General features: G+C 44.6%; 5 protein-coding genes and 2 non-coding genes across 9 annotated transcripts in view; 3 read left to right on the forward strand and 4 right to left on the reverse strand.

Moving 5' to 3' along the window:
• The first annotated feature begins 16151 nt into the window (after positions 1-16151).
• On the forward strand, positions 16152-19712 carry LOC120706692 (serine hydroxymethyltransferase 4-like). Its single transcript, XM_039991394.1, has 4 exons — positions 16152-16903; positions 17834-18224; positions 18307-18408; positions 19181-19712. Exons 1-4 carry the CDS (start codon positions 16226-16228, stop codon positions 19423-19425), a joined length of 1416 nt encoding a protein of 471 aa, XP_039847328.1. The 5' UTR covers positions 16152-16225; the 3' UTR covers positions 19426-19712.
• Positions 19713-23760: 4048 nt separating this feature from the next.
• Positions 23761-25811, reverse strand: LOC120706693 (60S ribosomal protein L29-1-like). Of its 3 annotated transcripts, none has more exons than XM_039991395.1 (3): positions 25684-25811; positions 25443-25561; positions 23761-24073 (listed from the first exon to the last, which is right to left on the reverse strand). In XM_039991395.1, exons 2-3 carry the CDS (start codon positions 25542-25544, stop codon positions 23993-23995), a joined length of 183 nt encoding a protein of 60 aa, XP_039847329.1. In that variant the 5' UTR covers positions 25545-25561; positions 25684-25811; the 3' UTR covers positions 23761-23992. The 3 variants fall into 3 exon arrangements, with proteins under 3 accessions (XP_039847329.1, XP_039847331.1, XP_039847332.1); XM_039991397.1 differs by having other exon boundaries at positions 25443-25576; positions 25684-25801; XM_039991398.1 differs by having other exon boundaries at positions 25443-25557; positions 25684-25800.
• On the reverse strand, positions 24243-24339 carry LOC120710926. The gene has a single exon (XR_005690094.1). It is a non-coding gene; the product is annotated as a small nucleolar RNA snoR128 (small nucleolar RNA).
• On the reverse strand, positions 24958-25056 carry LOC120710924. Its single transcript, XR_005690092.1, has one exon. It is a non-coding gene; the product is annotated as a small nucleolar RNA snoR128 (small nucleolar RNA).
• An 881-nt stretch (positions 25812-26692) lies between the features above and the next one.
• Positions 26693-35752, reverse strand: LOC120710569 (cation-chloride cotransporter 2-like). Its single transcript, XM_039996217.1, has 13 exons — positions 35598-35752; positions 34077-34226; positions 33814-33892; positions 33623-33714; positions 33073-33187; positions 32605-32705; positions 31882-31943; positions 30314-30529; positions 30122-30236; positions 29806-30000; positions 28419-28819; positions 27869-28030; positions 26693-27786 (listed from the first exon to the last, which is right to left on the reverse strand). The coding sequence occupies exons 1-13, from the start codon at positions 35750-35752 to the stop codon at positions 26693-26695; spliced, it is 2937 nt and encodes a 978-aa protein (XP_039852151.1).
• A 32217-nt stretch (positions 35753-67969) lies between these two features.
• LOC120706694 lies at positions 67970-68925 on the forward strand. The gene has a single exon (XM_039991399.1). The coding sequence runs from the start codon at positions 68134-68136 to the stop codon at positions 68626-68628; it is 495 nt and encodes a 164-aa protein (XP_039847333.1). The 5' UTR covers positions 67970-68133; the 3' UTR covers positions 68629-68925.
• Positions 68926-70818: 1893 nt separating this feature from the next.
• Positions 70819-71180, forward strand: part of LOC120706695 — a 3381-nt gene continuing 3019 nt past the window's right edge. The window contains exon 1 of the mRNA XM_039991400.1: positions 70819-71180. This exon is cut by the window's right edge and continues 112 nt beyond it. The gene's annotated coding sequence lies outside the window, so the exon portion shown is untranslated.

Consider the following 71180-nt stretch of genomic DNA (forward strand, 5'->3'; position numbering starts at 1 on the left):
ATGCGGCAAACGTCATGTAAGTTGCCTTGTCATATAAAAAAATACATACATATAAGACACTTGTCTAACCATGGTAAGATAGTGATGAGCAAGGGTTTAGCTAGAGGTGGTGGTCCACTTGTTTTCCTCTAGGCTTGTAGAAAGGCTAATCATGAAGAAGCCTCCCGTGGGTTCAAACTTGACAAATAGATCTTAAATTCTTGTTATGCATTCCTTGTCATATAGATGTGCACTTCATGTTTTTCTTTCTTTCGCATGTTGTTATAGCTTGCACCATCATTGCATGTGTAAGGGTCACAAAGGAGATCACTTGATGAAAATGAGACTTGTTTCATATACAAGATCTTAATTCATGAAAAGTGAAAAGAGCACAGTGTTAGGTGCGTTATTGCCTAGTGAGTCATGTCATGATAAGTTTGAAGCTCTCTATCTTCAATATTCCTATGGAAAAGCTCATATATTTTATTTGGCGCTTTGTCTCGCTTTGCGACTTTTCCTTGTGTTTGAAAAAAAAACTACTAAGCTCTATGCTATCCTAAGTATTTTGAGGGGTAAAGTCGCCTATGCAAGTCCATTAACTTGAGTTTAGTTGATTTTTATAAGTTTATTGGACTTAGCATAGAAGAGTGAGCTCAGTGAAGGTTTTTCGGGTTCACCGGTTAAACCGACGCTTAAAGGTTTTAACCCATCGGTTTAACCGGCGTTACTAAGTTTCTGTCTCAGCTCAGTCAAACCAGGCGTTCAACCGGCGTATACAAAAGTCACAGCATCGGATCAACCGGTGAACGTAACACTCATCTGACCTAGCAATCAACCGGTGATAGCAATGTTTGACCGGCGAGTTCAAAGTGCATAACATCGGTTCAACCGGCGTTTAGATGAATTTCTGCTGGAGTCTCGGGTAAACTGAACCGATGCAATCAACCGGCATTCTAAACCTAAGCATCGGTTTAACCGACGTTAAGGAAAAACGCGGGGCCCACTTGTCATATATGTCTCTTGCGCGCGCCGTCAGTTTTTCTTCCTTCTCTGTTTCACCCGTCTCCTCCCGACTCGAGCCGCCGCCGCCGCCGATCCACGCCCGCGCAGCCGCCGCCGCTCGCTCCACGCGCCACCGGTCTGAGCCACTGCCACCGCGCGTCACTTACGTCGCCCGTGCTCCGCCTGCACGTGCCCGCGCCGCTATCCTCGCGCACCGCTCGCACGACGCCGCCGCCATTGCCGCTCCGCGCCGCCGCCACTGACACTCTGCGCCGCTGCCACCTGCCACTCCGCGCCGCAGCCATGCGCTCTGAGCCACCGCTCCCGCACCACGTGCCGCCCCCATAGCAGCGCCCTACACGCCGCAGACGCAGCCGCTCAGCAAGTGTTTGACGTTTTGCCTTATCGAGATGGGTCGCGAGAAAAGGAAGGGGAAGGAGGTTGTGGTCGAGAAGCCGGTCCGCAAGCGGACATATGCAGAGAGGGAGGCCGAGAGGGCCGAGATGGTGGCTAAGGCTGCCGAGGAGCAGGCATCAGGCCGTGCTCGTCCGTTCGCGATCAGGGAGCAGCCAGCCAGAGGCAGAGGCCGAGGTATGGGCAGGGTCCGAGGTGCCAGGGCCACCAGAGCCACGACTGAGGCAGTAGCATAGTCGGATCGCTCAGATACTGCTGCGGATTCAGATGCAGATTCAGAGGCAGCACAGTCAGAGCAGTCTCAGGGGCAGAGCACTCAGGGGTCACCGACTCTAAGACGTTCTGGCCGCACTCGGCAGACGTCCCCAGCAGGAGAGTCTTCGCCAGCGACCAAGCGTCGCACTGGACCGAGGACGCGAGGAAGTCACCAGCCACAGGAGCCTCGCAGGTCCACAGCAGCAGCAGCTCGGAGAGCCGAGGCCCTAGAAGCCGAGCGCGCAGTGTTCCGTATGGACACTGTTGTGCGTCTGGAGCCAGGTGTGCTGCTCCAGAACTTGACCAAGGCCAATGCGGCAAAGGTCAAGAGGCTCAGGTGGAGTGTAGCGGAGGAGGACTAGTTCCCCATGACCCGTGACAGCAGGGTCGACCGTAGGTTCTGGACGCTTCTTCAGGCTAGTTTCTACGAGACCTACCAGAGGCGGGGCCACAGGATCTTCCCACACAGGGTGCTCGACTGGGTCTCACTGAGGACAGCCGCAGGGGGAGCAGATGTCAGAGAGCATTTTGCTCACTTCAGAGGCCTGCCCAGGTTACTAGAGATGGAGTAGAATAGATATATTGAGGACTGGGTAAGAGTGTTCTTTGCCACAGCCTGGATAGCTCCCGAGCGCAGAGCCGTGCACTTCGTGTTTGGACGCCAGGTCTTTGGTTTGTCCAGGGCGACGATTGCAGGGATTCTCGGAGTCGATTTGGTCGATGTCTCCCTGCACGAGATGGTATACGGAGACGCAGATCCACCGCGCAGAGCGATGATTGGCGGGATTGCACCTTCTCACGAGGCGATCTCTCAGTGCTTCCGTCAGCCGTTTCCAGCCTCATATGCCAGAGTTCCCAGCCTGCTGACCCTAGAGGCGTACAAAGTTCACATGGCCCTCCGGAGGACTTTGTTGCCGAGGAGTGGCTACCCAGAGGGGTTTACAGGTCTGCAGCAGCTGCTACTTCTACACATACTCACTCACGAGCCTTTTGACATTGTTGACTTCATTTTGGCTGAGATCGAGGATGTGATCACTGACGGGATGGGTGTTGTACGTCAGTTTCCTTATGCTCACTGGATCAGTTATATAAGCTCTATGATCATACCAGCTGAGTCACTCATCAGTGCAGTTTACTGTCAGGATGAGGCTCCCAGGTTCCCGGTCTACCGTCCCACAGCACCACAGGATAGGAGGAGGGGCAGACAGGCAGACAGAGCTGCTATGGCACGACTGTCACCTGAGGTGTAGGCCCGAGTGGCACAGGAGGACGAGGCACTACTAGCTGCCGAGGCACAGCTTCCCGGAGGAGATGATGAGATTCACTAGTCTGAGCTTGAGTTAGACTCCTCCGAGGATGACGAGTACTTTCCTGCAGCACCCGCCAGTCACGACCACGAGGCAGGAGGGTCCAGAGAGCCAGCTCCCTCGTCACCCGCAGCTGCTACAGTCACAGAGTCCCAGGTGACTCAGCCATCCGAGCTTACCTCTCTCCTTCAGCAGCTTGTTACTCAGCAGAGATAGGATCGGATTGTACAGGAGGAGGCCAGGAGAGCCCATGAGGCTCAGCTAGCAGCCATTCAGAGAGAGGCTGCCCGAGAGCGTGCTGCAGCCGAGGAGCATTTTGTCGGGCTTATTGACCGAGTTTCTCAGAGGACAGACGCTCAATTCCAGCAGATGCAGCAGGGCATGATGGCGATGTTTGGGATGATCACACAGCTTTACACTCACACCGGACTCACCCCGCAGCAGCCAGGACTTTAGGGTGTTGGAGCACCTCAGCTTGCAGTCACTCCAGCTCTAGTCCCTACTACAGCCCCAGCTACTTCGGCGACACCGGAGACCACGTTCTCGATGTCCGCACTCCTTGGGTCTGCCGGTCGTCCGCTCTTCTCACCACTGCCAGCGACTACACTCTTTCAGGACTCACCGTCGGCAGTTCAGTCAGTCGCCCTCCCCGTTGTACCACAGACACTACCTTCAGGGGGAGGAGGAGAGGAGTCTATACTTCAGCAGTCGACACAGCCGGCAGGTTCAGCAGTCACGACCTCAGACGTTGACACTTCTTCTGCTGACCCGCTTACTACTTCTACGGACCCTCTCCCAGGAAGTGCTAGCACGAGAGCCTCGACGACAGCTACACCCCCAGTCAGCTCAGACCAGTAGCTCCCGTCGGTCATCGAGGGCTCTCCGTCCGACGACGACGACGATGACCCGGACCGCTTCCTCGCCGTACCGCAACAGCCGGACCAGTAGCTCGCCTTTTTGGTGCTTTGATGCCAAAGGGGGAGAGAGTTAGGGGGAGTTGGAGTCAGGGGGAGGGTAGAGATAGAGAGAGCTCGTAGTTGCAGGACCTTGATGTTTTATATCTCATTTGATGTTAGTTCATGGATATGTACATTTGACTCTTGAGTATGCTGTGCTTTGAGACATATCTATGGATTTCGTTTGAGCTGTTGAGCTCCTTGGTTCTCTTTCGAGTTTGCTTAAGTTTATCCTGTATTATCTTTCTTGCTCTCTCGTTATTATTTATGTTTGTGTTGTCATCAATCACCAAAAAGGGGGAGATTGTAAGCATCTAGGCCCACTAGGTATGTTTCGGTGATTAATGACAATCATTATTGTGACTAATGAGTTTGTGCAGCTTAATAAAACATTATCGCTCATTTGGTCATTTGTTAAAGAGGCTCCTAAATTTCATTATTCAAAAAGACGATCTCGGTATTCAACTCAAATATATATCAAGACTAAGGATCTTTCTAGTCCTAAGTGTCGTAAGGTTGAGAAGGACACTTAGGTTAGTATAGGTTTTATAGTTTTGTAGTGATCGCACTATTAAGAGGGGTTAAGGCCAAGTAACTTGAGCATGGACATGGTCAATTAAAAATGGATGCACACTATGGCCACTCAGGTTCTAAGAAGTTCAAATAAGTGGTTTTCAACTTATATCTCAAGAATACTTGGATTTCATTCAAGACTCAAATCAGAAAAGGAAAAATCAGAAAAAGTCTATACACCGGTTTGACCGACGACTCCATTTTTCTATACGTCGGTTAAACGCAGTTAGCAGAGTCTGGACAAGTACATACACCGGTTAAACCGACGATGTTTGAAATTAACGTCGGTGCAGCTGTCCAGAAGGTTGGTTTTCCAGAGTGTTTCAATGTTATATACACCGGTTAAACCGACGATATTTGAAATTAATGTCGGTGCTTTTGTCCAGTGAGTTGGTTTTTCCAGGGATTTCAGAAGTTCTACTCACCGGTTAAACCGACGATGGATTTGAGTTAACGTCGGTGCAGTTGTCCAGAGGGTTGGTTTTTCAGTTGATCAGTGGATAACTACACTCACCGGTTAAACCGATGATACGTCGGTTAATCTGCCCGAGTTGTAACGGCTAGTTTCCAAAAGGGGCAGTTTGCATTCATCGGTTAAACCGATGATGACAATTGGAGGACCGTCGGATTAACCAGCGTTAAGTACTTTTCTGGCAGCTTTTCTCCAACGGCTCTATTCGTGTGAGCTGCCTATATATACCCCTCCAATGGGTCATTTTGCACTCTCTTGACACCAGGCAACATTCATACACTCATACTATTGTTGAGAGCCACCTTGAGCTTCATCTTCCACACATTTTGTTCATTCAATCATTCAAGAAACGAGACTAAGGACTTGAGTAGAGAGAAGCTTGTGTGCATCCGTTCTTGGTGATCGGTTCTTTCTCAAGTGAAGGCCCTAGCTTGTTACTCTTGGTGATTGGCAGCACCTAGGCGATCTTGGTGATTGAAGGTGTTTCTTCCGGAGCTTGCCAAGGATTGTGGGAGCCCGAAGAAGTTTGTACGTGGCTTGAGCTTCACCACGCCGGGATGGTGAACGGAGACTCTTAGTGAGCGCCCACGTCTCGGTGACATGGGAGGTGACAAGACTCTTAGTGAGTGTCACAATGTGGATTAGGGGTGTGTGCCAACACATCGACACCACGGAAAAAAATCCGGTTGTCTCTTGCACTCTCTTTACTTTCAAGCACTTACTTTCATGCATTTATTCATGTGTTTGACCTTAGAGATCATAACTTAGCTCTACCTTGCTTAGCTCCATATCTTTGTTAGCTTGTGTAGTTTGCTTAGTTAGACGGTTGGTGAATTGAGCCTTACTAGTTTTGCATATGTTAAGGTTGCTTTAATTTGCTTTAGAATTTTGAAAAAGGCCCAATTCACCCCCCTCTTGGTCCATCGATCCTTACACAGTTCCCATGTGTTTTCTGAAAACACTCGGGAAATCCAATGTTTTCCCTACTTTTCTCTCTCGAGTGATTAATCCCAAGTGTTGGCACTAGGGAAAGGAATTTCCCTGTGTTTCCAGCTCTCTCCGTTGTGTCCTTGGCACCAGGGAACGTAGTAGATTCTAGTAGTGCCTCTGAAATCACTCTCACTGGAGCGGATTGGGGGAGGCGGAGCCAGGAAATAGTACCTCCGTCTGGCTCCACGCTGCTCTCCATGTCCTTTCCCAATCTTGCCCTCGGGCGCAGACTGCAGGCGAGCACAGTGGCCGCCGGCCGCCGCAGGGGCAAGGCCCAGCGAAGGCGGACGAAGCGACCTTGCAGCGGGAGGCCGGGTGGCGGCGGGCCTCGAGGCGGTGGAGAGCGGGAGGCCGGCGGCGGTGGGAGCGGACTCGAGGCGTGGTGGGTGGGAGGCCGACGGCAGTGAGCGGCCCCGGCGTGGTGGGCGGGAGAAGGGAGAAAGAACAAGGGGAGAGAAGGAAAAAATTAAATAAGAAGAATGAAAAGTAAAAACTAAGGGCATGGTAGTCATTTCATATTTTCTCGGTATTTGAACAGCTAGGTGAAGCAATTTTGCCAAACATTTTTCAAGACGGCTCCAGCTTCATTAGCCGCTTCACCATAGAAGTTAGAGCTGGAGCTGTTTTTGAAGGAGCCGGAGGTCTGCCAAACAGACCCTAATGCTTTCGTCGAGACCACCCCCACGCCACCTCTTCCCTCACTGTCGCTGAAGGGGTCCACCGGAAGCCGCTTTCGAAGATATAGGGCCGTAGGGCTTTCATTCCCCTCATCTATCTTTGGCCGTGTTTAGATGAAACGCAAAAAAATTTTGCGATGAAATCTTACTAATTTGAAGTACTAAATGAAGTCTATTTACAAAACTTTTTGCACAGATGAGTTATAAATCGCGAGACGAATCTAATGATGCTAATTAATCCATAATTATTGGATGGTTACTGTAGCATCACTGTTGCAAATCATGGATTAAGTAGGCTCATTAGATTCGTTTCGTGATTTACAGCTCATCCATGCAAAAAGTTTTGTAAATAGGCTTCATTTAGTACTCCATGTATGTGTCTAAATATTCGATGTGATGTTTTTTTTGTGTTTACTGGATTTACGGGTTGTGATCAGGGCCTTTGTATTCTTGTGCACCTCCCCTTCTCCTAATTGAACACGGTAGCAATGTGCAGAAGTGGCTGATCCAATACGGCGACCCATATCTTTTCAAAAAAGAAAAAAAAACGCTAACCCTGATCGCCCCATGCTAACACACAGGGGGTGGGCGGTGGATCTCACATCAGACCAGGTATCTACGAATGCTTAGGATGATATTGGCATATATAGGCAATCTAGCACAAGTACCGTGGCCTTGGCACTCGGCGTCTACTCCCTCTGTCCCTTTTCATGTGTCGTTTGGGAAGCATGCTGCCTCACATGCATACTTTATATATTTGTATGATATTTTTAAAAAAAATATTTTTTTAATAATAAATAATTAGTTTCGGCTACTGAGAACATATATTTGAACAATAGGAACAAATAATTATTTTTATAAAAATAAATATAACGAACAAATAATAATATACAATGAACAAAACATTAAAGGTTACGAATATTTAATTGTATAGACTAAATAAAAGAAAATAAATATTGTGAACAAATGAGTCAAGCCAAAAAATTTAATCTACAAAGCAAACAAATAAATTATACTCCTCACCTCGAACAATTATATTATGAACATAGAACTAAATATTACAATCTATAAGAAAATTAATGGATAAATTGAATAACATGGAGCAACAGAAGAATATAAAAATAAAATAAAAAAGAGGAAATGTATATAAAGATTAGGTAAAATGAGTGGAATAAGAAATTAAAGAATAAAGAAAATATTAGATTAAGAAATAATGGGAAAATTATGTTTGAAAAATACATCTGTTATTAAAATAAAGAGAAAATAAGGTACAACCCTTGCGTGCATGTGAAAGGAAATGAAATAAATAGTAAAAAAAGATATGACATTTTCATATGGACCGAACAACAGTCTACCGATGTACTCCAAATATTATTGGGAATGTATCAAGTGCAAACAAATCTCTCCAGGCAAACTATAGAAACTCCAATCGCTACTACAGAACACGACATTAGTCCCGATTGCTAAGTGCCTTTTATCCCGGTTGTAAACTAAGTGCCTTTTATCCCGGTTTTACAACCGGGATACCGTGTCCGGGACAAATGTGCCCATGTCTTTTGTCCCGGCCTCTATTCAACCGGGACAAATGTAATTTTCCAAAATAAAAAAAATGAGCTCGCGAGCTCCCGAGGAGCCAGCTTCCCCAAATCCAAAAATTGGACCAAAATTGCAATATCAAAATCCAGATCTAATTCACAACACATTACACATCACATATCAAGATCTAGTGCACACAAGTAAGAAAGTACAAGATCTAATCCACAATAATGAGACTAATTCACAACATATGAGATTGATTTGATTCACATCACATATAGATTCAACATCACAATCACAAACGAAAAAAAAATCGAAAAAAACCACGCGGCGGCGGCGGTTCGCCGGCACCTGGCACGCGCCTGCCCGCCTCTTGCCCGCGTCCTGCACGCACCTGCTCGGGCCGTGCGCAGAGCACATGCCGTCGCCCGCCTTGCCCTTGCTGCCCCGGCATTTGGCCGCGCCCGGCGGCGGCGGCAGCTCGCCGGGCCGCACCCGCATCCGTCCTGGCGGCAGCTCGCCGCCCCCCGCCCACGCCGGGCCGCGCTGTGGCTGCTGGCCTGTCCCCGGTGGCGTGTGCCTGGCCGCGCGCGTGGCGGCAGCTCGCCGGCCTGCCCCGGCGCACGCTCGTCCCCGCGGCCGCGGTGCCCGCGGCCGCGCCTGGCGGCTCGCCGGCCTCCACCAGCGCCAGGGAGGGAGCTGAGGGACCCTACGCGAGCGTTGAGGGACGGAGCTGATGGAGAGAGGGAGCCAGGAGGAAGAAGCAAACTTGTGCTGTGAGGAGATAGAGAGGAATCTAAGGGTGAGAGAGAAAGGGAGCTGGTGTTAAATAAATTTTGACTACCGTCGGTGCCCGCACATTTTATCCCGGTTGGAGATATGGACCGGGATCAAAGACCAATATTTAATCCCGGTTGGTGGCTCCGTCCGGGACAAAAGGGCCGAGGGGCCTTTTGTCCCGGGTGTAGCCACCAACCGAGATAAAAAGGGAGGGTTTTTTATCTCGGTTGGTGCCTCCAACCGGGACAAAAGGTCCATGTCCTCCTGCTGGCCCGGCTAGCCGTTGGACCCGGAACTAAAGCCACCTTTTATCCCGGGCCCAAAGGCAACCGGGACAAATGGTCTGGAACAAAGGTCTGTTCTGTAGTAGTGAATCTGAGTCATTGGATCAACATCCAAGGGATATGGGAGATTGAGTAATTTTACAATCTGGACCCTCTCTTGGAATGGGTAATCACACTTTTGCAAATCCTCCCTCCCACCTCTCTGCGCCCCTCCCCTTCAATGTTAATCCCATAGTTTGCACGAAGAGGTTGGTTTGCAGCTGATATGTTCCAAATTATTCGGCCCAACCCAATCAGCAGTTGGAAAAAGAACAGGACAAAACATGCTAAATAGACTATGATGCGCAACAGTGGGCCGGCCCATATGTGGTCGTGCTTCCTGGGCAACAAAACTTATTTTGTCGCGTGCACGAGCGGATATATAGTCCCTGCCCAAATAATTAAACATCATGAACAAATTAGTGTACAAAATAAATAAAATTCTATATGAAGACTAAACATATCCACAATATAAACAAATCATTTTTCCAAGCAACACGTGGCGAACATACTAGTAGTCTAGTACACAAACACACAAAGAAAAAAGTGAAAGAAAAGAAAAAATAAAAGGAAAAAAATAAGGAAACTAAAAATATGTCAAAATGGAAATATAATAAAAATAGTAAAGAGATGGAAAACATAAAAAAAGAAGGAAAGGAAAGACAATGGAATAGAAAATTAAAGACAAGGAAAGAGAAAAGGAAAGGAGAAAGCAAAAGAAAAGATGGGTGACCGAGTGCACTGCATGCGCCTACCTGGGGAAATCACGTGAAAACACACAGTGCTTGGCCCAGCCATGATGAACCGTGGATTTATTTTATTTTATGCTATTTTTAAATTTTATTTTAGAAGTAATCTATTTGAATAAATATTTTTAGATCTAATTTTTTTATCGCGCTGGTAAGCATGGTGTGACAAAACAACATATTGATGAACCGGCGTAGCAAGTGCAAGCTTATTGGACCGACTGACTCTTGACCTCCTCATGCGCTTGGGGCGACAACTCATCCTTTTATCGGCCGGGTGATGTATAGCCGGGTTGGACATGTGAGGCCGATGAAGTTGGTTGTGTGCTTAGTTTGGTGGTCAAGCTTTAAGTTAAGGACATGGCTAATGTACGGCTGGCCGTACGGCCGCCCAAATTAGAAAAGCCAATCAATTCTCCGTAGCGTGCACTTTCCTATTTTGGTAAATTTGCTTTTTTATATTTTTTTTCTTCCCTATAGTGGCATGCCACCGGTAGCCCAGACGTTAAATATCACTCAATTCACAATCCAACAAATTTGTTTTTTTTTCCTCCAAACAGTTCAGAACATCATCAGGTATGTAGTTTAGGCAAATAATAAGCATTACAGAACAAAAACTACCATGCAAGAGACAAATTGTCAAGAACTTCATAAGGCACAGCATCAGCCTCTGACGGAAATAAAAGATCGTACAAATGTCATGCAACATCATGTTTCACAATTTCATACCTACAAAAGTTACCTATTGATTTGCCTACAATTTTCATTGCTGCACAATATGAATCAAAATTTGCAAAATATACTAAATATGTGCTCCAGACTGCTAAATATATATGCTTCTAATTACTCAAAATGCCTTCCAATTTACATTCACGTTCAATACTCCAATGACCTGCAAATATAATGAAACAAAACACAAAAATCAGAGGACATGCAACTATGTAAATAATTGAGGTCCAAAAAACAATACCCTAATTAGTAGGGTGAGGAATTATTGCTTGTGTTAACATTGCTGGCAACCAATAAAAAAATTAATTGTGAGATACTGAAACAAAATTGCTTAATGAAGTATATTGTTATGCCTAGATAATTGCTTATTTGGAACCAATACTGACTAATTCCTTTTATATTATTACCTAATTTAGAGCCAAGTGTAATGAAAAATGGAAAAGAAATGATATATTCATTAATGTTCTATTACTCTAAACAATGTCAAGCTGCAGCTGGCAGAACCCGCTGAAAATACCAGCAAAGCTATTAGACAGGTCCAATGATAGGAAGAAAAGCACATTGACCTAAAATTCAATTTACTGGCCAAGAAAGCAAGCCATGACTAAAAAATAGAACCAATGTTTGCAATAACATAGCATGAAAAAAACCTTCCATGTACCTGACATCTGAAACCTTGCTGGATTGTAATACATATTATTGCTTATCTGAAATAATATTATTGCCTAATTCCTACATATATTATTGCCTAATAAAGAATTAGTGATGCTTGTATCATAAAATATGTAGGATCTAGCACAAATACCACCAAAACAAGAGGAAAGAAAAGCCTATAATTGAGGGTGAAAACATGATGTATCATTGTAGTTAAATATATATGCTTGTAGATCAGAATCATATAATGGTGAAGATATCAATTTATTATATCCAGCTGTGCGAGTGATTCAGAATAGCACAAAACACTAGAAACACATTTGCAAAATCAGAAAATATAATTTGCATATCAAAAGCTATAGAAATGCTATAAGGAATAAGTATAATTTTCAGTGAAAATAGTATAATATTGACTAACACAAAAACAATGTTTTTACCTAATGAAAGCCATATTATTGCCTAGTGAAAACCATGTTATTGCCTAATGAAAACCATATATTTTTGTTTAGTGAGAAACATATTGCGACATTTATTAAAGAGGGGCAATCATCATTCAACATGTAGGTATATCTCTAACAATCACAACTACAATAGCAGAGCCACTCATGAAGCACCGACAATGTTTTAGAAAAAAAGCAATCATGTAAAGAGAAATTTGAACTACCTTAAGTTTTTTGTATGCACTTCCAATCTATCTGCTGATGGCCTATTCGTCCCAGCTCTTGTGAGGTTGACAGGTAATCTCAACTTAGCCATTGTATAGTATAGTAATATAATTTAGAAAATATGCTACTACACATGAATTGTATGAATTGAATGTTACAAAAAAAATGGCAGATGGTCACAATACGTGAAAAATGCTAAAAATCAGAACCCAAAAGTGCTTAGCTAGTATGATTAATTTGCATGCTGGTTTAGCATAAGATGCATACATAAAATCCACCAAATTATCAGTAGGAACACATGAAAGTGCTAGAATCAGAATGCAAAAATGCTACAATAAAATGAATAAATTGTTTGATGATTCAGCGGAAGTTGCCAACAAAATGAATCCGAGAGGGTATATGGTATTGCCTACCAGCTTGTTTTTCTTCCTTAGACATATATTGGTTGAGACATGTATCTATTGCTCCCATACAAGATCCAAGCTCCCTACAATCACAGCTCAGATAATGGTGAGAAAGAAAGTGCAAACAGATTCCAGCTCTAACCCCTCAATCATAAACATGAAATATCTTTTTGGATGATGTAATAAGCTCGAAGCTTCTATACAGATATGAACAGCAAAAAAATCACTTAGCGTGTTACAAAACAATGGAAAGCCTTTGATAAACTGATTTTACCCTGTTACCAACCATGCACAAACCAGTCCCATTTCATTACCAGTATGTTCCCATTTAATCCATTTACAACACAAAGGTAATTCATTCACTTCAATACAACTGTAGGATTTTGTTTTGTCAACTTTCATGATTACTGAATCGTAAGTGCCTTGCACAAACTCACACGATCACAGCCTGCTTTTGTCTAGTATAATTACAGAAACAAATTGTAGTTCTGTCCTATCTTTACACAGGTCCCCAGACCAAAGCTACATCCTATAGAAATAGGATTGCTTGTTCACTTGCTCTTAATCTCCTTTGTCACATAGAAGTATTGAACAAACCAGTAGTGTTTCACCACCTCCCTGCAGGATACCGCATCTAACACATATTCAACAATCAGCACTATCTACAACATACTATATCCATTCACTATTTCTTGAATCATGAGAAGTGGCAAGCAAATAATCAAGGGGTCTAGAATGTCAGTATTGCAACCAATTTATCTAATATGTCATATCTTCACCCACCAAACTTCAGAAACATTGACAGCACCGGAACCAATATTTGTCCACATCCCAACCACCTATTAGCAATAGCACTACCAGAATGCACTCGACCTTATAAGCAAATTTCAGACTGGAAAATGGACGAATCCAACTGCAAGTGCAAATCAGGCTAAAGGCACATCCCCAATTCCATTTCATAAACGGAATTACAGAGTTTGTAGAACAGCAGAAGGCTAGAAGAGCCGAGGGGAAGAGAGTGCTAGAAGGCCCCCGCCTGACTTTCACGCTAGGGGAATCCAGCAAAAGGAGTTTTAGCGCTAGGATTACTAAGTAGCCGACAGAAGCAAGGAAGTAAGCAGAATTATTACAGACCAGCCAAAACACCGTTCGACAGAAGTCCTGAATCCTAAAGCCTAGATCAGAAGACGACAGCAGTTGAATATATCTTCATTAGTAGAGAAACACATTCAGTTCCAATGCAGAATAAAGCCTTTTTGAGATAGTACTTTGCCTAATTAATAACAAATTATTGCCTATCCAAAATCAGACTAATGCCTGTTTGTAATAAAAAAGTTGCATAGTGCAGTGATGTAGTTGGGGTATCAATGTATTTAACTACGCTAAGCAAAATCTGTAAGCTATGTGCCATATGCATTGTTCAGGGATGTTCATTGGGTTATTCCCCGCTACTAAAAAAAACCATCCAAACCTACAACAGTCTTGTTCGGTTGGCATGCTTAGGGCCAAACCGGACACCTACAGCAACAAATTTCCCTCCCTCCCTCCTTAAGATAATGCACATATACACTCAAAATCTATTCTCTATATATTCTAAAAAAAGTAAAAAATAAAAATTCAAGGGTATAATGCGAAGCGTGAAGAGCAGTACGTTTAATATGATGCACTCTGAAATTAATGAAATGCAAAGAAAAGGCAATAGGACAGCGGCTATGGCAGGATCCAACATTATCAAACTTCAATCTGCCTAGTATTACTGTTTCTGTTGCTACAGATACATCAACAACTAACCCTACTGTAGTATTATTGGTTATCTAAAAAAGTGTCTATTGCTAACCATATTATTGCCTATTTAGAACAATATTATTGCCTGATCCCTACCTATATTATTGTGTAAATCAAGTCCATGTTATTTGCCTAATGACATGATCATTTAAGGTGATCACATAAAAAAAGTTAGCAAAACTGAAAGTTACAAAAGATACAGTAAGCTGATCACGCATATTGTTAAAAAGAGTGCCAAGATACAACTGCAAAATTGCTAATGCATAATAAATAAAAGCTTAACCATTCCTTGAAAATGCTCATAGATAATAGAAAAAAATTGCTTAACTGAAAATGAAAGGGTAATACTCCTAGAACATGGCCAAACCAGATCATCACACGTCCAGGGTAAAAATCAGAGAAGCTCAACAGAAAAATCAGTGTTCTAGGGCTGATATGAATGATGATTAAGCATGATGGATAACAAAATGAAGTAAAGAGGTCATTGATGAATCATAAACACAGAGCAATGAGTCAAAAAGTTTTCCAGTTGCAAGGACAGGTATCTATTCTACATAAAAGGATAAGGTAGAATGATCTCTACTATGTGGTACTGACCGTCAAAGACAGGCAATGCATATTCAATTACGATACTGGATTTGCATGGTAAACTACATTAGATTAAAATGTTTATGAGTTATACCAAAATGCTAGTTCATTTAGCATGAGTTCCCTAAAAAAAACCCCAACGATTCAGCATAAGGTAGACTGATCTCTACTACGTGGTACTGACAGTCAATAATTCCCAAAAAGCCAGTTCACTTCGCAACAAAAAAGGCAGAGCATCGATGAAAATTCATGGAAATAATGGGGACATGCGACGTCTGTGCACATCCCTTGCCTCTCCACCTCCGATCTACGCTTCCAACCACGCAAAATCGCTGGATTCGAGGGAACGCAAGTGAGGGAGTAGAGAGAGACTAACCCTAGAAGAGAAATGTGAGGATGCAAAATGAAAGCACGCACCTCAGGAGTTTGGATGATGCGCGCTCCGCGCTGCTCGATCTGCTCCCTCCGCTTGACGCGGCCGCGCCGCGCCGAACCCCTCCGTGCCACCCGCACTGCGCAGACCCGCTCGTGCCCCTCCAACGCTGACCCCCTCGCGCGTTTGCTCCGCTTGTCGTGCCAACGCTGCCCCTCTCGCACCCCTCCACGCTGCCCCCTCCGTGCCGCGCAGCCTCACGGCGCGCCGGCCTGCACCGCGCCGCCTAGGAGATGGGGAAGGGGCGGTCACGGAGGAGGGCGGAGGAACTGTGGAGGGCCGCGCCGCACTGGAGATGGGGAAGAGGCGGTCGCAGAGGAGCAAGGTCGAGGGAGGCTGGGACCCAGTTGGTGGAGCGGTGGAGGGGATACAGGGGAGGTTTGTCTCTGAGAAATAGACGGGGAGTGGAAAATTATTTATCTTTATGGCCGCTTAATGGTTGAATGGATTTCGGATAAGTGTGCCATGCGGAAGAGTCAAATTACGGCCGGCCGAGAAGAAGTCATTAACTTAAGTTAATGGACTAATAAAATTTCTTTTAATGTGTCTACTTCCTGCATCTAAAATCACTCAGCCCGGTCCATCTCCGGTAATTCGGAGTAGCCGCCCGTCCATCTCCATCAGTACTAAACTACTCGCCCAGTCGCCCACACCAACCCCCGCCGAACCCCACGGGCCCACCAGCACGGCAACCACATCCCTCGCCCCGCGCACTCGGTCGAACACCTCGTCCGCACTCGCACCCACTCCCCCCACCCCACCCCACCTCACCCACCCCCACCAACCCCTCCTCCCTCCCACATGTGCGCCCGCGCCCACCTCCCGTGCACCGCCGCTATATATCCCCTCGCCCCCTCCCGCCACCACCGCTGCTCCCCACCCCGTCATCCCCTCCCCTTCCGCCCTCGCCCCCTCCTCGCCGCCGCCGCCGCTCCCGCCTCGGCCCCCGCAGCCGCCATGGACCCCGTGGCCACATGGGGTCTGACCCCGCTCGCCGGCGCCGACCCGGAGGTCTACGACCTCCTGGAGCTTGAGAAGCGGCGCCAGCGGCGCGGCATCGAGCTCATCGCCTCCGAGAACTTCACCTCCTTCGCCGTCATGGAGGCGCTCGGCTCCCCGCTCACCAACAAGTACTCCGAGGGCATGCCCGGCGCCCGCTACTACGGCGGCAACGACGTCATCGACGAGATCGAGAACCTCTGCCGCTCCCGCGCCCTCGCCGCCTTCCGCCTCGACCCGGCCGCCTGGGGCGTCAATGTGCAGCCCTACTCGGGCTCCCCCGCCAACTTCGCCGCCTACACCGCGCTGCTCAACCCGCACGACCGGATCATGGGCCTCGACCTCCCCTCCGGCGGCCACCTCACCCACGGGTACTACACCGCCGGCGGGAAGAAGATCTCCGCCACCTCGATCTACTTCGAGAGCCTGCCGTACAAGGTGAGCGCCACCACAGGCTACATCGACTACGAGAAGCTCGAGGAGAAGGCCCTCGACTTCCGCCCCAAGCTCATCATCTGCGGTGGCAGCGCCTACCCCAGGGACTGGGACTACGCCAGGCTCAGGGCCGTCGCCGACAAGGTCGGGGCGCTGCTCCTCTGCGACATGGCGCACATCAGCGGGCTCGTCGCCGCGCAGGTACTCATAAATTGTTCTCGATTGGCTAGTTGTTTTCACCAAATCTCACCTTGCATTCACGTTGAGATGGCGATTAGTTGCTTCTGAGAGATGTGGCAGTCTGGATTCTACTTGGGATCTAATTGAGGCTATCAATTCTGGCGGTTGTTGGATCTGAGTGTTTTGCACGTTTACTGATTTTAAGAATTTTTTATGTGGACGCTAGCTGTCTGTTGTTCTGCGCCTTGTTTTGTTTTACAATAGTACGAAAACGATATTTTGCCTGATTTGGTTTGTCTGGGGATCTTCCTTTCATGGTGATGTGTATCTGATATTCTATCTATTTTCATGTTTTGGAGTATTCTCGATGGGTATGCTCCTGCTCTTGTGGAATTGCACTCAGATACTCATTGAACCAGTTGAAACCATTGCAGGAGTCTTCAATACTTTCTCTCTTTTACAGCAATATATATATATATATATATATATATATATATATATATATATATATATAAGAGAACCAGTACATAGTTTTTCTTGTTCAAGTTACATAGCACATCCATGTGCAAATTACTGGTAATCAAAATTGGACTCATGCATGTCCACATTTGAAGTTGTCTTCATGCGTTTTTGGTCTACATTTATCATGCCATGATCATGCATATATAGGCAACACACAGTGGAATCTCACAAACAATCTACCGCAGTAAGGGGCACACAGTTTTCTAACTCATTGTACCCTAGGGCTCCTTGCTTTAATGTATAGATTAATGTATAGACTTAGCTAATGCACTATTTGAGGCATAGTACTGAAGGTGATACCTTTTGGCAAATCCTTGCATATCATCCTTCTTTGAGTACTGGAGGAGACCTGAAGAGATTATTCACTACAAATGCTTAGTTGAAAAATTTGTGTTCTAAAAATCTCTTCATTTGCCTCCTCCATTTCAGGAAGCTGCAAATCCTTTTGAGTATTGTGATGTGGTTACCACTACCACGCACAAGTCTCTTCGCGGGCCAAGGGCTGGCATGATTTTCTACAGGAAAGGACCTAAACCCCCAAAGAAGGGCCAGCCTGAGGGTGCTGTGTATGACTACGAAGACAAGATCAACTTTGCGGTGTTCCCATCTCTGCAAGGTGGGCCTCACAACCACCAAATTGCGGCACTTGCTGTTGCTCTGCAGCAGACTATGACACCTGGCTTCAAAGCCTATGCAAAGCAAGTGAAGGCGAATGCTGTTGCCATTGGAAACTATCTCATGAGCAAGGGCTACAAGATGGTGACTGATGGAACTGAGAACCACCTTGTTCTCTGGGATCTCCGCCCTCTTGGCTTGACTGGTATACAAATTAGGAATCCAATCAGGCTCCATTTTCTTGGGAACATATTATAACTTGTTCTAATTTTGGTTCATGTCTGCAGGAAACAAGGTTGAAAAGCTCTGTGACCTTTGTCACATCACATTGAACAAGAATGCTGTCTTCGGTGACAGCAGTGCATTGGCTCCGGGTGGTGTCCGCATTGGTTAGTTCTATCTTATTTGTTACTTCTGTTATGGTGCAACTCTCCATAAAATTGTCACAACATTGCTGTTCACATGGCAGTTTGAAAAATTGGCTCGTGTTTTTGTAGTCTCTCTTCTTAATGAAGAGGTGATATGTCTAGAAATATTTTACATGTGTTTGACCTTAATGCCCATGGTGGGCAAGCCAAAATTTAGCTACTTGGGCATTGCCAACCATGCCCATGTTTTAGATATGTTTGGCCCTAATGCCCATGTTTCAGCATGCCCACATTTTGGTAGCCTTTATCTGGTCCTTATTGCATTGAAGGATGATTATAATCACTTGTTCTTATTGCATCGAAGGGTGATTAATCTCTGTAACTATTGCAGGTAGATTAATAGTTTTAGTTCCACTTGTATCACACTTGTTCTTCACATTTTCATACACAAAAGCGTGTAGCTCTTGCAAATGTTGATGACTTGGTTGTCAAGGTCTGATCATATGAACCTTTCTTTGTTGGTGTTATAAACTCCTTCACCTACATATGTTTTCCAAAACTTTGCTTGGACCTTGAAGTCCAGTATCATCCTTGAGCTAATGCATTACCCTGAATGTCCATGTAACACTTAACACAGCTAAGAACTCAACTGGAATCCAACATCATACAATAAAATACTGCACCCCTTTCTTCAGTGTTGAACATTTTTTTTCATATGTACCTGATGCTACAAGTCTACAACTTTACAGGAATGTTAGACACTATTTTTGATGTATCGTTGTTATGGTTTCAGGTGCCCCCGCGATGACCTCGAGGGGTCTGGTGGAGAAAGACTTTGAACAGATTGGTGAGTTCCTTCACCGGGCGGTGACCATCTGCCTGAACATCCAGAAGGAGTATGGCAAGCTCCTCAAGGACTTCAACAAGGGCCTTGTGAACAACAAGGACATTGAGAACCTCAAGGCTGAGGTGGAGAAGTTCGCTGACTCCTTCGACATGCCTGGGTTCACGCTCGAGAGCATGAAGTACAAGGAGTAGATGCCTCCTCTGTGCGCCTAGGCAAGGCTCTCCTGTACTGATGTCTTTCTTCGCAGCTGTGTGAGTGCTATGATGCCGCACTGCCATGCTCGTGATAATGATGATGCCTTATGGATTTTGTCTACCCCGTCAGCAGGATAGGCTCATAAGTGCCCCCTGCGCCTCTGGTTTGGTTGCCTTCCAGTGTTTCAGTTTTTTCTTCTAGGAGTTGTTTTGCTCAGAATCATATGGGAATGTCAATCAGGTGTTTTCCAATTGCCAATAATAATTCAGTGGTTTTTGCTCCCCTTGCTCTCATCATTTCCATTCGTTCTATCCTCAAATTCTTGCCATAGCTGGCGATGGTCGATTGATTATCTAAGGTGTTGGGTTGCTGAAAATTTTACTAGTTCATGGGTGAATTGAGTTTTGGGTAGTCCTTGCACTGGAGGTGTGCACAGAACTTACCATAAAGAGAATAATTTTGTGGATGAAGCGAGGTGTCACAAAGTGGAGATCTTTGGCCCACTTCTGTTGCTGAGCTTAATGCTGCATGTTAAAGTTTACAGCCTGACTCTGCTGCTCTGGGCGTGTATGTTTGTGCATGGCATGTTTGGCTTCGGTGCTCGGCAGCTTAATTGTACGACGATTGGTCTTGTTACTTGCTGTGCTGTCCCTTCAGCTGCTTGATTTCCCTGTCCCTGTTGCTACCAAGTTTGCAGTCCCCACTGCTGTACCCTTCGTCCACACTGTGCAGCTTGTCACTGGTGAGAATGCCTCCCCCACATTCTTCTCCTATCTGTATAATTATGGAACCAATTTGTGTCAATCACCTACTTCTCATGTACTTCATTTAAATCAGCACCTGATGTTTGTTGGTGCTTGTCATTTTAAAGGTTCTATTGGGGCCTGATTGGTTGATGCTCCCATGTTCAGGTCAATTATGGTGCAATTTTGATATAAATGGTTCTGTGATCCCCCAACTCGTAACAGATTGCAGAATGGTAGTTCTGAAGCAGGCACTATGTTTTGTTACTTTGTTGCCAATGACTTTAATTCCTGTCCATTGTTAGGTTCATTTATATTTTCTTTGCGTTGGGTTGTTATCGTTTGCCTTGAGCCCTTCTTTATTGCACAGTTTAACTTGTGTATTTTACTAGCTTGGCTCAGGTGATACATTTGTTTGGTATGTGACACTGTCATAACCAGCACAAGGTGGAAAAATCAAGTACAAACAAAAGTTAATATAGACTGCTTTCTGATAATTGACTATTCAGTTATGTGCCTATTGTTGGTGACGTTTTTTTTATAACATATTGTTGGTGATGTTAAGTTAATACTAGGCATATTCAGTATGACTATTGTTTTCTCAGAGTTTAACGGAACATGCAATTATGTTTTACGCATTGGTGTGCAAGTATAACCTCGTTTGCATCCCATCAGTTATGTGCTCTGGTTTCCTGACGAGCCAAGCTGGGTTTTCGTTCAGCTTCTGCTTGTTTGTGTTCCAGTTATCTGCAAGTTCTGAAATGAGCGGAGGTCAGTGTTCCAGCAATGCTTAGATCTGCTTTGATATATAGCCATATCGGTCTCTGCTTGTGCCAACTTAACTCATCCTTCTATGAATCAGCAAGCTACTTGATGCATCTTTTATACGTATCTTATGAGACTCTTCAATTGTACTTTATGTCGTTAAAAATCAGTATTAATTTGGATATACTGAAACCAAAAGGTTGACCACCAATCTCTAGTACTAGATTCAGGCAACCTGACAAAGTCAATTTTGTTTTTGATCAAGCCATACTGACATTACTTTTCATGTGGCTGATACAATCATACAAATATTGATGGTGGTATAATTTGCCAAGAGAGTAATAGTCTGACTGCACACATTTTAGGACCACACTACATATTAGTTGGAGGGCGGTACATGAAACTGCTTGATGCTTGTTACTGCATGATCCATATGCTTTCTCTTCCTTTTGGCTTTTTTTGCAGTCTACTTTTGTAATGGTCGGGAGTTATGTGGGTTCTCTTAGCCTTACATCATTGCTTGTATGCTGATCTAGACACAAGGTTTGCCTTCTTGCAAGCTGCAATTACTTTAGCATGCTCTTAGCTCCCTCCTTTGCTTCTTTGTCTGAATGCATGGTGATCCCTGGCTTGAAAAAAGAAACCACTTGTTATATTGTGAGGAGTAACTATGTTGTCGAAGAGCTTCTTCTTAGTCATATATGTATAGCAGTAATTCACCGGAAAAAAAAAGAAAACTTGTATCGCACTAAATAATAGGGAGGGTAGCCCGGCTGGCTTAGATGCCAACCTCCGAAAAAGGAGGGCCGGAGTTCGAATCCCGGGGCGGCGCACCTCGCTGGGAGGGAGGGCGTCGCCGGCCAGGCATATCGTAGAGAGAACTTGGCTTCCCACTTAAGGTTCCAAAAAACCTGGAGCCTAACCTAGCCTCTGGCCTCTTAAATAATGTGGGAAAGGTTTGACTTAAGAGCAGGGGTTATGTTCTGCATGCGCACATGTACAACTTGTTTAGTTAGCCATAGTTCAATTTGATTTTATATCGTATAAGAGCATCTCCAAGAGCTCTTGTATCTATGAATAGCTAAAATCTTGATATAGCTATTATGTAAAATGAAATAGCTAGCGAAAAAAAGGATGAAATCCAACAGGTTCTCCAAAATTAAAAAAGGGATGGCTAGTGCTCAGCGCTAGGCAAAGATGCCTAGCGGCACCCCCTACAGTGGTGGAGCTACGTTGGGGCCATAGAGGGCCATGCCCCCCCCCCCCATGCAAACTTTCCATTACTTTAACATTAATTTAACACTGTTCATTGCTTTAGCGGCTAAATTAACAAAGGCTGGCCCCTCCTAATTTTGTGGTCAGGCTCCGCCAGTGACCCCCTACATAGAAAACGAGGATAGAAGACGAGATAGATAGAGTTTCTGTTGGATGTGAATTTTTTGTCTTCCTTTTCTTTCTTTAGCTAACTCACCCAAAATACAAGAGCTGTTGGAGATACTAGTCACTGCTTTCTTGCGCAATGTAATGCATAAATGAATGAAGAGGTATGCAAGTGGGCTAGCTCGCGAGCAAACATATAGGCTTAACCAAGGTTTTTGGTGTGCTAAAACATGAATTGTTGTCTTCAACTTAGTGCGAAATTAAAACGTGCTAAATGAAAAACTGCACAAACAGGTTATGCTCAGTAACATCGAGTTAATGTAATTGGTCTTTTATCGGTCGTTGCTCATATGTCTATTATCATTTGTTTATGGGATCAATAGCAATTTTTACAAAAAGAAATGACAAAGCTTGACTCCTGGAAGTAACTCATCTGCCTATCATACTGTTTATTGCTGCTTGTATGAGAAATAGCTTCCATGATTTTACTTTTTGTTATATCATTTTGATGTATTGTTTGTGTTGTAGAAATTCCAATTTTTACACGTTCCGCCTGTCAAAAAAATCTGAATTAGTGTTTGATGGTATACCATCAACAACGCCTACACTATCCACCTGAAATTTTCTCAACTAAAGAATGTACTCAACAGCTGCAGGTACAGAGACGATGCATCTCCCAAGTCGGCTGCTTGCTCAATTACGAGCTAAGCAGTCAGTACAGGATTGCGAGTAGAATGGCATAATATATGTAAATATTCTCTTCCCACTGCATTGGTTTCTTGTTAAGAGCCTAATCCGAGCACTACAGTTTTCTGCTGGAATAAGAGATTTCAACGGTGTATGTCGCAAATTATTGTACTCTTTGCTGGCACTGGTTTCTTCAAGAACAGGATCGGAGCAGAGATTCAGAGTGCACGTAGCCAATTATTGTACTGTATATTTGGGTTGCTCTCTGCCAATCCAGAGTGCACCTTGGCCGAACTGCAGCAGGAGATGCAGGATCTCCACTGCTTGCATGGTATCTTCGAAATGCTGCCCAAGCCCAACACACAAAACAGCATTTTTGTAACTTTACAGTTCCAGGCTTCCAGCCCACCCCACTCAATAAAACGTGTTTCACATAATTAAGCTATTAGTTGATACAGTAACGGCCCTGTTTGGTTGATGGCCACAGCTTGTCCCAACTCGCCGCGCCTAATGTTATCTCCTCTTTGGTTGCAGGCTTAAGTGATTTGCGTGGACACAGCTCGCCAAATGTACATTTGACGCTGTAAACATCCGCCGCATCCTAGACGAGCCGTAGTTTAGCAGTGGCCGGTTGCGGTCAGCAACCAAACAAGGCCTCATTCAATGGCCGATAGCTCAGTTTAACACTGAATCGCATCAGATTAAACTTAGCCTCAAACCACATAACGTAAAACCAGACATGGTCCAGAAATCCTATTTCAGTTCCCAAGGGGGAAAACTAATTAACTCAGAAGGAACTACTATTCAAAGGGTAGCATGAGCTTAACACATAATATCATAGTAACACTTAAGCAGCAAAAGAGGGTCCTTCCCATCATACATAACACCATTCAAACTCCATCCTTAAAGAAAATCCAAATCCTAAAGGTAAAACGGAGCTAGGAAGGGTAAACACATCTTTGCTTTTGTAAGAGCATAAACTTCCATCTTACTCCTCCGCTTCAGCCTCACCGCTCTTCTTGTTGTTCTTCCTTGAGTACCTCAGGTTCCTCAGGAACTTGGGGTCCATCTGAAAACACAAACACAGGCCGAAGGAAATGGTTAAAGGGGGTATTAAAAAGCTTGTTAGAATAACAAAAAGGGCACTGTTAACAGGAAGCACAGTAAAATTGTCAAAAATAATAGTTGTGCATCTCATAACAAATAACAGAAGCACAACAAGAAGCAAGGTTGTGTATTTGCTCAGGTAACCGCTCAGAAGGAAACAATGAAGATTATTTCCCAGGTTCATCAAGCAGTGGCCTGCTCTCAAAAGGTAAGGTCTCATCATTGCAACAACCTCAACCTCATCCGGACAATATTATACAGTCATCGCCTGGTTGGTACTGAGGTGACTAGGTATAACCCCAATTAGTCGAACTTATCACCTGATTAATCGCAACTAATCATCCGATCAGGACCTTATCGGTGCCATGGCGACTAGGTTCGGTTCGACAATTGTATCCAAGTAGTGTATACAATTAGGGGAAATATTCAGTGCAAACCACCTTCTCGGTGGAAACGTGAAAACCCTTTCAAAAATTATAGTTGCAAGTATCCAAAAACTTTCAAACGATGCACATCCATAGTGCATCATTTGATGTATTTTTTGAATACTTGCAACTATAACTTTTAAAAGGGTTTTTATGTTTCCACCGAGAAGGTGGTTTGCACCAGATATTTTCCCATACAATTAACACATTAGTGTAAAAACATCCTAATAGCATTAACCAGTGGGGCGCCTAGCATGTGTGCCACAGCAACTTCTAGCACAACACAAACCAGCGGCACAACCACTGGAGAGTAAACCTAGATGGTGCCTACCAAATAGTAAAATTGGCAAAAAAAATAGTTGTGCAGTTGTTCATCACAGAACAAATAACAGAAGTGCAACATGAATCAAGGTTGTATAAGTTGCTCAGGTAACCGCTCAGGAGGAAATAATGAAGATTATTCCCCAGGTTCATCAAGCAGTGGCCTGCTCTCAAAAAAGGAAAGGTCTCATCATTGCAACAACCTCAACAGGAGAAGCTCTAGTGACGAGATACAAGTACATATTTTACAGTAGGCACCAAGTTATAGTCAAGTAAAAGTTCTAAATGGAGTAATTGGACCATCACAAACACAAATATTATGAGAAATTGAGAATATTTTAAGCCAGAAGTAAGCAATGGTAGCTACAGGATTTTGTACACGAAGTTAAAAAAGGCACAAAATATGGTTTCACATCACTGAGTAGTAGAAACAAATCCTAGAAGAGTAATCACAAGTTACAACACATGGCTACTGGAACAAAGCAAATGCTCGTCTTAAGAGCAGTGCTAATTGACTATTGACACAGATTCACATCGCCCAATATTGAAGGTAAATAGATTCACAGCAGGATCAGATTATCTTACCCCCTTAGTGGAGGTCTGGCGGTGGCGCTTGGGCTTCTTGATGCCGTTCTTGTGCGCCTTGTACGACTGGTTGTGCGCCGTGTGGTTCTTCGACTTGGCCATCTCGAATCCCTTGCTTCCTTCGACCAGCACAAACAAACAGACGGCGAATCAGCGGGAGGGGAGGGTCGGATTGGCGGACAAGAGGAACATCATCATCATCACGTACGAAAAGATCGAGCAAGGGGAGGTGGAGAGTTACCGAAGCGAGCGCTCGCGGAGGAGAGGAGGGCGACGAGTGGTCCGGCGGCGGCTAGGGTTTCCGCGAGTGGCCAGGGGAGGGAGGTTATGTAAGGGAGGCAGGGCGTGTGGTAAATGACCTTGCTGACCTCGGTGCCTTCCCGCGGTTCGATCGTGAGCTGGTGGGCTTACACGAATCGCAAAGCAGGCCCCGTTGCGGAGTTCTGGGCTTTACGATTATGGGCCTGAATGTTTTTTTTGAAGGAACTATGGGCCTTAGTGCAAACGGGAACTGTTGTTGCGGCGTGCTGATCAAGGTCGGGCCTGAGACAGTGAGACTAGAATCTGTTTTGAATCGGCTGAAGTAAAAGAAAAAAAAGAAAAACCTATCCAAAAAAGAGAAAGAGTATGCAAAACTCTTTTTTTTTCTTCATATCCAGTCCTACATCCTACAAATCTATGCCCCATTCGTTCCAAACAACGCTATTCCACGAGGTTTCAAACAGCGCTGTTCCACAAGGTTGATAATTTCTTCAACGATTATATTATTTCACATAGTTTGGTTATCATCGTGAAATAATAAGCCGATCAATATTCGTAGATTTTATTTTCACAAAAAATCATAGACTTTGTCTACCAAGAGTTTTTTTGGGCTTCAGTATGCACAGCGAACTAGCTAGCCAAGCCAATTACAACTATGGTAAAACAAGGAAGATGGAAATAGCTACATGCATTCTTTCTCTCCACAATACAAGAAAATAAAAGCTACAATATTTTACAGAAGGTGGGAAAATAAAACAATAGACACATGCATTGGAGCTTTTTATCTATGGAGAAACTAACGCTTCTATGTAACAGAAAAGGAGAAAATCTATAGAAGACAGGTATTTCCTATGCGTGTGAATTTCTTCATCATCAATCTAGAAACAATGAAACTAATAATGCTACGCATGTAAATTGGCTTCCAAGTTCCAACTACTGAAAGGACGAATCAGCTTAGATCCTCCAAGTTAAATGTGTATCCAATCCAATCAAGTGAAAAGTGTGACGACGTCCCTCCTGTATCCCCTAACTATCAGCATTCTAGGGATGTTCACGACAAGCAGATCCATGTATTCCATGTAGCAGTAGGCCGGGTGGTTCAGAGGCGGCGGTGGGAGGCTCACCAGCACCACCACTGCCATCCTGGAGTACTTGAGGATAGTGGTATTCAGCTTCAGCATCGTGTAGAGAAACTTTTCGACCTTCTCTTCATTAACCACAACTTGTCTGCCACCCTCCATCAGTGGCCGCCCTTCTCTTTGTGCGGCCTCCTTCATCTCAGAAAGGTATGCTTTGATTCTATGTTGAGCGCTTGCATGTTCTTCTTCGGGATCCTTCTTAGCACTAGCATTGAGCTCGGTGCGCGCTTCCATTGACTTCATTGTCACAACGATAACCTCAGCTTGCATCCGAAGATCATACAGAAACTTTTTCACATCAGCTTTTAGCTCCTCAGCTTCTGTGTCCTCTTCAGCTATGCAGAAGACCTGAATCTTACAGCTTTCAAAGCTCTCTTTGGTTAGTAGCAGCTGAGATAACAAGAGCATTAGCCCTCCATCCCTCACAATCCAGTATAAGTCAATGGTTCCATACTGTCTCTGGTACTCATTAGGCCACTCATCTAATCCTTTCACAATGACAACTGCCTTGTTAGCAATAATACAGTCATTTATGATGCTGATAAATGTCGACGGTATTTGTGTCAGATTTTCACGACGCCAAATCTCAGGGTAACGCATCACAACAATATTTGGCTTCAGGTTGCCTAGGCCCATTATCTGAACAATGCTGCGAAAACCATCAGACATTGAGCGTGCTACGATGATCTCCGCGACACCCTCACAACGCTTATAGTCAATATAGGAGCTAAGTTGATAGCAGGCTGTCTTTGCATCCTCGGCTGATTCATGGTAGTCACCATCAATGATTGAGAAGAAAATTGACATACCACGACCCTTTTTCTTCATACAATTGGCAAAATCTGCAAGTTTTGGATGACATGGGACATTTTCTGGAAGTTTACCCCAAGGCCGGCAAAATATGAGAGGAATGGGGTACCAGTTTTTGGGATGTACTTGATTTGCTGCAAGAAAATGGTCAAAATTACAAGACAGTTTGCAGTTTAGATGAAGAATATTTATTTTACATGCAAAAAATATTCTAACCTCCCATTGATCGGAGGCTTCGCAGAGCCAATTGGAAGTATGCACTTTTAAATCCATCTCCCCAGTCACCAGCCTTTCCTTTTAAGCTGACATAGTAGTAGATGAGGCTTGCGAGGGCAAGCGAGACCACGGTAAATGTCCATGAGATCATAAACATGATGACTGTACATTTGAGAGAAATCATCTGCTATTAGACAAACATACTATTCAAAATATTCAACAACTCAAGGATATAATTCTTTTATTTGTACTATAAAAATACTCTTCATGCAATCCAAGTAAATAGTTTCATAAGCATACATTTCGGATTTTGTATGTAAATTTTGGGACTTCAAATTCCTATGAACTTTTGCAGATGTTATTCGCAAAATTATTTTCTGATTATAACACATAGACATATACTTTTCTTTTATTTTTGTATGTAATTGTGTAACCTAGGTATGTGTATGTGGTGCGAGATCTTCTTCTTTAGTGAAATGAAACATATCTCTCGTGCGTGTTCGAGTGAAAATAATTGACCATAAAAATGTATAGGAATGAGGAAGCATACCAATACATTGGGATGCACCTATCAGAGAGAGGCTCCAGTGATGTAACTTCCATCGAGGGCGCCAACTAGGAGCATCAAGGAGATCCAAAAGAAAGCATGACAAGTTCACACCAGCATAGCACATGAGGAAAAACATAGTGATAGTAGGTGTGATTAGATCCAAGTTCCCAATCACAACACAAGCAATACAAATGAAGCTTGTAAATAGAGTTGCCACGTGAGGCTCCGATCCTTCATAAGCCTTAAAACAATTAAGAACAGGAAGGATGTCATCATTTGCTATTGCTGCAAGCAATCTTGGAGCCCCGGTCATACTCTGTAGTGCTGCACCCAAAGTGGACAGAATAATACCAATGTAAATTACTGCCGGACCAGGCCAAGCAACTGTTGCAGCAAGAAGCCTGCATATATTAGGCACGTTTAGGAGCTGGCGACACAAGGTAGAAAGTAGTTCATATGAGAAAAAAGTACCTTATGGACTTATAGAACTCAACCTTTCAAATATATTTCAAAATGTGTGATCATACTATAGATCACTAATCCTAGAAAATATCATTTACTACAAATGCAGTGGACATTGTTGCTTTTTTGAAGTATTTTTCTAAAATTTCACAGAAAAATAGAAATATCACTCATTGAAGCTATAATCATGTCCATTTCTCAATATACAACACTTCCTATTACAGTAACAAAACAAGTTTAGGAGCAATAAAGTTGTCAGCTAAATTATAATAACAAGTATGATGGCAATAGCGGTCCAGCAAGCTTAAGAAAAATGAAATTTTCTTGGTTATTTTATAATATTCTAACAAGACCATTTATGCAAGCAGAAAAGTTTATCTTCCTTGCAGACAAACTGCAACAAGATAGCAAGACAAACTACATTTAGAGCAACACTAGTCACGTGTCGACTTGTGGGACAAAAGGATAGCCATATAACAATTTGTTTTGAAACGAATCCTGATGGGTCCAGCAATCTAATTAACAAATCACCATATGCCTACTGAGTGAGTCGTGGTTCCCATATGGAATTAAAAGGCCTTCCACCCAATTGACACTTGTCGCCGGAATTTCTATAGCCTCTGCTCGCGGAGATTTAATAACAATGGTTTTTCTCCCCTCCCCTCCCCTCGCTCCCTCCCTCCTTTCACGGTGTGTGTTTTCCAGTAGTTCATTTGACTCTTGAAATTGCCACGTCGGATGAGAACTTAGCCACTAGAGATGGGCTTACAAGTTGTAGGTTCCACATCAGATGTAAACATCCACCATTCCTCCTTTATGTCAAACCTCAATAAGCTAAAGGCACCTACAACTAGGGTCTAGGGAGCATGCTATCAATGGTTAGAGTGCAAAACAACTGATGCCATATTTCCAGGAAATATCAAACCTGTTAGTTAGAAGCTCATCCCTTGTAGCCAAGGCTCCAAATAGGAAGACAGAAATGAAATACATCCCAGTAGTTGAAAGGGTAGCATTTAATGTCCCAACTGGTATGGAACGTTGCGTATCTTTTAGTGAAGCAGAACGGTTTGAACCAGCCATGATTCCAGTAACAGCTGGGAAAAAGAGTCCTAACAATGCACTAAAACAAAAATAGAAAAATATTAGTCGGCCAGCATTGATTAAATAGAACGAAAAGGGATGAATAAATCACACTTTTATTCTAATAATTAGAAGGTTTAAAAAGAGAGCATAGGACGTACTTAAAATCCCAGTATATAGACCCTTTTGGATCAGGGACTCCAGCATTATTTGTAGGTTGGTAGTCTGAACTCCAGTTGTCAGAAAGTGTAGTCATATTCAACCCGGTGACCCCCTCTAGTTAGGAAAACCACAAGTAAATTTTAGGGGAAAAAAGAATATTCAACTTCAGTGGTAGTCGAAGGACAACTTACTTGGAGCATCTGACCCTGGTGCACTAAAGACACCTATAAAAATGCAGAGTATTGAGAAGAGGACTGGTACTAAGAAAGCAGGTGCAACCTTGTTGATAATTTTGACACCACCAAATACAATAAAACAGAGCAATATGGTAATGACAACACCATAGATCTGGAGGTCATGCAAGCTAGGTGTTGATACAGTTGTTCCACCAACTACTGTTGTAGCATCTGCATTTTAGAATGTGTCAAGTTAATTCAAATGAACAAACATGAACATAACTTAGATAAATGAAAAGCAAAAAAATCTAATTACTCCCCTCAAGTATGGATAAAGTATGTACCCTAAACTATAAGAAACTAATCCTTGGAAGTAAAAGCATGGATAAATAGAAAATGCAAATACTATTAAGGGGTATAAATTGGACCGATTGACAAAACTGTAGGTGTAAATTGAACCAAAACATAGTTTCGAGGGTTATTCGGACTTTGTTTATACTTGTGGGGAGTAATTTGACCTTTTTCCAATGCCACTGCAAAAAAACAACCATTAACAAATCCACTTTCAAAGAAAGAACCTTTCCACTACCCCAAAATTTGATAAACTTTATTTTCCCTTTAGACCACCACAACAAATTATTTGCCAATTATTTCTTTAAGAAAATAAAATTTGTTATAATTCTTAATTATATCCTGCATTCCAACCCCATACATGTTCAGAGTATCTGAAATTGACCATCAAAACTGTAGTTGCAACCAGTCAACAAATGGTGCTAAAGACATCCAATTTCCATAGGTTCCGCATAGTATCATAACAAACTTGCAGTCATTTCCTCAATAGCTTGCATCAATCCCCAATTTTAATTATTAATCTTAACACAATGGAAATAGACCCCTCAAATTCCTTCTCTCTTATTTTCCGAGATAATAGTATGATGAACAACTGTACTCTGGCTAAAGAATAACATTTTACAGTATCCACTAGCTAAGTACTGATTTTAGGGTGTTCCATGGTGAAAGCCACACATGTATGGTGCCATGTAGGTAGTTTTGCCACTGGAATCATATTTTATAAAACCTAGACATGCTAGGAATTTACAAGTAATAAGTCAACAACAGGGGAAAAAATAGCGTCAGCAAGGATATTTTTCTCTAGTTCTTTTGTATTAATATGGGAACAAAGCAAAAAGAGTCACTCAATAACTTTCAAGTTTCAATTTTCAATGTTGGTGCTTGCGTGTATGTAGAAGTAACATACTGTGCGAAATTTTTTATTCTCCTATTAAGATAACATTTTTGTAAGTTTTATTCTAGTTTATAATCATCCATAACTACTAATTTACCGCTTTTATTTGATTTTATTACCATCCCTTTTCCATTTCTTCTCTTTGGTTAATGTGACTCTTCTTGGGTTTCTTTTCCTACCCCAACTTGCTTACAACTAAAGGCTTTGCTGTTGGTTCAAGAGTCAAGACATCATTCACATCAATTGACACAAGAATATACAAATTAATCAATACTTGAAATATCTTTATAATCAAATCAAGAGTAAATATGTTGATTAGAATTCTGAATCATAATACCTTGAAAAAACCCAGCTGCTGGAACAGCATCTAGAAATGTTTCTACAGCTCCCAGCACGTACCTAAAAAGGATAATACCAAATATGAATAAAGTAGATCGTAATATGTCTCAGGTAGAGGGATGGGCTACATAGAAATGAATTTTAAAGTGTGCAAGATCTTTTTTCATGGAAGAATGGAATAATGCTCATAAACTTGCTATATCCAAAATTCCTTTAAGCATGCTTGGCAAGAAACAAGATCTATTCTTTTCCACATAATATTCTAATATTATTTTTTAGTCCTACAAATTGACATTTGTTAACAAGCATGTTCCAAAATACTCGCAGTGGATTGATTAGAGCGTTAAACTCCAAGAGTCATTGGATATCCCACCCTGAGTTAGGTCGAAGAACGACACCTTAGAATAAACTCTAGGTGGATTCCCCCCCCCCCACCCACCCCCCATGATCGAGTTATATTCTTAACAAGCGTGCTTTCTTTTCTCTGGAACAAAAACTAATGTTTTTGCCTCAATCTGCAATATTGCCGAAAATCAAAGATGGCACTAACATATCAACACTACAAGGAATTCATTCATGATATACAACTAAGTAACATGACAAGATTCAAGGTGTTGTTTGGGTCCTTGTGGCATATTTTATTTCTACACAATTTGCATGGAGGGAAAATAAGTACATGGGAAGGAATGACAAATGGTAGCATGTTGTAGTGCAGACTTACATAGCTCCAGCAACTGCATTCCCAAGGAAGAAACACAATCCAATACTGATTCCAACTTCTGGACCAAGTGCACGACCAATTAGATAGTAAGGGCCACCACCCTTACGATCAAAATAGAAATATGATGTGCGCATTAGTGTTCAAATTTCTGGACCAGCCAGGTGAATGCAAATACAACTAATTATGGAATGACTTATTGTTTTTTTTAACAAGTAAATGACCATGGAAATATAGAGGCAATATGGAATGCAAACTTTTATTCTAGTTACATTCTTGATTTTTCAATTTTGAGATACTCAGCAACAATCTTTATTGTCGGTTATATTTTAGGTGTTAAGTTCATTGTCTATTATCTTGCACGAACATAGAAAAAAAAAGTGAAACAAACTAATGCAGCTAAAAAAATAAGAAATATAGAGGCTGATTCAAAGAACTTTCACCTGCTACATCTTCTCATATTATACATACCTTCATTGCTCCATTTGTCGCAATTGCACTTAATGATAATCCAGTTAAAAATGTGCATGCACCGCAGAATGCAACTAAAACAAGTGACTGCCATATGCCTCCCATACCCACGATCCTATGGTAAATAGAAACCAAACTGTCAATTCTTGAACACTACAATAGGCTAGTAACTCTGCATAAGAGAACAGGAAATGTCATGAAGCAGAATTTCGAAATGCTAACCCTTTCTAGGAGCTTGAAAGGAGAATACTTTGAGGTACCAATTTTAAATTACTTACTATATTTAGACTAAACATGGTTATTACATTGTTGAGACTTACCAGATGTAGGCTTGGTCATACTATGAAACAGGGTATTGCTAGTGAGTAAAGTAATGGCAAATGTTACATGAAGGTTGTTTGTCAAAAGAGGATACTTTGAGTTACATGATGCTTGATGACATGAAAAGAAATATGAATATAAAAATCATAACTTAAATATCTAAGCTGAGTGCTTAACTAGAATTTAATGCAAGATACACCATAAACAAGAAACGGGAATGAAAGTCTACCAAGTAAAACGAATATAATATATTATTCCCAAGATGTTCTGTAGGCATGGAACAAATACACCCATCATGGTACCAAGTTTTGGCTCAGTTTCCTGCAAACCAAACAAATAAATGTAATATACAACACATTTTTTACTGCTGTTTAGGAAGAGTGAAAATTTTCTTTTCTGCGCACATGGCGAAAAACCAACCTTAGGGCATCCAATAGTAATCCCCACATCCTCACCATCCCTAGGGCTAGTTGTTGCCTGCGGTTGTTCTCCTGCCATACTGTTCATAATCAATCAGATGTATGGCATATTTCATTTCATTTGCATCGTAAAAATCAATGGCTTTAGGTTTCTAGTAAATTTTCATTAAACAATAAGTAGTTACAGATGGCAAACATAAATATTGGTAAAAGCTTCTAAAGTCTAGGTTACATAAATAAAATCTACAGAATGAATGATCATACCTCTTGAGTCCCAAAATATTGACCAGAGAGTCAAAACCAAAGAGCTCGAGCTTTGAATCACTTTGAGATACATTAGGTACAGCATGACCATTTGATGAAGTCATTTTCATTCTTGGGTCAATACTTAGATTAGTACCAGGCTTCATGGGCCTATCATGGAACAATAGCTGCGTTAGTTCTTACACATTTCCCACCAAAACCAAGCAACTTACTTTTTATTTTCATAGCGGATAATTAGTTGAATAGGAAACCACCAGCTAGAATAATTTGAAGAAGCTTGGGGTGATGCTACATTGTCAAACTACTGCTAGAATAATTGAGAATAATTTTTGACAGTGAGAATTAGAAGGTCAACCGCACTCCTAGGCTCTAAGCTATAGCAAAGCAGAAAAAACTAGATTTCTTTAAAAATCCAAGATATCAAACGGATATCTCCAAACTTTACAACCACATATCCAAATTGAGATATTCAAACAACTTCAATGAAACAACCAGGATTTGTTTGTATTCCTGCAATAATTCAATTCGTATACTCTATATGGCCAATGAGCTCAATACAAGAAGGTAAAACAAAAGGCTCAGATTTCAATGGCAGCACGGATGGGCCTCTATAGTTTTTTCGATACAGTGCGAGCCAGAAATTTCATTACAAAAGGCAATGAAACTATAAAGCTATATGTTAGCCAGTTGATGTTTGTGTGTGTGGTTAGGGCTATGCGCCTGGCTTGTTAGCCGGCCGGCCCATGTAATTGGGCCTGAGCGTGGCTTGTTTGCCAGCCGGCCCCTAGATGATATTGTAGATATATGGTAGGCTAGAGTCCTAGGAGATCTTGATTATGGGTTTCCTTTAGCCTCAAGATCTCCTCTCCCTATATATGTAACCTCCATATTTCTCTCAATAATCAATCTAGTATTCCACACAAATCCAATCTCTTTCACTATATACTTAAATGATCGGGCTCCCTAGCAACAGAGGGCCAGAACCACCTGATTGGGACCAAAAGGACAAAGGCTTTATACTACTAGAGCACCCGCCTCAGGCAAGTGCTATGCCAAACACTCCTTTCCATAACTACGTTTCTTGAGAAAGAGCGAGAAAAATGATCTACTAGAAGTTTTGCATCTACAAATGATTTCTCAAAATCTTATGGGCCTCTAGAAACCTTAAATTGCCCTGCAATGTACTCCTGCAACGTGCAGCACAAGAATGTATTGAAGAAAGCAAACACCATATCTCAACCATGTTATGCAAGTGGCTTAAAATAACTAGCTAGTATCACAGATATACATCACAACCCCTCTAAGACCTGAATGGCGTGAGTCATTGATGCATGCTATTCAGGCTCCATGGTCACCGGAATAGCAGAGAGTTATCTCCAAAATATACTGCATGAACATGGATAAAAACATCCCTGAAATGATGACCGCACTCATCACCGAAATCGTCATCTCAATTTCGCAGAATCCTATGCCCAATGTAATGCCAAAGAAATGCGTAGGAAATCAGCATCACGCCGTCACCTGGGCGCGGCGGCGGACGACCCAGGCTCCATGGTCGTCATCTGCACGACAGCGTGGTCTTGCGACTCCACAGCATGGTACCTCTGCTGCGGACGCTTCGGAGCTACGGCGGCCTCCTCATCGTCGCCCCTGATCCCATTCCCACCACGCTCCATTCCCAATGGAGGGAGCGATCAACCGCCACCGTAGCCACGGGGGCGACAGGGAAGAGGTCCAGAGTCGGTCAGGCGAGGCAAGGAACCACGGGCACGGCGCCATGCACCGCCATTGCCGTGGGTCACGACCCAGATCCAGGGGAGGAGGAGGACGAGGAGGTGGTGGTGGATGTGGCGGCAGGCCCGTACAGGGGGCGGTGCAAACGGAGTGACCGCACAGGCCTCTCCAAAAGTTAGGGGCTCCAAAATTTTGTGCATGCAAAATTAGTTGCTGCATGCATGCATGTGATCGAATTTTTTCTCTTTATTAATAATAATCTCCACCCTGGCCCCTCCTTAATGCTGTGATGCATACATGCAGCCTTTCCTTTCTTTTCACGCATGCTTGCTTGATTTCCTGCTCCCTTTTTTTCCTTCACCCATAAATTCCATCAGATCTGCTATTATTATTATTATTATTATTATTATTATTATCATCATCATCCATTTTGATTTTGACACTGCTAGAAAATCTCTCATTAGTACCGGTCGGGTACCCACGGTTTGTACCGGTTTTCCGACCGGTACCGCTCCTCCGGTACTAAGTGCACGCGCACTTAGTATCGGTAAGCTGGCCCGGTACTAAACGATCCGTTTAGTATCGGTTGGTAATACCAACCGGTACTAAACTGGCCTGTTTAGTACCGGTTGGTAGGTACTAAACGATTTTTTTTCTTTTTGATGCTTTATATTTGTTCTCTTTTCCTTTCAATTTCAATTAATTAGTATTAGTAGTCGTACTCGCAGCGGTTTGTGTATTCGTACTCGTACTCATATCTAGAATTCGTATTTGTATATGGAGCAAAGCAAATAAAAAAAATTATATACATATACATACATGGATAAAAGACAATAATATTTACAAGTATGAATTCTCATAAGTTTTTTCCGACAAATTCTTCAATAATTCTAATCATCTGCATCGTCATCGGCACCGGCATCCTTCTTGCTGCGTTTGTTGAGTTTATCAGCTCGAGCCACACTTATCATTGGATCGGAATAAAATTCACCTTTTGGATTTATCACCTCATCCAACAGGAATCCACAGAGTGCTTCTTGAATTGCCCTGATTCTTTCCGGTTCGATGAGGTTCTCTTTCAGTCTCCAAATCTATCAACAATAAATAAACACCAATAGTTTAATTTAGTACCTGCATGGAATTAGATACAAGAAATTGTTACTAATGTTATACGTACTTCGAAGTTTTCTTGTGTCACCCTCTTGGTTTCTCTGCAAAAAAGTGCATGTGCTCACATACATAGTATCCGCAGAGGTTGGTTCCTTGTTGCTGTCTCAAACACTATATACATATATACATGTTATGAAATATTCATGCTGTTTGAATAAATGAAAGTAGATGTGTGATATTCGTACCGGCTTGTTATAGTTGAATTCAAGCTCAGTCGGTGTTGACGCGACTCCTAATTGTGTTTTGAGGAACCGAGACCATGCCCTTTGCATGATGTCTACGAGATTTTGATATAATTCTGGTGGCTTATTCAAGGAGTCCCACACAGTAACTCGGGACCGATCGATTTCGATCACAAGTATGATCCAGTGGAAACTGTTGATACATACATATGGATACAAGAAATGTTAGATATATACACTTATTGGCTAGTTGAAGTGACTCAAAAAGTGAAAGGACTCACTTGAAGTTGTACGGCAACAGAATGAATGTGCGATCGTGCTGCCCTTCCAAGGACATGACTAAATTATTCTCGGTCCGATTAGGATATTTGCGTACACACTCCTCATGTATAACATTCGGATCTATGAAGCCAACATTGTAAATCCCGCTCTTCCGGCATTCTTGCATTTTCATCCTGCACGATTACAAATAAAAGGAGGGAATGAGAAATCTAAACGACTTAGTAGAGCTAGAGTATACAATTGACAAAAAACACTTACATAGACCATACACTGACGAGGGACTTGTCTAGGGCGTCTTGATGGAATAGAAACAAAAAATGGTCAAAATCAATCCAAATGTCATCCATTCCCGATAGAAATGAGTATGTTTAATTCGAGCAGCTAGCATTATATACCCCTCTGCACATGCTTTCAAGTACCACTGATGTAACTCACGCATTCTTGTTGGTAGGGTGTCAATCAACTCTGGCCACATCAGAGGTTCCCCCAGTACAAATGGTTTTTTTCCTGTACTTTTTTCCAGACCTAGGAGCTGAGCTTTTGTGAGGTTCGTTTCCTTGACAAACTCAGAGTAGCTTCATCCTCTTTTGAAAGCACTACTAGAGGGGGTACGCTTTGTTTGGGTTGTTCGCCGAGCTGGGGGACTTGGTTGTACCTCCGATTACTCTTCTTCTCCCATGATTTTGTAATCGAGCGGTCGTAGTCCGACATCAGTGGAGGCTTTGGTTGGCACATCATGGATAGATAGAATTTCTTCGCTGCTGGATCCACTGGTTCCTTTGGCGGAGGCTTCTTTGGCTTCAACTGCTTGCGCACGTCTTCTTGCACCCAAGCAGTCAATTCCTCTGGAGTCATTTCGTAACCTGACTTCTCTGGCGCGGACTTCTCTTTCTTCTTTCGTGCTTGGGTCTTCTTCGGCCTTGGAGGTGGCGGTGGCGGCACCCAAGCAGATTTCTTCTTCTTTGCAGGGGGAGGAGATGGCGGAGGCGGACTAACACTGGGCTCCCCGGAAGCTGCCGTTGACGGCGATGGACTAACGCTGGGGTCCTGGGCAGCGGCCGATGACGGTGGATCCACACTTGGCCTCGGAGACCTTTGAGCAGCTGGCGGTGACCTCGGAGACGGGCTAGGATCCCTTCCTGCAATTCTTATGTACTGTTTCTTCCAACAGATCCAAGTGTGGAGGGCCTGTCCTAACTCCTCTTCTCCATCGCCTCCAGGGATCTCTAGGTCGAGGTCTTCCCATCCATTCTCGACACGGTCAACCATGACTCTAGCATATCCTTCTGGGATCGTCATGCCATGGATTGTCCCGCCTTGAACGGGGACTTCAGCAACCCCGTGAGCGACTACTTTCAGTTTTTTCCTGAGCTGATATAGAAGCTCACAGGGGGTCCTCACGGCGATGTCGTCCATGGGGTAATGTTCCGCAACCGCTTCCTCTCGATCTGCGGCTGGGTGTTCCATTGAAGCGACACTGCTACGACGCTGCGAGCCGATGGGGCTAGTCTCCAGCTGAGCCGTTGATCTGGCTTCTGGTGGATGCTGTTGGCTAGCTATAAGTGCACCTTCGATCGAAGCAACCCGTTCTTCTAGGGCACGCACCTTCTCTACTACTTCAGCCTTTTTTCTCTGCCGGCTGCGATACATCTCTATGTCGCCACTGAAGCCATGCTTCCATGGAACTACGCCCATGCCTCGCACACGTCCTGTGTGTTCCGGTGTGCCAAGAGCGTACGTCAGCTCGTCTTTCTCTCTGTCCGACTTGAAGCTGCTTCGGACACGGCCTTTAGTGCCACTTCGAGCCTATCGGCCGCTTCCCTTATGGCATCGCTAGTGACGAACGACCCATCTTCCATATTCAATGAGCCTCCATGAGCGTAGAAGTAATGTTTTGCTCGCAACGGCCAGTTGAAAGTCGCCGGTACGATTCCTCTGGCAACGAGATCATCTTCCATCTTCTGCCATTTCGGAATCACCGACGCATATCCTCCTTGCCCAAGATGATGGAAGTGCTTCTTTTTGCTCGCATTCTCCTTGGCTTGGGCTGTCTTCTTCTTGCTATCCTCGGACGACTTGTACTGCACGAATGCTTCCCAATAAGGACATTGATTCTTGAAGTTTTTCTCGAAGTCCGGCGTGAGTCCCTTTCTAACATAATCTTTGTTCAAATTTTTCTTGAACGTCTGAAAAGCAATAGCCATCTTCTTCATGACCCAATCCTTAAACAACTGTTCTTTGTCCTCCGGAAAGGTGAAGTACCGTTTGACATCTGCCCATAACATTTCTTTCTCGGTCTCGGGAACGACGTCAGCATCGATATATGTGGCTTTACTTTTCTTCCATAGCTTGAAGCTAATGGGAATGTGGTCCCTGACATAACATCCATATTGATTCACCACCGTCGTCTTCACACCCTTCGGAGACTTTGGTCCACCGTTAGAATTCAATGAAGTGATAATAGTGTGCCCCTCCATGATTTTCTTCGACCCTCATTTCTGTTTTGGTTTCCTAGTCGATCCGGATGCCTAAAAATATATATTTAGTACGCATTGTACTTACATACAGAATTAATGCGTATGTTTATATTATATATATAAGCACGAATTGTATATACCTCTGCGCTATCATCTTGCACAGTCGTTTGTTCTGTCTGGTTATCATTGCCATCGCCAGTATCGTTAAGATATTGGCTGTCATCGTCCTCGGCAGCATCCTCATCGTTGTGGTGCGTGCCCGTACTAATTATGTCCGCAAGAAAGGCCTCGTCGTCATCACGGTGAAAGGGTTCCATTTCGTTTCCTATGTGAATCAACATATGTTTGATATGCAATTTTGTACTAATTGACAATGTATAAAAAATTTACAAGTGCACCTTCAATAAAGCCGTACAACGCATACATGGACAAAATTTCTAAAATTTACATCATATACATCTTATATACAATGTGCCCTAGAATTTTATAAAATGTGCCCTGAATTTTCTAAGATTTTCAACTATTTTTCTACAATTTTCACCAATTTCTAAGATTTTCTACCATTTTCTACTGATTTCACCTGTTTATAGTATAACAACCTAAAATTTACAAAGAAAATTACAAATTCAATAGATAAAGCTGTACAAGACAAAATTTACATCATATACATGTCATAAAATACACAATTCAAAAATACCAAATAAAACAATAAATGTTAAGCCCGTAAAGACATGAAGTTTTCTACAATATTCAAGATTTTTGTACAATATCCATTATTACTACAAGATATAAATGTGAAGCCCGTAAAGACATGAAGTTTTCAATGTGTATATCTACCAATTTTTTACAAATTTTGTACAAATTTCAACAAATTTACTATATATTGAACAAATATCTATAATTTTCTACAAATTTTCTACAATTTCTACAATTTTCACTATTGCGTATCAATTTCTAACAAAAGTATGATCAAGGGGCCACTTGCCTTCCTCGAAACGCTGTTGCTGAACGGCGTCTTCAAAGTCTTGCTCTTGTTGACCCTTGAACGGCGCGTCGTCTACGCATCACACGAGCACATACAAGCAAACACATACAACAAATAAGAAACAGTACACCAAACAATATAAACAGTACAAAAAAAGGGTATAAAACTATTCTACACATTGCAAGGATCGCGTGAGCGCAAGAATCGTTGAAAACGGATTTAAAACGATGAAGTTATGGCTAAAACAAGGTGCTAAGGGCTTATTTGTAATGGTTTTAAAACAACATGGGCTAAAACCTAAAGAAAAGGACTAAACTGGGATTATTTTTTTAAAAGGCTTGGACGGCGGGTTGATTTTAGAAAACCAGAGGGGTTCTTTTGCAAAAACGCCAGAGTTGACCGGCTGGTTGACTCGGCTTGGGACAGATCTGGACCCTTGGATCGATCGAGCGGTTGGTACGCGACGCGGCGGTGCGGGCGGCGGCGCAGAGCGCCGGTGGCGACGCTGGGCGGTGGCGGCTCGCCGCCGTAGGCCGAAATCGGCCGTCTGGGGCTCTTTTCGTGTGCGTTTTGTACGGGGAGTGAGCTCGCGAGATCGCAAACTCATTTAGGGGCTCGGACGGAGTGCAGAGGCGGCGGAGGGCTTGCGCGGCGGCGGAGCGACTCGACGGAGGCGGCGGCGGCGGCGTACGGAGGGACGGAGGCGGCGGCGGAGGGCTTGCGCGGCGGCGTACGGAGGGACGCCGACGTACGGAGGGGCGGCGGCGTACGGAGGACACCTCCGGATGATGTGCTTGCGCGGGGGAGGAGGCCGGCGCCGGAGGGGACGACGACGGGCGGCGGCAGCGCGCGCGGGAGGGTGCGGGGCCGACGTCCGCGGTGCAAGGCGGCGCAGAGGAGGCAGGCGCGGAGGATGGCGGATCAGAGGGCCTCGGGCGACGCGCGCGAAGGGGGCCGGACGGCGGTGGCGGCGTCGGCGACGGGCGGCGGCCGGCATCAATCGATCTCGTCGGGGGGGGGGATGGCGACGAACGCCAAGTCCCCCAGGTTATATAGAGGAGGCAGTTTAGTACCGGGCCATGGCTGCGCCCGGTACTAAACTGCCGACAACGCAGTTTAGTACCGGCTGGTGCCACGGCCCGGTACTAAACTGTGCAGTTTAGTACCGGGCCGTGGCACCAGCCGGTACTAAACGTCCCCAACAGGCGGGAAAAATTGGGGAGGCAGTTTAGTACCGGCTGCAACCATGGCCCGGTACTAAACTCCCAAAACGATTTTCCAGTTTTGTAATTGTTTTGTAATTCGTTTTATGTTTTATGTGCAATAAAATTCAATAAATGATTAAAAAATAGATATATGTACTATTTTCACCATGCAAAATTACATTATTATTATTAAACATACGTTAATCTTAATAAGTATTAGTCTTTGCACTAAATTCAAAATTTGACATACGTTCAAAATTTGTTATATTAAGGTGTCAAATGTGTTTTTAGTGTGTAACGTATTATACAAATGTATAAAAATGCATATATTTAATATTTAAACACTTAATTAATTGTATTGAGTTCAAAATTTGTTATATTAGTGTGTCAAATGTGTTTTAGTGTCTAAAGTATTATACAAAAGCATATATTTATTATTTAAGCACTTAATTTATCGTATTGAGATCAAAATTTGTTATATTAGTGTGTCAATAGTGTTTTAGTGTCTAAAGTATTATACAAATGCATAAAAAATGAAAAAATAAGTTTCAGAATCAAATCGATTGTAGGTTTATGCTCTGAACTCGTCATATTGAGTTCAAAATAAGTTTCAAATATATTACATCAATCACTTGGTTACATGAATATGAAAGTATAATATAATGATTACACATCATTGTTTAATGGAACGTTGACAACCTTTCTTTTTACAAATGTCCCTTGATCATGATCGAGGCGTAAGTAAGGAGCGTCCTCTTTGGACAACAGGATGCTAGGGTCAACATCGATAGAGAATGGAGGACGGTTGTCAAACTGATCAAAGTCTTCTGACTTGTCCGAAATGTCTTCAACTCCAACAATTTTTCTTTTTCCTGGAAGAACTATGTGGCGTTTTGGCTCATCGTCGGACTTGCCTTGATTTTTCTTACGTTTGCTTGCCATGTCCTTCACATAGAAAACCAGTGTCACATCCTTGGCGAGGATGAATGGTTCGTCTTTATATCCAATCTTTTTGAAGTCCACTATTGTCATTCCATACCGGTCTATTGTTACACTGCCACCTGCTCGGTTCACCCATTCGCATCGAAACAAAGGAATCTTCAAGGGGCCATAGTCAAGCTCCCATATTTCCTCTATGACACCAAAGTAGTTGTCCTTATTTCCATCATGGCCTATTGCATCAATACGCACACCACTATTTTGGTTCGTGCTCTTTTCATCTTGGGCTCTTGTGTAAAATGTATATCCATTGATCTCGTATCCTTGGTATTGCATGATTGTGGCCGATGGTCTCCTAGCAAGCCATTGTAGTTGTACATCAATCGTGCTGTCACCTATGAGTTTTCTTCTTAGCCAAACCGCAAAGCTATCTATGTGATGACATGTAATCCATGCCTCAGACTTCCCTATGTTTTCATATCGGACAATATTGATGTGCTCATCCATATATGGGGCCACGAGGGATGAATTCTGTAGAACGGCGAAATTTGCTTTGCGGATTTCACTTTCAGGGATGTGCATATTAGATTTCTTACCTAGTGTGCCCTTTCCTTCCAATCGCCCATCATAGCGTGACATGGGGACCCCAATTGGACTAAGTTCATCAATGAAATCAACACAAAACTTAATGACCTCCTCTGTTCCATAGCCCTTGGCGATACATCCTTCTGGCCGAGAACGATTCCGAACGTACTTCTTTAAGACTGACATGTATCTCTCGAAAGGGAACATATTGTGTAGGAATACAGGGCCTAAAATGTTTATCTCTTTCACAATATGAACCAGGAGGTGGGTCATAATATTAAAGAACGAAGGTGGAAAGACCATCTCAAAATTGACAAGACATTGGATCACATCATTCTGTAGCCTTGTGAGCTTATTTGGATCGATTGCCTTCTGCGAAATTTCATTAAGAAAGGAACATACCTTCACCACAGCTAATCTTACATTTTCTGGTAGAATACCCCTCAACGCGACTGGAAGCAATTGGGTCATCAAAACGTGGCAATCATGAGACTTTAGGTTTGTGAATTTTTTCTCTTTCATATTAATTCTTCCCTGCATATTCGAGGAGTAACCAGACGGTACCTTCATACTGTTCAAGCAATCAAATATGCTTTCCTTCTCCTCTTTGCTGAGAGTGTAGCTAGCAGGACGTAAGTAGTGCTGTCCATTTTCTCTCTTCTCAGGACGTAGGTCTTCTCGTTGTTTTGTTTCTTTCAAATCACGTCTTGCTTCTAGTGTATCTTTTGACTGCCCATACGTACCAAGGAATTCCAGCAGGTTCACGCAAAGATTCTTCGTCAAGTGCATCACATCGATTGCGTTGCGGACCTCCAGGACATCCCAATATGGGAGCTCCAATAGTATGGACTTCTTCTTCCACATTGGGACATGGCCGTTTTCATCATTCGGAACTTGTTGGCTTCCACGGCCCTTTCCAAACACGACATGGACATCCTTCACCATCGAGAAAACACGCTTCCCGTTTCGGAATATAGGCTTAGCACGAGTTTCTGGTTCCCCTTTGAAATGTTTTCCTTTTCTTCTTAAGGGGTGGTTGAGGGGAAGGAATCGACGATGACCCATGTACACGACCTTCCTACAATTTTTTAGATACAAGCTGTCGGTTTCTTCTAGACAATGAGTGCATGCCTGGTATCCCTTATTCGACTGTCCGGACAGATTGCTAAGTGCAGGCCAATCGTTGATGGTAACAAAAAGCAATGCTCGCAGTTCAAAATTCTCCTGTTTGTACTCATCCCAAACACATACACCTTCCTTCTTCCACAGCAGCAAAAGTTCATCTACCAACGGTCTTAGGTACACGTCAATATCATTGCCAGGTTGTTTTGGGCCTTGGATAAGCACCGGCATCATCATGTACTTCCACTTCATGCATAGACAAGAAGGAAGATTGAACATACAGAGGGTCACATGCCATGTACTGTGACTGCTGCCCCACTCGCCGAATGGATTCATTCCGTCCGTACTTAAACCGAGCCTTATGTTCCTTGGGTCGTTATCAAAATCTGGGAAATCTCTATCCACGTTTCTCCACTGGGACCTATCCGCAGGGTGTCTCGACATCTGATCTTACTTACGCTCTTCTTTGTGCCACCGCATCAATTTAGCATTGGATTTATTTTTGAAAAAACGCTTCAAACATGGTATTACTGGGAAATACCACATCACCTTAGCGGGAACTTTTTTCTTGACGGCCTCCCCGTCGACCTCACCAGGATCATTTTGCCTGATCTTGTACAGTTTTGCATCACAGACAGGACAAGCATCCAGTTTCTCATATTCTTCGTCTCGATAGAGAATACAATCGTTAGGACATGCGTGAATTTTATGTACCTCCAATCCAAGAGGGCAAACAACCTTCTTTGCTTCGTATGTTGTAGAGGGCAGTTCATTTCCCTCTGGAAGCATGTTCTTTACGATTCCAAGTAGCTCCTCAAATCCCTTATCGGTGACACCATTAGCTGCCTTCCACTGCAGCATTTCAAGTGTGGTACCCAACTTTTTAAGCCCCTGCTTGCAATCTGGATACAATATTTTTTTTGATCCTCCAACATCTTCTCAAACTTCTTTGACTCCTTTAAAGTTTCACAGTCTCTTTGTGAATCCACTAGAACCTGATCTAATTCATCAGGTGGTTGGTCTTCTGCTGCATTTTCTCCAGCCTCGTCTATTTCTTCAGCATCGTCCATGGGTTCATCTTCAAAGGCTCTTGCTTCATATAGATGAGCCCAGTCTGCAATATTATGATTATCATCTTCTTCACCATCTTGCATCACAACTCCAGGTTCACCGTGCTTGGTCCAAAGAGTATAGTTATCCATGAAACCCTTTTCATAAATGTGGGCGTGTAGAGTGCTCCTCTTAGAGTATTCCTTATTATTTTGGCAAACGTGGCACAAACAACACATAAAACCTTTCGATGACTTGTGGGCCTCCGCCGCATCGAGAAAAGACTTTAGACCATTAATCCACGCCATGGTGCACCAGTCGCCGTACATCCATTGTCGGTCCATCGATCTACATTTTTGAATTAAGTAATAACATTATTTTACTTGTTTTCATATCATTTAAATTGGCACATAACATAATGAAATACAAAAGCCATTTTTGCGAATTTAACATTGAAATACAAAATTAATAGAAGTCCAAATTAACAGATATATTACACTACATGCTTAAATTATAGAACATGATAAATAGAAGTCCAAATTAATATATACATTACACTACATGCTAGCTACCTAATACAAACTACTCATCATGAGATCTTTGGACCAATGCCTCGTGAACTGCCTCGCGAAGTCTTGACACGGAACATCATATTCCGCCAGCCCCGACTCTTCACGTCTTGCATTATATAGAGCCATCAACTAACGATCATCATCAGTACCATGCAACTCGACATTAAATTCACAACAAAATTAATTGAAATAAAATGCATAACAAATACCAAACTAATTAACCATGCCACTTGAATAATGCAAAATCACATTAATTCTCAATCAAAAAACCTGAATAAATTAATTGAGAGAAATCTCTAATTAATTGAAATAAATCTCTATAACTCCTAATTATTTTGACACCCTTCAGTTCCAGGAGAACACTCTTTTCAATATCCAGAAACCATCTAGAAGAAAAAAAACTTTATTTCGGAAAATGTATATGTCGGTAACCTCGACCCTGCGGTGATGACAATGCCTTTCGGGGGGACACGGTGCGGTACAAGGATGTCACCAATCGGCCAGTCGCAGCACCAACATTTCCGGTTAATAGGAACACAGCACTAGGCACAGGCAGCGTGCTCGTTGATATGCTCTCAGTGCAACAACGGCCACGCTGACTGCGTCAAATGCTGTCTTCGTATCAATCGGAAGTGCTGGTGATGCGACCAACCGATTCGCGACGTCCATATAGCGCATAGTGTTTCCCCGAAAGGTAGTGTCATCACTATTGGATGGAGATTAACGACGTATACTTGTTTCGAAATAAAGATTTTTTTAGCTTATAGATAATTTCAATGTGAGCCTGAATAAATACATCACTAGAGTGTCAAAATAATCAATTCATAATTAAAAAAATCTATTATAATTCTTTCATTAGTTCATTATAAAAAAAAATTAACTATCCACATTATGGTTATATCTACTACAATAACATGTTTTGTCTACACTCGGTTCTAAAAATTTCTACTATCCACATGCTCATCTGAATCTAAAAATAAAAAATGTGCTACGGTCATTTGTAATATATAGAAAATGATTGAAAAATATGTCTATAAATTTTTCATATTCAACCTAGCCAATAAACATACTCCCACATTCAAGTCATCGGTTCTATATATCTCAAATTAGTGCATAAATCAAAGAAATCATACTCATCCTCATTATTTCTAAAAGTCACAAATTTCTCTAACTATAGAGCATAAAACGAAGAATAAAGACTATCAATGAAGAGAGGATGAAGTTGCAAATCTTTGGCGCACTTGAATGAGTCCAAATCACACAAAAAATGGATCAAATAATGGCGTCGCAACTCTAATATGAGAGAAGAAACCGAGCTCGAGCTAGCTCTCTGGTGAAATGGGCGCTGGCTCGGCTCGGGGAGGAAGAAGCCCCAATTTATAGTGGGAGCATTAGTACCGGCTGGTGGCTACAGCCGGTACTAAAGCTCCCCATTTAGTACCGGCTGGAGCCACCAGCCGGTACTAAGTTTCCTGATGCCAATTTAGTACCGGCTGGTGGCTCCAGCCGGTACTAAATTGTCACTAGGCGGTTGTCGGGGGCTGTCAGTGGCGCACTTTAGTGCCGGCTGGATCCACCAGCCGGTACTAAACGGCTCCGATGGGCACTGTTTCTTTGACCCGGTACTAAATTTGCACGTTAGTACCGGCCGAAACCGTGACCGGTACTAATGGCCGTGGACGAATGTGCGTTTTTCGAACAGTGTGATCTAGCAAGTTTTAAACTATAAAGCCGAACTAAACTAAAAATCCAGCCAAAACATTACTTGATATGTTATTAGTCAAGTTTAAAGCATTGATGGTATGTCCATATAATATTTTGTTGTCAAACATTTTTTATGAACTCGGAACATATTTTTAAGCTAGATTTTTTAGCGGAACCTTTTGGGTTAAACAATATTCTGGACTCACCAGAAAAATTCTTCCGGACTTACACAAAATTATTCTAGATTTACACAAAAACTGTTCTAAATTAAAGAAGAATAGTGTTACATCTTAAAAATATTTCAGGTCCAGTAGAAAATTGTTCCAACATAGTAAGAAATTGTTTCATGTTCACAAGAAAAATATTCTGGTGGGAAGATAAATATTTTTCATTATGAACAATACAATGGTTCAGATAGGTTAAAAATGGATATAGTATTTAAGGGAAACCAAACATGATATTTTGATGCATAGTACCATCCATGTGGGCCTAGCAACTTGTGGAAGATGGATCCGATTCTGCTTTACTTCAGGAAATAGCGACCACGCTAATCATGCATGCGATGTACTAACATATCTGTTTTTTTTTTCCGTAGTGGCCTCTCTTTGCAATTCACAACATGAAGCAACACGTACAGGGAAGTACGTGGTGGGGGTTGTGAAGCGGCTGGGCACATGTGTCAAGATGCAAACATTTATGAGCGGTGTTAAGGTGTGGGTGACAATCACTTCGCGGCAGTAGACAACGACGTAGAGAGAGGCACTGGTGAGCGAACGTGATGTTCATGAATTCATGACAGAAGGTTGAAGAAGATATTTATGTTGTTGGACCTCCATCTAATTATACCTGATCATGAGCCGCCCAACACAATGAACCCGAACCGACCCGTCCGAAAAAAATCCACCCCGAAAAGTGCACGGGCCTATTTTTTGACCCGCGGTCAAGCCCAATGACTCAACATCAGCTTGATTAAAAGACCCTCCCCTTTGCTAGACCCTCCAAAAAGCCGCCGCCAGAGCTCTCTCGAATCATCTCGTCTAGCTACAGTTGAGGGAGGGAAAAAAGGGCGTCGCGGTCGTCGCCGGCGGGGCCGGCAGTCCCCTCTGCCTCCGATGGTCTCAGTGCCGTCGGGAGGTGGCGAGGACCGCTGTGCTTGCACCAGTCGGTGGTGGGTGTAGAGCTGTAGGTCCTAGTAGATCTAGGGGTGCATTTCCCGGCATCGGCGACGAGATGGAGGCGGCGATGGCGCCATGGTGGAATAAGTCCTCTCGGACTTGTCCTCGTCCTAGTGGCGTTTCTCTCCGGCATCGCCAGCGAGTCCGTGGAGGAGGTGCTCCCAGCGTGGAGCTCCTGTACAGGAGTTTGGCTCTCGTTCTTCTTCGTCTCCAGCGGGCAGTGAAGGTACGAGGCTTTTGCCTTGAGGCTGCAGAGCAGGATGCAGGTTTCATGGAAGGTCGGTGGATGGGCCATGCCCGTGCTTCCCTTGACGGCGGAGGTCGTCGACGGTGAGTAGCGGTTCAAGATCGGAGGAGCTCGGGGTGCGACCCCGGTCGATGGGCTATCGGCGAAGCCTTAATCTCATCCGTGTGGGTGAGTGCCTACTGCAACTCTTTAAAGCCATGGGGCGATTTGGTTTCTCCTGATCTGGCGAGCAAGACGGCGACTCCGGCGGCGGCCAGAGGGAGTAGGTTCGGAAAGATTGGAGGTGTGGAAGGTCCTAGGTCTTCAATGTTTTTTTGTTGTTTGTTAGGGGCCTATCTGCAAAAGTCTTGCTGTTTGTATCCTTTTTGGATGTACCAGTACTTGTATGCATATTTGTACGGTTTCCTTAACATTAATACAGGTATGTTCTGATAAAAAAAAGGGGAATAAGTCTAAATTACTCCCCTCAACTATAGCCAAAGTCTGGATAACCCCCTAAGCTATTTTTTTGTTCATTTTACCCCTCAAACTATCCCATTTGGTTCAAATTACCCTACTGTAATTTGTCTTTTTCATTTCTCTATGCATAGGTGGAGTTTTAAGTTGAAATTTTACAACATGATAGTACACAACATAACACATGTTAGAAAAAAATCATAATTTTTATCATTATTTTGATAGGTTAGGATATTTAATAATAAATTAGTCGTTGGAGTTCAAAATTATATGAAAACTAATAGATAAAAATTATAAAACTTTTTATAAATATGCATTGTGATGTCCACTACTACTCTGCAAAAATTGAAATTAAAATTCAACTTGTGTAAGGAGAAACAAAAAGGATAAATTGTGTTATGGGGTAAAATAAACTAAATGACATAGTTTAGGGGGTAAATTGAAGCAAGTTATAGTTTAGGGGGTTATCCAGACTTTGGCTATAGTTGAGGGGAGTAAATTGAACTTTTTCCAAAAAAAAAGACCCTCCCCTTTGCCTTTCCTCCGTGCTTCACGTGAAAAAGAAGATGTGTGTCGTTCAGCTTGAGCTTTGGCTATTTTGTAAAAAAATTCTCTGATTTCCTAAAAATCACAGCTAAACCCAGCCCACCCAGACCATGAAACCACATTCATAAACTTTTCATACATAACCTGAAACTAGTATTTATTTCCACACAAAGAAGGAGAAACTCAATAATAGTGTCGTGTTTTCAAAACCCATGCGAGGAAAATTTTCATTTACCCCCTCCTGTAGTCTCAAACCTTAACCCCCCTCTCCCTCCTCCCCGTCTCCACACCGTCCTCTCTCTTTCTCTCCTGCTCTCCGCCGCCGCCTCCCCTCCCCTTCTCCCTATCCGCCTACCTTTGTCGCTCCACAGTCGCCACTCCTCCTGCCCTCTATTGCCGCCCGCTCCCGTGGGATCTAGATCCAGCACAGGGCGCGGCTTGGCGGGAGGGGCGTAGGCTGGCCTAGGCACATGGCTGCCCCTCCCCTTCTCCCCTCCACTGGCCTTCGCCACCCCGCCCGCTCTCGCGGATCAGATCCAGTGTTGCGGCCTTTGGCAAGGACGGATGGGTTGCATGGCCAGCGTGATTTGGCTCGCAAGCGGGTGACCAAAGTGCCCAAGCTCGACCTCAGCACTGCCTACATTGGCCAACAGTCACCGCTACCACACCCGAAGAAAGGATGCCGCTATCAGCACCAAGGAAGCGAAATCGCAGTGTAGAGCAGAGCTTGGCCACAAGGTCGCAGTGCGGCCACCGCGGGCGGGGCAGGGCGGGGCGACGGCCGATGTGGGTGGCACGGTGAAGACTGCGAAGGGCGGGGTGGGGTGCAGGGCTCTACTGCTGGTGAGACCAGGTGCGCCAGCAAGCGTGCTGCAGACGGAGGCCAGCCATAGGGCCACTGCCACGACGTAGAGGATGAGCCGGGGCACCGAGCTTGGCTGCTGACGAGGCCAGGTGCATGGCTCGGCGATGCATGAGCAAGTATGGCTGCAAGACTGTCCGTGTGTGAGCAGTCACGGCAGCAGGCGGTGGAGGAGCGGGAGGCGGCTCGTCCCTTGTCTCCCGCGGTGCTTGAGAAGATGGTGGTGGAAGATAGGAGGTTGGGACCTTCAAGGATGCATTCACCGACGAGCAGCCATGGAAGGTAGCGCTCTGCATGGTTGGATCCTTATCACCCCTCACCTCTCTGGTTGCTGATTGCGAAGCTCAAGCCTGGGTCCCAATTGCTTGGTGCATGAACTCGATTATTGAAATGATGTACTCTCGTCGGTTACTCTCTTGAGTAAGGGTTCCTATATTGTTTGAGGGCTAGAATCTCAACTCCAACTGTAGCATCTATTCTTCACTCTCTTCTTTTAATCTAAAGGGTGCAACCCATTTGTCACTGGTTAGGAGGTTCCCTAGATACCCTCCAAAAATAGAGGGTGGGAAAAGAGATTTGGAGGCCTCCTCACAACGGGGGCTTTTTATTCTAGCCTCCAAATTTAAGATGTGGACTTATTCAAGGGTCCGTTGGGTATGATCCTGGGGAAAGAGATTCGGTGGCCTCCTCAAAATGGGGGCTTTATTATAGGGTCTACTGGAGTATGATTTTTTTATTCCAACCTCCAAATTTAAGATGTGGACTTATTTACAGGGTCTGTTGGGTATTATCCTCATAGCGTTGGCTTCTATTGATAAGAATTCTCTAATTTGGTGGGTCCTTTAGTTATCCTCGGGAAGAAATATTTCTGCCTTCCTTCATATATGATATTATACAATATTTGAACTTGCTACCACATTCATTTATAGTGCAACTGGTTGATAGGTTTGTTTTGACATTTGGTTAACCATGTTCCTATAGGAGCGTACCGATCAGTTGTTCGGTTTGGTTATAAATGAGTACTAACTGAATGCAATAGAGGCAAACTATCCGCTAGAAAATTATTCATATGCATGTGAGATATACAAAGTGATGTGGTCATGTGGATATAGGATATCACTACATTTAAAAGACCCATTCTTGAAATTTCACTTGCTGTGTTGCATTTTACACAACCTTTATTTTTTTTTCAAGATAGTGATCAACCAGATCTTATCTGTCACGTGCGCACCTTGTTCCGCCAGGCGGCGCCTAGACGGCGACTAGGCGCGCTTTAGTGCTCGGCGGAGGGGTACCGCCTCGCCTATGGGGGTAGGCGGACCCCTAGGCGGCGCGGGCGCCTCTGTCGCCGCCGGTCGTGGTCGTGCTCCTGCCGCCCGCCGCCTCGACCCCGAGATGCTCCCGCCGCCCACCGTGAGCCCCGGCGAGTCCGGATCTGCTCCCTCACCGCCATCCGACGCCTCGACCCTGAGCCGCCGCCCGCCGCCGACGGTCGTGCTCCCGCCTCCCGCTGCCTTGACCCCGTGCTGCTCCCGCCCCCGCCGTGAGCCCCTGATCTGTTCCCTCACCAATGTCCGCTGCTCCCCCTTCTGCTCTGCTCCTCTGCTCTTCCCTCCTCTGCTCCCCGCCTCCTCCCTCCTCTGCTCCTCCCTCTACCCCTCCCTCATATGCTCGCCTAGAGAACGCCTAGGAAACGCCTAGGCACGCCTAGGCTCGCCTAAGCTTTAGGCGGTGGGTCACCGCCTAGAATCCGCCTAGCGCCTAGCCTAACATGGCGTGCGCATAAGTTTTGCAGCAAAATTAGGTGGGAATGACCAAACATCTAGATGCAGTGTTTTGCCTATATTGGGCTAATGGACTGGCAGTAGCTGCCACTACATGATATAGATAAAAATTCGATTCGCTATCATACTGCAACCTTTTCTTTCGAAGTAATATACTGCAACCTTTCGGAGGCTTCCTTGGAGCTCATTATATTGTTTAACATATTTTCTAGGCTAGCGTCAAAATTCTCTCTAGCATCCTTTTGCTACGTCTGCCTTCCTCCGTCGCCACCTCCCCTCCTCTTCTCCCTCTCCACCTGCCTCTGTCACCCCTCCCCTCCACCGCTGCAGGGCGCCCGAAGAGCGCCAAATGTTCTAGTTATATTGAAAACCCCTCTTTCCATATCATCCCATACAATTTTGGTTCCTAGCCCAACAGACACATAAATAGTTGATTCTAACAATAATTTCCAATCCTCTCTTCCCTCCCCACCCTCCAATCCCGGAGCCGTCGCCATCTCTTCGTACTCCCCTCCCCAAGGCCTCCAATCCCATCTCCTGATCTGCGCGGAGTGCCGGTGGCAATGGCGCGGCCAGACATGCGGCGCACGGGCAAGCACAGCTAGACGTGCAGCGGGCGCACGGTGGATGGCCAGGTGTGCTCAGCGGACGGCAAGGCGTGGTGACGGGCGGGCAAGCGTGGCCAGATACGGGCGGCAGACAGCCAGACGCAGCGATAGGTGCAAGAGGCCAGCGGCAGCCTGCAGTCAAGGACTATTGGGCCGCCGGGTTGTTGGCGCTCCTTAAGTATCCATTTTATCCCCTGTTTAACTTTGATAATGACATGAATTTAATATCAAAATCACTAACCATCCTAACCTCGGCCCAATTATTGGTCGTTTTCACGTTTGCACATATATTTTGGAGGTACTTCGTTTTTGCAGGTTTTTGACCAATTTTGGAGCATGAAATGGCGAGGCCCACGATCACGCGATGACACGAAGAATGACGAAGGCCAAAGCCCGAACAAAGGATCGAAGGCCATGATGATTAGAGGCCCATTCATGCACATCCACCCTCCAATGAAGCCCAAAAGACAAAGCCCACAAGATAAGATCGAGATACTTCGGGGATAAGCAAAGCAAAGAGATATTTAAGGAAGGATTTTCCATCCTATCCTTCTCCTCGAAGAAATCTCAAAGATAACGACGTCTAAAGGGGTGCAATCGTGAAAGGCATAAACTCTAGAAGATTCCAGGAAACTTGGGGAGAAAGTTGAGCACGAGCCGGCGAAGGAAAGTGCCAGGCCGGCCGGCCTAGGCTCATTGGGCCGGCCGGCCCAGGCCTTTTTTAGGTCGGTTCGACCTCCCCTTCGACCGAGGGTTCCCTGAGGCTATTTAAAGACCTCTCCCCAAGGTTCACGCAGAGATCAATTCGAGAGACGACGCCAAGGAGCAGAGAAGATAGAGGGACACCTCTCGGAGAGCCGAGGGTCGTGCTAGTTGTCTAGGGTTCGCCCTAGCCGACGTGGGAACCTTGCAAGGAAGACCACGTCGGAGTTCTGAAGCTAGGATCATCAAGATCAAGGTAGGACCCCAGTTGTGATCTTGTGATGTACAATCATTCATGGTGAAGTTATTTGTGTTTCTGAAAGTTTAGCGACCATGTTCTCCTCTTTCGATTTCGTTCTTTTCTTTGGGTTCGCTTCATCTTAGATCTATTATCGAGATAGATCACTTAGCATGATCTTGTAGTCATGGTGGCTAGAGGTTCATGGCGGAACTACCAAAGGGGGTTCGACTTGCTTCAGGGTATCTCGTTGAAAGGGGTGGCGTCGTGACAGGCCGTTGCCACTTAGTAGGTTGGGTATCGAGGGATCGGATTGGAGATTTTGGGTTTAAAGAGGCTTTTCAATGAGATTCACATCTATCTTACTTCACTTTATCTAGCTGGAACTACAACATATGCATGATCTAGGTGATTTAGATTGGTTATCTCTAACTTTCTCTTGCTACCTTCGGTGTTTGTCGTGTTTTTAGTAGATTAGATTCGTTTTCACCATCTCACACAAAGGAATCTCTATGCTAGTAGATTGTTTCTTGTCTCTTTGGTTCCGTGGATTGATAAATCTTGGGGGAATACCCTAAGGGAAAAGCTACACAAAACCGTGCGCTTGCGGTATATAAATCGGGGGCGCTAAGGAGCGTCCACAAGCTTTTCTGGCGCCGTTGCCGGGGAACCATTGATTTAAGATCCAATCTTACTTGCATTCGTAAATATTTCTTGATTTTTCTTTTTGATCTTTTTAGATCTCTTATTTTTCTGAGCTAACTAAAAAAACGGATCTATTCCACGAAAATCAATCTAATCTAGATTTTGCTTTATTTTTCTTTTATGTTTTAGATCTTGTATATTCATCTTTTAGATCTCGTATATATTTTTCTTTTTCACTAACCCCTAACAGGAGATGGACGGGAGCCTCTCCAACAAACCCGAAAATTTTGTGGATGATCCAGAAAAAATTTACAGGCAAAGGAGACGAGAAGCACGATCAAGGAAGCCGGAATTAGTAGATCCAAAAGTTGAAGCCGGTGATTCATCGTCTTCACCTCAAGCAACTCCACCAACAAGTCCAAAGGAGGCGCCACTTCACTAAGGGATGGCGCTACTGGAGCCGGAGCGTACGATCGGAGAGCTATGCACTCCGGATGTTCAGGACTTGACGATCCAAAATCTCGACAACATCGGAATTCCGTTCGAGATCAAGACTTCAATCATAAGGATGGTGCAAAGCTCACCCTTCACTGGAAAAGAAGACGCTAATCTACATCTTCAAGCGTTCCTCCAACTATGCCGCACCTTCGACATGCAAGGGATGACTCAAGATCAAATAAGAGCGAGGCTCTTTCCATTCTCTCTACTTGGGAGAGCGCTGCAATGGTTTCATTCTCTACCACCGCACACGGTGCAAAATTGGGAGTCCTTGATGAAAGAATTCATGATGGAGTTCTACTCGCCGGGCAAGACCCAGATCCTGCGCAACAAGATTGCAACATTCGCGCAAGCCCCAACGGAGACTATTGCGGAAGCCTATGAGCGCTTCAACGACTACATCCGCGCCGTACCTCATCACAAGTTCTCGAGGGAAGATGTGGTCCAGAAGTTCTATCAAGGCCTCACTACTGCATCAAGGGGGATCATTGACGCATCGGCCGGAGGTTCTATCATTGAGCTCACGCCTACTCAAGTTTTCAAGCTATTCAAGAAGGTGGCGGACAATGACGCATGGGCATCATCGGGGCGCCTACAACCACTCCAAGCCGTGGGAGCCGCGAAGAGTGTATTACAAGTGGAACGTGAAGAAGTGCTAGAAGGGAAGATCGACTCGCTCATGAGAAGGTTGGAGAAGATGGAAGTGGAAAAGAGAGAAGCCCAAGCTATTGATTTGAAAGCGGCCGAAGCAAGGTCTACATGTGAAGAATGTGGAGAGTACGGCCATGTGCAAAAAAATTGCCCGGAGGAAGCCAAGATGCTCGACTACATGAAGAAGGGAGAATGGATTCCGCCGAACAACTTCCGCTATGGGCAAGGTAGACCCCAATTTAATGCAAGCTCTTCCATTCAAAACTCGGTGCCTCTTCGTATACAATTGAAGGAGTTCATGGAGGAGCAAGGCAAGGTCAACAAGGACAGCGTCACCAAGTTCAAGGCTATGGAAAAGATCTTGGAGAACATTGATGGCAAGGTGACGGAAGTCGGGAGCTTTAACCTTCAAGTACTCAACATGATGAAGATGCTAGAAACACAAGTAGCCCAGCTCGCCGGACGCCTATCTAGCAACGAAGGAAAATTGCCCGGGCAACCTCAAAGTCCGGAGACGGCTAAGGCAATTCAAACTCGCTCGGGAAAGGAGACCGAAGAACCCGAACATGCTGCAGGAGCAAGGAAGACTAAGCCAAGAGTTGAAGTGGAGACCATCATCAAGGAGAATGCACCTACTCCTATGCCAGAGATAGTCACCGAAGAGCCGGAGTTTGAGCTAGATGATATAGACACCAAGATTCTACCGCCAAGGCCACGATACCGCAAAGGTAAACATGAAGATGAGCAATTCAACAAATTTGTTGACATGGTACGCAGGTTGAGCATCAATATGCCGCTCTTGGACGCTCTACAAGTTCCGACGTATTCTCGTTACTTCAAAGACATCATGGGAAACAAGCGCGAGATACCGCCAAGCACTGTTAAGCTAACCGAGGAATGCAGCGCGGCAATCGCTAATGAAGCTCCTGAAAAGAAGAGGGACCCCGGATGTCCTACCATCCCATGTTCCATTGGATCTCTTATGTTCGAAAGAGCACTTTGTGATCTCGGTGCAAGTGTGAGCGTCATGCCAAAGAATGTGTTCGAGAAGCTACGCTTACCGGAGCCGGAGCCCACCGCCATGTGCCTAGAGTTAGCGGACAATTCCATTCGCTATCCTTTGGGAATCGCCGAAGACGTGCCCGTGAAGATTGGAGAACACTTAGTCCCCGTTGACTTTGTGATTCTCGATATGGGAGAAGGGAGCAAGGCACCTCTTATACTTGGGAGGCCTTTCCTCAAGACCGCAAGGGCGAACATCGACGTTGGCAAGGGGGAGATAAAGTTCGACATCAATGGCACCACAAGCGAATTCAAGTTTCGTCCACGCCTCGAGGTATGCAACATGATCAATGTCAAATATGTTCCGCCTCACCGCCGTGTCACAGAGGAGAAGCCAAAGAAAGAAGAGGAGCCGAACAAGAAGGAAGCGAAGAAGGAGATAGAAGTCGTCGCGTCCATCGCGACAAAGAAGATCGTTGCACCCGTCAAGAAGAAAGCTAAAAGCCCGCCTGTGAAGACCAAAAAGATGACTAACGTAGAAGACAAACCCGCACCAAGGATTGTGCGGAAGTGGGTACCCAAGACTGCAACGCCATCACCGAGCGTTGGTCCGAAGTGAAGAAGAAGAAAGTCTAGCTATAGACTATAAACGAAGCGCTTTGCGGGAGGCAACCCGTTCGTCGAGTCAAGAATAAAGCTGCCGGGAGTTCAACCCATTCATCGAGTCAAGAATAAGCTGCCGGGAGGACAACCCGCGAAAGGTTTAGGTAAGTGAGTCGAGAATTTTGCTACGCAAGAACATGATATACTTTTGAACAATTGGTACTTCAGTCAAACAATTCGATTTGGATTTTATTCGCTCGGTCATTCCGATGTTATTTCTTATTTTAAACCAATGACATGAGCCATCCTATGATTTATTTGCCTCTTCTTGAGAAAGCCACATCCAAAATTCCATACCTATTTTTGGTGACCGTCCTGTCCATGACGGCCGGACCAAGTTGAGATAAAACACATGAGTAGAGCCGCGCTATGTTTATATTACTTCAATTATTGATGCGTAGGTTCGCACAAACATAGAGAGAATTTTCAGTTTCATTACCATAGGACTAGAATTTTCCTAACCTTAATTATTCTCTTTTTCAAAATTCTCTCTCTCATTTTGGCAAAAATTAGAACCTAAACCCAAGACCCACGGTTGAATTCGAGATTGTTCGCTATCAATTCATGAAAGTGAACGGTTCCGGTGCAACCAAAATTAATGTAGTCGGGAAATATTTTTCGACTTACAAATGTAAAGATGTTTCAATCCCCCAATAATTATTCATTTAAACTCATTGCATGCTTTGAGTCAATTCTGAAATTTCGAAGTTAGAGGAGGATTAAACATCTAAGCATGATTTGGAAAGGATTTATGTGCTTGATTAACATCCATTGATCAAAGTGAGTTCACGGGAAAGAGTTGTGCTCTCTACCTACCACCACATGAAAATAATTCAAAGGAGGGAGCAGCCATACATGGGAAGGACATGTGATTTTCAACAAAGATGGCACCATGTGATGATTGATTAAGCATGGGACAAGGTGAATGACACAAAGTGGAGAAATAATATTGCAAGTGGACATCAAAGGCAAAGAAGGAGTGGTTCACGGGATTTGGACGGTGCAAAGCATGCAAGATGTACTGGACAGAAGCAAATAATTGCACCAGGAAGCCACCAGAGAAAATTGAAGTGGAGAGGAGCCAGAAATCCCCTAGGCCGGTCGGCCCCAAGGCCCTAGGCCGGCCGGCCTGGCCCCTATTTAAGCCCTCTGGTGCTCTCCTTTGGCAGCAAGGAGTCACCATGAGTGGCCTCATGAAGTTCATCGCCGGGAGGAGAAGGACGCGTTCATCAACATCCAACGCATCGGCAAGTTCTTCGCGGAGGCACTCGGTCTCCGAGTCTCCGCGGAGCATGGAGGAAGACAACCCCGCACCGAGGAGCGACATGCTGCTCCTTGGTGGGATGAGAGACCCGAGAAGCTCCTCCATGAGATTCACCGAAGGGATGCCACCTCCTCCACGGCATTCGACAAGGTCATCCGCACCACCGCCATACAAGCCCAAGAATTCAGAATATGGGTTTATTATCTTGTCGAAGGAAGAAGAAGAAAGACTCAAGTTCATGAAGGGAAGACTACGAGCAAATTATGATTTTGATGATGAAGCATTGGTGAAGCTGGGATTTCATCATGACATCTATGAGCTATTGGAGAACATCGGTTGGAAGTTATTTTCCAACGGTGTCACAGTTGATATGCAAGAAGAAGTGGCTCTTGAGATGTTCATGACATTAGAAAAATCAACGGAAGTGGTGGATGATGAAGAAGTTCCATGTCTGAAATTTAGGCTCAAGAATGAAGAGAAAGTAATCACCTATGGAGAAATAGGAAGCTTGCTCGGATTCAAAAATAATGCATATGAAATGGTGCAAGTTGAAGATGGAGAGCTCGATGAATTTTGGACAAAAATAGCAAAAGATATCAACCGCCAAAGAAAGAATATAAGTAATGTTACCCTCCAAATATTCCACTCTTGGTTGAGCAAGAGAATTCTCGGGAGGATGAGAGAATCGAAGGTCACCGACCAAGAATTAAATTGGATGTATGCTGCATTGGTGAAGAAACAAGTAATTGATCCCACCAACATCATGGTTGAAAGGTGGCTTTGTGAAGCATCATCCGGCACAGAAGAAGTTGGTTCGGGATGTTATCTCACAATGATAGCCCGAGCAATGAATCCGAGGTTACGAGTGATCCAAAAATTTTATGTCCCGGTAAGAGATATTGGGATTGATCATTTGAGGCAAGGCCATTATATCGGAGGGGATGAAAAGAAGGGATTTACTATTTCGGAGATGGATATTTCCCTCCCCGATCAAAGGCTGAAATTATTTGCAAGAGGGAACACTGATTGGCGAGTTGAAAATATTGGAAAAAAGATAAAGAAATCCAAAAGAGGAAGGTTAATTGAAGGGACATCAGCATCGGCACAACAAGAAGACTTGGAAGTAAACCTTCCACCGCCAAGTTCTGCTTATTGGAGGAATGAATTTCAAGGTGCATCAAGTGGACATGGATACCCGCAAGGATGGACGAGTCAATGGGAAGGAAGCCAAGAACAAGCATGGGGGCACGCTGCGGCGGCACCCCCACCATTTAGCAACTACGGCTACCCACCCTCGTCATATCAAGGAGAGATGCCCGACCCATCATTTGGAGCACAATATTTTGACCTCCCTCAACCGGAACAAGGAATGAGAATCATGGGTGCCTATGCGAGAAGAAACATGGAAGGTATAGATGTCATCCGGAGGCATACAACCCAACTAGAAGATGGAACTGCGGGAATCGCATATCAAATGGGACTTCTAGGCCTGACGCCACCGGAACAATTTAATGGAGGAGCATTTCAGCAGTATTATGATCAAGAATAAAACGCAAGAGCCAATCAATGAGATTGATCGACGGCATGACCATGAATAAAATGCTCGCACGTGTGGTTTGGATTTTCTATTTCTTTTCATTTATTTTCAGCATGTGTGCAAGCTTGTGTGTGCGTAGCAATTTTCTGTTTTATTTATTTCAGCATGTGTGCAATTTGCTTTCTTTTGTCTTCATCACCATGATAAATAAATGCATCACCTACGCTTTAATGTTATGGTTAGTAATGATGATAGAAAGTTTGTGCCATGTTAAAATATGATGATTGTTGCCGCTTTGTCTACTTTCTTGTGCTTGGTTTATGCATGATTAAACTAATGCTCTCTCTAACATGATCTGAAAATTAATTAAATGCCGGCTAATTCAATTATGGAGGTTATGATAAATTAAGACCCATATCTTTTACTCTTGCTCTCTTACTTAAGCTTGTCAAGGAAAATTTAATTTGGATTTAATTTTGAGCTAACCTTGTCAATGATACCTTTTGCAATTGTTCTACCCTTCTACAAGCCTAAATGATATATCATAACAAACCATAGAGCAAGAATTATTTTTAGGTGCATTAATTCAGGATTTATCTTCTTTGGTACGAGACTAAGAAGCTGACCATTCCGTATTTTTGCGTACCTCTCTTTTGCTAGCCATTCTATCCATGCATTGTGAGTTTCTATACCGGGAACATCGCAAACCTCGCTGGATATCCACCCTTAACCAAAAACATCTTTTTTGTGAAACACCTCCTTGACCACAACCTATATATTGAGTATATATTTATTTCGACGGCAAAACAGTGGAATCAAGAGAAAAATTCAGTAAAACATAAGCTTGGGAAGCATCAAAGAGTTCGCAGAAGAAAAATCCGAAGAAGTGAAGGCCTATAGGCAGTAGGCCGGCCGGCTCAACACCCCTAGGCCGGCCGGCCTGCCCCTTTTCCTCCTCTGTTGGCTTCAATCTTTCACGAGGAGATGGTCCATTAAATTCCAAAGTTGAGTCCAGAGAATTGATAAAAGTTTTGTGCACTCACTCCATCAAGTTCTCATCACTTCATTGCTTGAGGACAAGCAAAAGTTCAAGCATGGGGGGAGGTGGAGTAAGTGCATTATGTTGCCAATGGTTCTGAGGAGCAAAAAGAAAGAAAAAAAAGAGAGAAAAGAAAAAATGAATGATGATGAAAAGCTCCTCAGTTCCTTTAGCTTTATTAAACTCCAGATACTTTGAAGATTATTCTATACTCAATTATTCCAATCATGTGCAATCCGATAACAAGGACTTCAGTCGTGCCTTGGGATCAACCGTTGCCATTTGCACATGTCCACCATCTAAAGTGTGTGTTCCATTCTCTCCCTCTCCACAAAGAAATTATTTTCCAATGGTCTTTTTGACGAGTCTCGGTAAATCCATAAGAAGTATTTCTTGTTTTGATAATATCTTGATTATAATATCTTTTGTTAGGACTAACCTTTCTAGAGCTCCAGATAAAGCCTCACACATACATATGAGAGAAAGAAAGGAGAGAGTTCTAGCAAGATTGAGAGACAAGATGAGCTAAGAGTTTCCATGAGCAAATTGCAATGAGGTTTGAATTATTGATCTTTGTTTAGCATTACCTATTGTAACACCCTAGTGTTACTGAGCGCTAATCATGAGCTTAGATTCGCTAATTAGGAGTTAATCTTGTCGTTAGCGTAAATTGTGTTCGCGCGGTAAACATCGATTTAGCAGTGTTCAATCGCGTTTTTGTCTCTGATCCGAGCTTCAATTCAACTTTCGCCCAAAAGCAAAGTTGTAGATTTTCTCGTTCTCTACAACTTTTATTTTGGCCAAATTTCAAGTTGCTATATGAAATTTGGAGTTTCAGCCAGTTAAAAACGAGTCAAAATCATTCAACCGTGTCACTGTTTCTCCACTATGACGCCCATACCACGACCGACCGCCGGCAACTCCACGCGTCGACCGGCGGCGATCCTCGCTCTCCGCGCGGACGCGTTCTATCCCTTCTCGAGGCCACGTTGCCCTTATCCAGTCCCGGTTCCGTCTCCGTTTTCCCCTCCCCATCGTCTTCTCCCTCGGGCTCACGCCGAGCAAGCCGAGCAGAGCTCGCTGCCGGAGCTGCGCCAGCCAACCCTCACCGCCCCCGCTTCGATTCCGCACACCCAGAGCTGCGCAGCCTCGCCCTTTGCCTTTTCCACTCGTTCCCAAGCTCGGCCGCACCCAGACCCGGTCGAATCGGCCCCTGTGCCGCCCGCGGCCGCCATTGTTGGCCGCCGAGCTCCGCCCCTCAGTCGAGCCTTACCTCTCGGCCCTTCTCCGTTCGATTGGATGCCGTGGTGAGCTTCTCCATAGCCCTCTCCACCCTCCCGACCTCCTTTCCGCTCAAATCCAGCGTCGCCACCGCCGGAACACCGCCGCGCCACCGCTGTCGCCGCGCGCCACCACCGGCGCACGTCACGGGGCCCTTACTGCGCGTGTCCGCACACCCCGCCACGCGCCCCAGGGCCGCCTGGGCTCCCTGAGCGTGCACCCCCCCTGCGCCTCCCTGAGGTCGCCGCCCGCCCTGCACCCTGGGTGCCCTGGCCGCGGCTCGGCCCTGCGCGGCCGCCGGCCACCGCCGCCGGGCAGCGCCACCGCGGGTCGGCTTGGCCGCGCGCCGGCCGGGGCACGGGCAGAGCAGGGGAGGCAGCTGGGCTCCCACTTACATGTGGGGCCCGCCTGTCAGCCCCTTTTTCTTTTATTTTCGTTATCCATAAATTATTTATTTTGGCTGAAAGTTAGGAAAAATTGTAGGAAAATGCAAAAAAAATCCTAAAAATACAAACTAAATTTTGTTAGTTTTATAAAATCAAGATCTTCAGAAGAAAAATACTTGTGCAGGTGAAATGTCACTTTTGGCCCTGCTAAAACTATGGTCTGCGTTTAAGTTAATTCATTTTGTATCGGTTGTTCTGTTTGTCTAAAAATTCTGAAAATTTTATGGTAACCTACTCTTTGGATGTGTAGTCCACTGAAAAATTTTCAGGTGCTTAGCTTGTGTGCTTTTTCGTGGATCTGTTGTTGTGCAATTTTAATGCTAGGGCCAAAATATTTTACTTTCTGCTTGTATCTTTTAATTTTGGCTTGGTTTCAGTTTAACCTTTGTTCTTGCAGTAGGATCAAAATAGGTTACCCTTGAAAATATTTGGTTCTGATTGCTTGTCGTATTTTGAATCTTTAATAAATCGTTGTCAAGTCGTTTCTTTCTTTTAATTGGCGTTTTGCATCTTGAGTGCCTTGCATCATTTCATTGCACCGTTTTAACTTTTGCATAGCATATTTTATTCGTGTAGACGCTGAACCCGAAGTCGCCCACGAGCTAATCGCCGAACCGATTCCGGAGCCGCAAGCGGGAGAGCAGCAGGAGAACGCAGTCGAGCACGCTCCCGAAGAAATCGCTAACCCCGCTGACCTGCAAGGCAAGCCCCGGAGCATATCCCTTATTTTAATTACTCCATGTTATATTTAAAGTATTGTGCATTTACGTTTAAGGAATTGATTGGAACCATAGATGCATAATCTTGACTACCCAGTGTCTTACTAGTGTAGTTATCGCTAGCACCGCTATGCTTAAGTAAACACGGTAGAAGACGGGTGATTTCCTGTCACCCGCGAGATATAGGTTGTTACTTCAGGCAGTGTTATGAGAAATAATGCAATGAGAAGGAAATTGGAGACCGGGCGGAGGGAAAGTTGGACATGATTATTGAATAAAGAAAGTTGAGTCTCCGCCTGTGTCGATTGAGGACCGTTCCGTTGTTGGCCCTTTGACTGAGGATTGAACAGTACTAACCACATGCCGGAAGTAGGAGGTAGTCGAAACCGGTAAGCTAATTACCTTAATTGCGTCGGAATCTGAGTCTCGACCTGCGGTGCTGGGTAGGGTTGACGAATGGTGAAGTGGCCCACGGGTTCACCGGGTGTTCGCACGTGCGGGGCTCATCATCCGGGTGTTTGCGGGCTTGATTCAGACTTCGGGGTAATTATGGGAACAGTTGACGTGTGTGGCCCGACGGGGTTTTCACGTGTCGTGTGAGTTAGGTCCACCTTGCAAGGTTAAATCGAATCGATTCGCCGTGACTCGCGGATATGAGAGCCTTGGTCAATGCGTCGCATTGTAGTAAGGATTGAAAGGGCAGAAAGAGAAAAGATGGATTTATGTTGATGTTCTTGAAAAGATAATGTGATGAACCATGTATGCTCTAGAGAACTAGGCAAACCTAGTTTCTAGCTATCAACACAATTGGAGCTAAAATATTGAAAGTAAGGATCCAGTATTAGTAGCTTTTCAGCAAAATAACCCAGAGCCAAAGAGCTGTGCATGTCTAGATAATGGGCTAAGTATACCCATAGGCGGGTAAGCCTTGCTGAGTATTAGAGTACTCAGAGTTTGGTCGTAACCCTTCTGAGCAGGCTGTGTTCCGAAAGACTTCGAGGAAACCGGTGCGTCCTGGATTGGTCAGCCTCTTCCTACAGGTTGGACGGTCGAGTGGGTTCCGCCTTCTCCGTGAAGTGCAGGCAGGTGACCCTCACATCAGTGGGCAAGATGTGAAGCTCGTCTTTTGTCATCGACGTTATCTACCGTATGGTATTTTGAAGCTTGTTTCAAACTGTTTGTACTTTCCGCTGCGTTTGAACTCTGTATTCGAAATGTAACCCTGGCTTGTAAAACTTTATTGTAAATTAATCTGGAGACTTTGGTTTAACTCTGGTTGTAAGTTAAGTTTGAAAACTTTTGTTGCTTGTAATCACCTGTGCTCGTCTTTTCGCGAGAGTTCCCGTGTAAGCGATCCTGGTTATAGCAGGTAGTCTGGGTGTACTGGTGAAGTGCAGTAGCGAAGGATTAAGTTCAAATGGTTGATTAGTGCACTTGATCGGTATTATTTGGACTGTTCTATGACACTTATGGAACTTACTTTCTTAATTCTGAGACTTGTTTAATTTTGAGAGCATGCGCTTAATAATTGTGGGGAAGCATTTAACTTGTATCTACCTTCCACATTGAAAAAGCTGGTTACAACTTGAACTATTAACTGCAAAATATTTTTTGGGAGCATTGCGTTTTCTCGTGTATGATCTAGTGCAGGGATTGGACACTGAAAGGCAGCGCTGATTTTTATCAAAGACTTACTCGAGGACGAGCAAGGTTTAAGCATGGGGGGAATGTTGGCGCTCCTTAAGTATCCATTTTATCCCCTGTTTAACTTTGATAATGGCATGAATTAATATCAAAATCACTAACTATCCTAACCTCGGCCCAATTATTGGTCGTTTTCACGTTTGCACATATATTTTGGAGGTACTTCGTTTTTGCAGGTTTTTGACCAATTTTGGAGCATGAAATGGCGAGGCCCACGATCACGCGATGACACGAAGAATGACGAAGGCCAAAGCCCGAACAAAGGATCGAAGGCCATGATGATTAGAGGCCCATTCATGCACATCCACCCTCCAATGAAACCCAAAAGACAAAGCCCACAAGATAAGATCGAGATACTTCGGGGATAAGCAAAGCAAAGAGATATTTAAGGAAGGATTTTCCATCCTATCCTTCTCCTCGAAGAAATCTCGAAGATAACGACGTCTAAAGGGGTGCAATCGTGAAAGACATAAACTCTAGAAGATTCCAGGAAACTTGGGGAGAAAGTTGAGCACGAGCCGGCGAAGGAAAGTGCCAGGCCGGCCGGCCGGCCCAGGCCTTTTTTAGGTCGGTTCGACCTCCCCTTCGACCGAGGGTTCCCTGAGGCTATTTAAAGACCCATCCCCAAGGTTCACGCAGAGATCAATTCGGGAGACGACGCCAAGGAGCAGAGAAGATAGAGGGACACCTCTCGGAGAGCCGAGGGTCGTGCTAGTTGTCTAGGGTTCGCCCTAGCCGACGTGGGAACCTTGCAAGGAAGACCACGTCGGAGTTCTGGAGCTAGGATCATCAAGATCAAGGTAGGGCCCCAGTTGTGATCTTGTGATGTACAATCATTCATGGTGAAGTTATTTGTGTTTCCGAATGTTTAGCGACCATGTTCTCCTCTTTCGATTTCGTTCTTTTTTTGGGTTCGCTTCATCTTAGATCTATTATCGAGATAGATCACTTAACATGATCTTGTAGTCATGGTGGCTAGAGGTTCATGGCGGAACTACCAAAGGGGGTTCGACTTGCTTCAGGGTATCTCGTTGAAAGGGGTGGCGTCGTGACAGGCCGTTGCCACTTAGTAGGTTGGGTATCGAGGGATCGGATTGGAGATTTTGGGTTTAAAGAGGCTTTTCAATGAGATTCACATCTATCTTACTTCACTTTATCTAGCTGGAACTACAACATATGCATGATCTAGGTGATCTAGATTGGTTATCTCTAACCTGACCTAGTTTTGTAGTTAGTTTCATTCACCGTTGCATTGGTCCATCTCAACGCAAATTGTTGAATGAAACTAACACCCTTACCAGGTCTAAAACGTATTTTTTTTTTAAAAAAGAGAGCTTAGTCTAAACTAGAAGCATTCAAAACTTGGTCGGAGCAGCCCGACCTGATCAATCTGCCGACTTGGCATTCATAATATCATATCTCACTGCACTAGCTGTTAACCGCATGCATCCGACGCATTTGTCTTTGTTTGATTTGATCAGACAGATACTTAACCACTCCCTCTTATCAGTGATGGACCAGGATGGCGGCACAATACTACTTGGCCTAATTTTCCCAACCACAATCAGCGTTCAAAAACCTGCCTCCGTGTTGAAAAGTAGTAATTCGCTGGTGCGCGGGCAACGCCGAGTCAAAGTCAGCCTCGTGCCGAACACTCCACTCCCACTGGCCACGGCCACTCCCGCTCTCGCTCTCGCTCTCGCTCTCGCCACCTCCAGTCCCACGCACTACGCCCTCCACGTGTCAGCCCCAGCTCGAACCAGGCGCCTTCCAGGAAGCTTCCTCTGAGCGTCTCCTCCACCACGATATATAGCCCATCCGCCCGTGCAAACTCACCCAAGCAGCACATCCAAGTAATCATCGATCGCCTCTGCTCACAACTCGCAAGCAACAGCTGATCTGTCGGAGCTCCAGGCCGCTCCCGATTCTCAGGAGGAACCAAGATCTCTGGTCGTCGGAGCCGCCGCCGCCGCGCGACACGGGATGGGCAACCTTGTCTCGCAGTGCGTCGCGAGCGGCGCCGGGGCGCGGGCGCGGCCTCTGGTCGTCGGGCCGGACGGCAGCCGGGCGCGGGTGGAGGAGCACACCGGGGTCGCCGAGTTGATGATCGACGCGCCGGGGCACGTGGTGGCCCGCGCCGCCGGCGCGACGGCGGAGCGCCGGGTGCGGGCGATGGCGGCCGACGAGCTCCTGCGCGCCGGCGAGGTGTACCTCCTCGTGCCCGCCGGGCGCGCCGGCGCGCGGCTGGGCGACCGTGAGGTCGAGGCCATCGCGTTGCTGGTCTCGGGGAAGAAGAAGAAGAAAACGAGGAAGAGCAGGCCCGCCGGCGGCAAGGTCTTCCCGGAGGTCAACGCCGTGGAGGACGACGCGGTCGAAGGGAACGAGGCGGCCCTGTGTGCCGGTAAACGGGCCCAGGATCATCATGGGCTTGGGCCCAGGCAATGGAGGCCCGCCCTGGATACCATCTACGAGGCCTAGATTTGTTTCTGATTATTTTAAAAAAAAATGACTTCTGATTAGTTTTAGAGAGAGATAGAGGCCTAGATTTGTTTCTGATTAGTTTTTTTAATGACTTCTGATTAGTTTTAGAGAGAGATAGAATAGGAAATCCGATTCTTTCATTCATAGAATTTTTGGCTTGTTCTTCCTTCCGCAGTGAGGTTGGGAGGAGAAGTTGTGCATACATCTTGTAAAGATTTTAACCCCTTGATGTAGTCAGATGAGAAATGTCAATATTAGTGGTTGATGGAGGTGAGTGAAATTAGTTGCCCCGTACTTGTTGAGTTCGTCTAGGGTCAATGGGAAATTGAAGTGCTTCAGTTCTTCATTAATCAATCCATTTCTTTCCAATTACTTCTCGAAGATGGAAAAGGACTTGTAGATAAAAAGATGGCAATACTGAAGAAATCAACACGCGCATAATATGCTATGCGCACAGAGAAAGAGCTAATGCCGTTGGGAGTAGATGGATCATATGGACCAACATGTTCCTGAGTAATAAAGTTGAGCATGGGCGTTCTTTTGCATTTAAAATAAGCATTGGCATTCTGTTTTCCATGCTGCATTTGACTACTTACTACAGCCATCGGCAGGGGTAAATCCTAGGTTGGCCCCTCCTACAGCTGAAAATTTCAAGGAGTCCTTCAAGCCCCTACAAATTTGAGGGGAAAGAAGGAGAGTAGGAGAGGCGGGAGGAGGAAGAAAAACAGAAGAGCACCTCTAAGGCTCAATCCTGCCTCCGCCACTGGCTATCGGCTCATCAAAGTCTTTTTAAGCCATAAAACCGGAGGTAGTCGCCGGCGGCCTTGACAAAAAAGGAACTGTAACTTTGGCCCTGTTTGGGTCCGCGTTGGCGAGGCTTATCTGCGAAAAACGCAGAATAATCCCGCCAAACGCCACGCGTTTCTTGGCCGCCCACCCGCATTTTAAGCGGGATGTGAACTGCGCGACGCGGAATCGCAGAAGCGGACCGCGAGCTGTGTTGGCTTATCGCAGTCGCGCATTTCTCACCCGCGTTTCCAAACAGGGCCTTTATAGTATGTCTCTAGTTCGGAAATTTTTTATAAGTATATTTTAAACATATATGTTACAAGCGATTTTATCGCACAAGTTAGGCTGCAAACTTCAAATCCTACAGATTTTGAAGGCGGAGTTGTACCAAACAGATGGAACCTCCCAATAACAAACTTGCAGTGATGAGCTTGTGGACTGTAAAGATCTTTTATATCGGTCTATTCTAGTGTTTGAAAATAACTAGTATAGAAATATCCGATGCTTTATATTAATTGTATATACTATAAAAAATTCAGCAATAGTATAGGTAGTATACACATGAGTAGTATAGGTAGCGATTAAAGCTTTGTCCTTCGGTGAGGAAAGCTCCCGTTCCAAACAACCCGACGACGACCTCCTAGCCTCTTCCCTTTCCATGCAATTGCAATTGAATAAAAAAATTTCGTGAAACAAATAATAAATTCTCTAATAACTGAGTTAAACGGGGGTATTTCCTAAACAAGCTTTGTAGCAGCGTGTTGCCGTGTGGGTTATTAGTTGAGAGAAAAAATGATGGCATTTTTAACCATGCTTATATGAGAATGAATTACTCACTTATTTCAGTTTGAAAAATATATAAAGTAACCCCTTAATTCACATCTAAATTGTCCACATATAAAAGATGATCTAAATTAACTCCAGGATATCCACCCGCGCGATCGGGCAAGTGCTGCCGCACCAAGGCCGCAGCGTCACGCGTATCGCTTCGTATCTTGCTTGCCTCCATGCGCGCACGGGTGGACACGCGGCCGGGGCGCCCGGCCACGGCCGGAGCCACTTGTCGGCCGCGGCGCTGGCGTCCCCGAGCGAGGGCACGTCGTGACCACCGCTCCCTCGCGTTTCAGGCCGCCGGATCACCGAGAAGATCTCGCACGCCGTCGCATCCCCCCATTCGCACTCCCACCCGGGCCGACCCGGCGCCGCGTGACGTGACGTACAGGCAGCCATGCGTGTGTGTGTGACCAGACCAAGCCCCGCAAACTGTAGGAGGCTAGGAGCGCTGGCCACGGGTTCTTTGGCTCAGCTAACAGCGACCGTTTCCAGCCGCCTCTCGGTCGCCACCTCCCTTCCTCTCCCCCCTAGTAGAATTGAAAGTCTATCTTTCTGAAAGAAGAAAACTAGCACAAGTTTATCAGTGCGACCTAGCGAGGACCATCCATCACGAGTTCCTTCCGTTCCAAAAAGGGCCCCAGCCCAGCGCCCCAGCCTGCCTCTGCGTCTCTACGCGCACAGCACAAGTTTCGTCGGTCCAGACCCCGGGGTGCCCGCGCGCCCTAGCTTGTGTTCTGAACCTCCTCACCTACCTCCCTCCCCTCCGCTCCGCCGGCTATATCCTCTTCTCGTCGGTAGCTGTGAATTTCTTTCCGGATACAGGTCCGGAACAAAGAAGAATTGCCTCCTCCCCTCGCCGCTTTCTCTACTCCTGCTTTGCCCCTTTCCACCAGCACCACCGGCAGGGATTCTATATATAGCCTAGC

Source organism: Panicum virgatum, chromosome 5K, assembly GCF_016808335.1.
Source record: "Panicum virgatum strain AP13 chromosome 5K, P.virgatum_v5, whole genome shotgun sequence".
In the NCBI taxonomy this organism is placed as follows: domain Eukaryota; kingdom Viridiplantae; phylum Streptophyta; class Magnoliopsida; order Poales; family Poaceae; genus Panicum; species Panicum virgatum.

Coding starts and splice junctions, on each gene's coding strand:
- LOC120706692 (XM_039991394.1), top strand. CDS start 16,226: ATGGACCCCGTGGCCACATGGGGTCTGACCCCGCTCGCCGGCGCCGAC. Junction 18,225..18,306: donor CCGCCCTCTTGGCTTGACTG/GTATACAAATTA, acceptor TCATGTCTGCAG/GAAACAAGGTTGAAAAGCTC. Junction 18,409..19,180: donor TCCGGGTGGTGTCCGCATTG/GTTAGTTCTATC, acceptor TTATGGTTTCAG/GTGCCCCCGCGATGACCTCG.
- LOC120706693 (XM_039991395.1), bottom strand. CDS start 25,544: ATGGCCAAGTCGAAGAACCACACGGCGCACAACCAGTCGTACAAGGCG. Junction 24,074..25,442: donor GCCAGACCTCCACTAAGGGG/GTAAGATAATCT, acceptor TTGTGTTTTCAG/ATGGACCCCAAGTTCCTGAG.
- LOC120710569 (XM_039996217.1), bottom strand. CDS start 35,752: ATGGAGCGTGGTGGGAATGGGATCAGGGGCGACGATGAGGAGGCCGCC. Junction 34,227..35,597: donor TCGTCCGCCGCCGCGCCCAG/GTGACGGCGTGA, acceptor GTTCCATGATAG/GCCCATGAAGCCTGGTACTA. Junction 28,031..28,418: donor AGGTGCATCCCAATGTATTG/GTATGCTTCCTC, acceptor TCAAATGTACAG/TCATCATGTTTATGATCTCA.
- LOC120706694 (XM_039991399.1), top strand. CDS start 68,134: ATGGGCAACCTTGTCTCGCAGTGCGTCGCGAGCGGCGCCGGGGCGCGG.